General features: G+C 41.9%; 2 protein-coding genes across 2 annotated transcripts in view; both read left to right on the top strand.

Annotated features, from left to right (window-relative positions):
• Nucleotides 1-25,236: 25,236 nt before the first annotated feature.
• LOC138355796 (tripartite motif-containing protein 59-like) lies at nucleotides 25,237-70,438 on the top strand. Its single transcript, XM_069311323.1, has 4 exons — nucleotides 25,237-25,472; nucleotides 47,010-47,080; nucleotides 69,634-70,299; nucleotides 70,415-70,438. Exons 2-4 carry the CDS (start codon nucleotides 47,075-47,077, stop codon nucleotides 70,436-70,438), a joined length of 696 nt encoding a protein of 231 aa, XP_069167424.1. The 5' UTR covers nucleotides 25,237-25,472; nucleotides 47,010-47,074.
• Nucleotides 70,439-71,029: 591 nt separating this feature from the next.
• The window catches only part of LOC138355920 (peptidyl-prolyl cis-trans isomerase-like), a 14,039-nt gene continuing 12,979 nt past the window's right edge, over nucleotides 71,030-72,089 (top strand). The window contains exon 1 of the mRNA XM_069311469.1: nucleotides 71,030-71,172. Within this exon, the coding sequence (XP_069167570.1) occupies nucleotides 71,056-71,172 (117 nt within the window). The 5' untranslated portion in view covers nucleotides 71,030-71,055. The remainder of the gene's footprint in view (nucleotides 71,173-72,089) is intronic.

Here is a 72,089-nt window from a genome sequence, read left to right as displayed (position 1 = left end):
CCTTAACATTGACAAAACTTTCTATATTCTGTTTGGCAATAAATCCTCTAATCAAATAAATCTCAAAATAAACAATACCCAAATTTGTAACAAATTAGATGGCAAATTCCTTGGCATTCTCATTGACCACAAGCTGAATTTCCAGGGACACATCCTAAATATATCAAAAAAAGTTTCAAAAACTGTTGGCATTCTTTCTATGATCAGATATTTTGTACCCCGCCCTGCCCTGGTTACTCTCTATTACTCCCTCATCTGTCCATATCTCAACTATGGTATTTGTGCTTGGGGTTCTACTACCCAAAATCATTTACGTCCTCTAATTACTCAACACAAAGCTGCTATTAGGACAACATCCAATTAACTCTGGCCCCAGACATCACTCGGTACCCCTACTCAAATCTCTGAAACCTATTTTGTTTGCTGATGATACTACCCTCATCTACTCCAACCCCAACCCACATACACTAAATAATGTTGTTAATAATGAAGTAAAAAAAGTACACTTATGGATGTCAACCAACAAACTAACACTTAACATAGAAAAGACCTACTACATCTTATTTGGAAGCAAATTTACAAATGCAATTCAGCTTCAGATAGACAATGTAAACATTAGCAATAAAAATGATGGAAAGTTTTTTGGCCTATTCCTAGACAAGAGACTCAACTTCAGTACCCACATACAACACATAACTAAGAAAGTCTCTAAAACAGTTGGTATACTCTCCAAAATCAGATATTACGTACCTAACTCTGCTCTCATCTCTCTATATTACGCACTAATCTATCCCTATCTCAACTATGGTATCTGTGCATGGGGTTCAACCACTGCAAACCACCTCAAGTCCATCATCACCCAGCAAAAATCTGCTATCAGAACAATATCAAATTCTGCTTTCAGACAACACTCAGCCCCCTTGTTTAACTCCCTAAACATGTTAAACATAATCTCACTCCACAATTTCTCTTGCGTCAACTACATTTACAAAACCCTGTTCTTAAATGCAAATCCTGCTCTGAAACTCTCCCTGGACAGATGTAATAGGACCCATTATCACCACACCAGAAATAAATATCTCTTTGATATCCCCAGAGTTAAACTTAATCTGTGTAAACACTCTATGCAAATAAAGGGACCCAGTTTATGGAACTCACTCCCTACTGAATTGAAAAACTGTCCAACTTTTACATCATTCAAAATCAATACTAAAAAGTACCTAATTTCATCTTCATAGTTTTTCACCTTTTGCCTTAAAATTGCACTGTATCTATTGCTACCCAATCTCCCAACCTTCATTTTTTTTTTTTTTGAGATATATACAAGAGTTGTTACATTCTTGTACAGCCACTAGTACGCGTAGCGTTTCGAGCAGGTCCCTGGAATACGATCCCCTGCCGCGAAGAATCGTTTTTTCATCCAAGTACACATTTTACTGTTGCGTTAAACAGAGGCTACAGTTAAGGAATTGCGCCCAGTAAATCCTCCCCGGCCAGGATACGAACCCATGACATAGCGCTCGCGGAACGCCAGGCGAGTGTCTTACCACTACACCACGGAGACTATAAAGAGACTTCATGTTCCCAATTTGAACATCTTTACCATTGTGATCATTGCTGTCTTCTTATATGTGCTGCCAATCTGTTGTATGGTGTTTATTAATCTTGTTTATCTGTATCTATTGCTACCCAGTCTCCAAATCTTTATGTACCCAATCTGAACATCTTTACCATTGTGATCATTGCTGTCTTATATGTGCTGTCAATTTGCTGTATGGTGTCTATTAATCTTGTTTAAATTACCAATCAAGCTGTCAATGTAATCAATCAGAGCTTTAATATACCAATGTGCTTTAATATACTTACTGAGCTCTCTCATCTCATTTTTCTCTTGCAATGTATTTGTTATCATTTATCAATTCTGATAGAAATTACCTACTTAAAATTATCTGTTAGATTAAGGACCTGCCCGAAACGCTGCGCGTACTAGTGGCTTTACAAGAGTGTAAATACTGTACTATTCAATGTATTCTCACAAACCCAATGTACCTTCTTGTATATATATATATGAATAAATAAATAAATAAAATAAATATGTTAGATATTAAGTCACTGCACATTCTCTCATGTGTATTATACATATATAAAACGCTGAACTGTAATGCCAATCCTGACCTCAAAAGCTTCATAGAAGGTTGTAACAGAACCCATGAGCACCACACCAGAAATAAATACAGTTTTGATATTCCTAGAGTACGACTTAATCAAACTAGAAATGCTCTACAAATCAAGGGGCCCAGAATGTGGAATGACTTTCCCAACCATGTTAAAGACTGTACCTCTCTCAACCAGTTTAAGATAAAAACGAAGTTATACCTAATAAATTTCCTGTAACCTACCTTACCCCTCTATTGTCAACCAATGTCTGTTTTTTTTTAAATGGCGCTGTTTGTCGACCGAATTGTATTCGTGCTACTTTTTCAGCCATGTTCCCCCCTTCTTATCTCTATTTTTTATTTGTTCTCAACTCATTTTATTCTTTATGCTCAATTAGTATTTTATGCTTTAGTCATTTAAGTATTTCATGCTCGAAACGCTTTGCGTAATAGTGGCTTTAGGCATTGTATGTACTAGCCCTATCTATAAATCCATCACTCTTTGTAAAATCTCTTGTATGTATGTACCTTACCTAAATAAACATTTGATTGACATTTGATTTTTAATATTCAGAAAATCTTGTATTAATAAGCTTAAGTCTACACAGCAATATGCTGCTTCGCTATTCTATATGATGGATTACAAAGTGTAGATCAAAAACTAGCCACAAGTTCATCTAACCTCCCCGCCTCACAGGAAGGCCAGTCATTCACGGAATCAGGAGAGAATATGGAATGCCAGGCTGATCCACCAGTACACTAGCACAAGAATATCTTCCAATACACGTAAGTGTATGAAGTAGTCCCGGTGGTGTAGTGGTTAAGACTCGCCTGGCGTTTAGCTTGCGCTTTGTCCAGAGTTCGTATCCTGGCCGGGGAGGATTTACTGGACGCCGCCAATCCTTAACTATAGCCTTTGTTTACCCCTACAGTAAAATGGGTACCTGGTTGGTATTCCCGGGAACATAGGACTAAGGACCTGCCCGAAACGCTATGTGTGCTAGTGGCTTTACAACCATGTATGAACTCCTCCATATATAAATAATAATAATAATAATAATAATAATAATAATAATAATAATAATAAAAGTAGTTACAGAGCTCAAAATACGTCATACCATTTGGTCTGAAATCATTGATAACAGGGCAGTCAGAGATGTTACAACATTCCCAGTGTTATGTTTAGGCCGGAAGTTAGTTAGTTACAATACAATACAATACATTTTTATTTAGGTAAGGTACATACATACAATAAATATTTACAAGGATTGTTTAACTTATAGGTATAGCTAGTACATACAATGCCTAAAGCCACTATTACGCAAAGCGTTTCGGGCATGATAAACTTAAATGACAAGCTTAATACTAATTGAGCATAATGAGTAGAATGAAAACAAGAAATGAAAACATAGATGAAAAATCAGCACAAATACAATTATGTCGACAAACAGCGCTCTTTAAAGAAAAAAACAGACATTGGTTGACAATAGAAGGGTAAGGTAGGTTACAGGGAATTTATTAGGTATAGCTTCGCTTTTAACTTAAGCTGGTTGAGAGAGGTACAGTCTTTAACATGGTTGGGAAGGTCATTCCACATTCTGGGCCCCTTGATTTGTAGAGCATTTCTAGTTTGATTAAGTCGTACTCTAGGAATATCAAAACTGTATTTATTTCTGGTGTGATGCTCATGGGTTCTGATACAACCTTCTATGAAGCTTTTGAGATCAGGATTGGCATTATAGTTTAGCGTTTTATATATGTATAATACACATGAGAGAATGTGCAGTGACTTAATGTCTAACATATTCAGAGATTTAAGTAGGGGTACCGAGTGGTGTCTGGGGCCAGAATTGGATATTGTCCTAATAGCAGCTTTGTGTTGAGTAATTAGAGGACGTAAGTGATTTTGGGCAGTAGAGCCCCAAGCACAAATACCATAGTTGAGATATGGATAGATAAGGGAGTAATAGAGAGTCACCAGGGCAGGGCATGGTACATAATATCTGATCTTAGAAAGAATGCCCACAGTTTTTGAAACTTTTTTTGATATGTTTAGAATGTGTCCCTGGAAATTAAGCTTGTGGTCAATGAGAATGCCAAGGAATTTGCCATCTAATTTGTTACAAATTTGGGTATTGTTTATTTTGAGATTTATTTGATTAGAGGATTTATTGCCAAACAGAATATAAAAGGTTTTGTCAATGTTAAGGGTGAGTTTGTTGGCAGTTAGCCACAGATGGACTTTATTTAGCTCAGTATTTACTGTGGCATTTAGAGCAAGGGGATCAGGACTGGAGTAAATGAAGGTTGTGTCGTCAGCAAATAGAATTGGTTTGAGGTGTTGGGAGGCATTTGGAAGGTCATTAATGTAGATGAGAAAGAGGAGAGTTTAGTTCATTTATTATGCACCCCATACCCATCTTGTGGGCGGTAGTGGAAAGGGTTACAGAGGCACATAATGGACTCAGGGACTGAACCCCACAATTCATTTAGCTAAGCAAGTTACAATCTTGATGAGCTAGGTTACAAAATTCAGTATAAGTCATCACATCAACAATGGGTTCGAGATCGACCTCAAGTACAGGTTCTAAATTAAGCAACTGACATATGTGGAGAGCTAGTGTCAAAATTTATATGTTTGTCCTGCACACCGCCCCTCATCCAGTGGGCAGCGGTGGATAGGTTACAATCACTTAGTTACTACCTACAGTTAGCAAACTGGGGATATTTGGCTAAAATTTCTGGTAGCAGATCATTTTGAATGAAATATTGACACATCGCTGGAACATTGGTTATAGAATTGTCTCTAAATTCACGTATCTTTTCGCACTCCATCACATAGTGACGGACGCACTCGCTGGCCAGGCCTTGGACTGAGAGGATGTGCACGCCTCCTCTCCCTCTTTGGGTCAAGTCCCTCGTCCCCAACCTTGTGCTGTGATAGCCAGGGCGGTATCGTCACAATACTACTGTGCTGCTGAGTGTTCCAACACTGTTGCATAAGTCACTAGTATCAAGGGAACCCTAGAGTGAACTAGGGAGTGGCGCCTGAGGTCGAAGGCAGGCTAGCCTGCCCCCTCCGCTCCCTTAGGGGCAGCCTACCAAACATTAGTTTGATGCAGCATTGCTGGTGCTAATAACACAGCATCACCTGTACAGTGTACCTGGGACTTACTGTAAGACTCTAGCAAGAACCACAGGGCATCTACAGCTTCAGGCACCAAACAGCAAGGCGAGTTGAGGGATCGTAATCTGACCCTCACGGACCTCTGACCCTTGCGGTTAGACCGCTGACCCAACGGTCCCCCCTATCCCTTCCCTGGCGGGAGGTTGACAGCCGCCAACACTTCAATGATGTCAGCTTTGTACAGAGCACCTGTACATTCCTAGTTATAAGACTTATCTTCCCCACTTTCTCTTACTCTTCTCATTTCGCCATTTCAACAGGTCAAGTGGAACGGTCCAGTGGCCCATGCGGTTACCTGTAAAATCTGGGGGGCCACTTGACTTGGGCATCTGTTCACCCTTGTAGCAGGGTTAGGCTGTCTTAGGGGACATTCTGTCCACACATAGGAGAATAAGTCACTGAGGGCTACCCTCTGCGAGTCCCAACCAACCAAGTGGAATATCCAAGTGTTTATCCAACTCGTCTGAGCACTCTCAAACCCACTGAGAGTGCTCTTCCCCTCAGAGCAGGTTTATGACTGTTGGCGCTGATGACTGGTAGGGCTTGCTGCTTGCCCTGCCATTTGTCATGTTATTCATCAGCACATGGTTATAAATGGTATTAACCAGGTATCGGACGAGGTTACAGCAACAATTAATGCCGCCTGAAGAAGCAGGTATGGAGGAGGTAGCTGCTGGACCCTCAGGGTTCTCCCCTACCATGACCAGTGACACTGTCACCCCACCACCCAGTGATGGGTTTGAGGCGGTGGTAAGTAAGAGCCAGAGAAGGAAACAATGGAAACAGAAGCGTGGTGAACAACAGGGTGGAAGGCGTCCGATAGCACCAAGGAGCGAGTACACACGTCTGACCTTCCCTAAAGGCACGAGTGTGGCTGACAGGATTGTGTGGAGTAAGAAACTGAGCGAGGAGTACCCACCTGGCTCTGCAGGCGTGCTACGTCCACATGTCAACTCTCCATATGTGTATGTTTCAAGAGAGAAGGAGCAGGTTGTGGAGGCTCTTCTACAAGGGAAAATAGGTGATGTAAAGCTCTCCCCTCTAGATAATCCAACACGGAACAAGAAGATGGATGAATACCTAGTCTACAGGTACATTCACGGGTATCCACTAGAGTGGGCCTATGAATTAGACGGGGTACACAGAGCACGAAGATTGACCATGAATGGTAAGCCTACTGATCAAATAGTCATAGTCTGGAAAAAGCCTGACCCGCCACCTGACCAGTATTGGTTTGGTGGGTTGTATGCGCGCCCCAGCACGTTCAGGGTGTGGGAGGCGAACCCTGTGGAGTGTTACGAGTGCTGTGGCAGTGGCCACATAGCTAAGCACTGCCGGTGCCCCACACCCAAGTGTACTCTCTGTTCCGGTCCTCATCCACTGAAGAACTGTCAGTATAAGTAGACCAGAGACCAAAGAAAGCAGGAACAGGAGCAACAGAACACTGCAACAGAAGCAGGACAACAACCTGAATCTGTGGCTCCGTCTAAACCGCCGCTGAAGTGTTTCAGATGTGGTATGGAGGGAGTCACCATCTGGCACTCAGACTGTACCAACCGGCCAGCCTCCCTTGGCACAAGGAGGCAAGTGCCCGAGACACAACAAGTGCCTACTGATGCCGGCTCTAGTACTGTTGACCCATCCCATAGTGGTGACAGTACCAGCAACGCCCCTGACAACACACAACAGCCTGATACAACAGTTAATGGACAGTTGGCAACCTTGCAAGCACAGGTAGCAGAACTGGCTGAAATTATACAGGCGCTACGTCAGGCTCCTTCACAAGAGATACAGCAGCCTCCATGCAGCTGTGTCACAGCCGTGGCCCGCGCTAGTAAAGGTTCCTGTGGTGGTGGTGACGGCGGCGGCGGCGGCAGCAGCAGCAGCAGCGGCGGCGGCAGCAGCAGCAGCAGCAGCAGCAGCAGCAGCAGCAGCGGCGGCAGCAGCAGCAGCAGCGGCGGCAGCAGCAGCAGCAGCGGCGGCGGCGGCGGCGGCGGCAGCAGCAGAAGCGGCGGCGGCAGCGGCGGCAGCGGCGACAACGGAGGCGGTGGCAGCGACGTCGTCAGTCAACTCAGGGATGACAGCAGTGATAGTGACACAGAAACATTAACTGGAAAAGGAAGTCGACCTGCATCAGCATATTTTAAAATGATTCATGACCTTAAGGAACGCGCTCAAGCCAAGTAAGAGAATGAAAAAGATAATATTCTGCTGACAGTAATTATGCCATGCGACTTACAGAGAGCATTCACTCGCGGACCATCCCGAGTTGCTCAGTGATCAAGAAACTGATGATGTCATCAGATGTTCCTGACGACACCAAACGCCAGGTTGGTGTGTCTCTTTACGTCGTAGAGTCACTTATTGACACATTGTATAAGTGGGACGAGGACAACAATGGGACCACCAGTCCCAGGGAGGAACAACACCAAGACGATGGCTGCTGTTGACACAAGAACCATTAGGTTTCTCAGTTGGAACATTCGTAGCATCAACAAAAGACTGGATGACCTAATTGCATATGTTACTAGTAACAACATAGATATAATTGCTTTACAGGAGCCCTACACGTCCAATATGATAAACAAAACCCCACCAAAGATCAGAGGGTATGCATCCTATAATAACAGTAACGCCACAGGCTTATTAACATACGTCAGAAGTGATTTACCGCAAATTCTTGTGAGCACGTCACACAATGTACACACACAGTACCGTCACTTTCATGTACAAACTACACCAGGCCACTTTTCATTCCTCAACGTATATGCCAGAAGCCAGAAACTCAATGTAACATTATTCCCAGATCTAGACAATCATGGAACAATATACATGGGAGATTTTAATGCTAGACATATTACGCTGGGAGACAGTACTAACAACGATAATGGATGCAAATTTATCAAATATGTTTATGACAACAGATTAACCGTGTATACTACGGATACCCAAACTCAATTATTGGGAGGCAGACTTGATTATGTAATGGGTAGAAACCTTGTGCAAGATAGGATGGAATGTTCGTTGGTAAATCACTTAGTTAGTCATCACTATGCAGTTTCTGCTTCCTATGAGGTACAGTGTGATGTACCTAATAGACATCAGAGACGGAAAATGAATATTCCATATGGCTTGCATGACCACTTTATTAATTGTATATCAAAATGGTATCAAGATTACACAATAACGAATGTACAAGCCTTCTCCAGAGATCTCGTTGATACGATTACTACCTACTATGACACATGGGTGTGTTGGGGAACAGGTCGTAAGCCTAGCAGAAGTGGGCAACACCTACCACCACCCAAGTGGGTCCTTGACCCCGTATTTGTTAAAGAACATGAACGAGTAAAGTAACTTGGAGATACGTACAAACGAACCAAAGCACAAGGTGACTTGCATGCATTTCTAGTTGCAAATAGAGAGGTGAGAGACATGAGCAACGTTATACGTAATAAACATTGGGAAGAGTTCCTACAAAGTATAAATGAGCAAACAACACTTGTTGAAGTTTGGGAAAAGATACGAAAAATCTCTAGAAGCAGCCCAACCAAACCGCTGCACCACAGCCCACTAGAACAAGCAAACATCCTCCTTGATCAATGGGCACTAACATCGAGCTACGACTCACTCCCAAGTAACATACAGCACAAACTTGATGACACACGCCCCAACAGACAACGAACCATCAATCTTGCCTGTACAGCTATCGACGTGTCGGACCTTAATGATGTAACTGAATGGGAATTAAATCATGCACTAAAGATGGGAAAATCAACTGCTCCTGGAGAGGATGGTATTACTTACAGTCTACTGAGATTAGTCTCACACGTACCAGGTAATCCACTATTAGTGTTGTACAGAATGAGTTTACGTGAAGGAGTATTACCTGATGCTTGGACAAAGAGTGTCATCGTTCCTATCCCCAAACCACACTCAGATAATTATAGACCCATATCTTTAACATCGTGTGTTTGTAAAGTGCTTGAACGTATTGTTCTTAACCGACTCATGTATATACAGGGGCACCTGTCACCCCAACTGTTTGGATTTATGCCTGGGCTCAGTACACAACACTGTTTTGCTGAGTACTTCGCACATATTGAAGCTTCCCCTCAAACAGTCTTCATCGACCTAGCAGCAGCTTTTGATACAGCAAACAGAGAAATCATACTGGAACAGCTTGCCGAGCTGGGAATACAAGGAAAATTACTGAAATGGATAAAGGGCTATTTGTCTAATCGAACAGCATATGTTTTGTTTAATAGTGTTAAAAGCACAGAGAGCAAACACTTTGAACTGGGAACTCCACAAGGAGGGGTCCTCAGTCCCTTGTTGTTCAACGTTCTGATGCATAAACTTATTAAAGATCTTCTAACTAATAATGAAGACACTGTCATTTGTTATGCTGATGATATGTGTTTACAGGCTGCCTCCGAGCCTAGAATGCAAGTTCTGCTCGACGCTTTTGCTACTAGAGCTGAGGAATGTGGCCTCCTTATCTCTGTACAGAAAACTCGTGCCCTCATTCCATGTGGTATTCCACCACCCAATTATCATATAGATGGGCGAGCACTTGAGAACTGCGAGTCTTACAGATACCTTGGTGTCCCCATTAACGACTCTGGGTACCTTTCTTCTCTCAAGAATAGACTTTGGGAGAGATTAAAGCCCTTGCGGGTCCTTGTTGGTGTCAATCATGGACTTAACGTGAGACTTGCTAGAATGTTTTATGTATCATTTATACGCTGTGATTGACTACAATGCTCTACATCTCACACTGTATACTGACAAAGAGCTGAAATCTCTTGAAACCTTGCAAAATGAAGCTATGCGTCTCATCCTTGGGGCTCCAAAGTCCACGAGAATAGTTAACATGAGAGCAGAGTTAAAATTACCTACCATAAGTGAGAGAATCTTGTCTATTAGCACAGTTTTCGGTGTGAAGGCATTGAGTAGATCTAGACAACACATGAAGTTTCAAGCTAAACTTTCTAATATGCTACACTCACCTGAGGTCTATAGAAGAAGAACGAAATCTGATTATGTATATTGGTTCTACAAGGTAGCCAACTCCATCAAAATATTAAATATGTACCCAACTCGACTAATGATTAATCAGCCAATTACTCCATGGGATAACTGGGATCTATCAGTTGATTTTGTAAATGCGCCCAAGAAAGATAGTGTGCACACTACATTATTGAAACAGTTAACACTGAAATGCATCACTGAAAGTACTCAGAGTATGGGTAACGATGTGTATCAGTGCTATACCGACGGCTCTGTAGAAGAAGGTGGACGATGTACCGGATGTGCATGTAACATATTTGAACAATCTTCTCTCGTACATACAGCAATGAAGCGCGTCAATGACTGGGCAAGTACAACTCAAACCGAACTTGCAGGCATATACCTTACCACTGAATTTTTAAAAGACAAAGGCAGTGGACTTATATACTGTGACTCGCAGAGTGCACTCCTGGCATTGAACGCACATAGTAGTGACACCCAGAAAATAGTCAGTGATATTCGAATGAATGTTTTAGCTGCCAAAGAAAACAGATTTGAGATTAAATTCCTATGGATACCATCACATGTTGGCATCTCAAGGCATGACACTGTTGATATGCTTGCTAAGTCAGCCTGCAGAAAACCAGTGGTAGAAATTGATATGGGTGTTTCATTAGCAGTGACAAAGAGAATACTTAAACAAATATCTAATGAAAATCTCACCGACCTAACAAATTCTCAAAGACCTGAAAGTTGTGGCATTAAATATTATGATAGATATCGTGAGGAGACATTCATATATGGGACTAATAGAACAAGAACCCGGCAATGTGATGTTATAGTGGCCAGAATCTGTTATAGTGTCGTCCCAAGATATACCTGTGGAACATGAAGGTGAAAACTGTGTCGAAATAGCTCTGGATCTCTTAAAAGACAAATTGCAGCTCATTCTAAACAAATCTGACGTTATTGCTGCCTACAGAGTAGGCAAAAAGAATCCATCAGGTCAAAACCAACGGAAAATTCGCCTGAAGCTGTCTTCCCAGTTCACGAAATCCAATCTAGTCCGGACAGCTGCAACCCAACGGAAGGGATTATACATCAACGAGTGCTTGACTAGGAACAGACAGCACCTCCTCTACCGCCTGCGTAAAATCCGTCAACAAAACCCAGATGTGATTCATCAGTGCTTCGTTAGAGATGGACTGATAAAGGTGAGAAAAACCGCAGAGGGCAAAATGTTCACAATTACTAAAGAAGAGAACCTCAACGCTTTCCTCTCCCAATGTGGTCTGTCTCAGCTCATTATCACTCCCAGTGAATTAACTTAATTAACCCCCTGTCAACTAGTGGGGCTAGGTTTCCTAAGTCTCATTGTTTCATTTTCTGACTTAATTTTTAACTTACTCTTAACTAGTCATTTACTGAAATTATTTAATTGAGTGCATAAATAGTTCTTCAGGTCTTATTAATTATACAGTCATAACTGAACTATTTATAGTTAATAATCATTAGCTTAAATTTGCCTATGCTTATTATTCAACTTTTCTTTGATTTCATTTATTACCTAGGTTGCCTAGCCTCGCCATGCTCCCTTACTCCATTGTACCCCTGGCTTTGCCTGCATTTCAAATTGCAAATTGTTACTTACAGTGTACCTGAGAGTACTTGTAAGCAATCTACCTCATTTTTCATTTTTGCTCAATTTGTTTTTGTATTGCTTAGTCTTGTTTATATTTTTGTTTTGTATTTCTATATCTTGTGTTTTATATAGTCCATGTTTATATGTTTTTTCTTTAATCTCATTTATTACCTAGGTTGCCTAGCCTAGCCATACTCCCTTACTCCATTGTACCCCTGTAAGCCCCTTTTGTGTTTGCTTTGTACAGTATTGTGTACATTTTTTTCCCTATTTTATAGCTTAGTTCTACCTTGTTATTTGCCTTTCTTTCCTTGTTTTTCCTGCAATCAGCTTTTTTTATGCAGACAAGTACAGACCCTGAACTTAACCTCTTATCCACTATCTATGACAATTATCACTTTAATGATCTAAATTGCAGATATTTTGCAGCACATGATGTAAACAATGTATTAACTCATAATCACAATATCTCTGTAATCAATTTGAACGTTAGATCCCTAGGTAAACACTTCGATGATGTTAGTGCCTTGATTGAAGCTATTGACAACAAATTCTCGTTTATTATACTTACTGAAACATGGTTGAAAGAGGATACTACTCAGCTCTTTAACATGCCTAACTACTCAGCAATTCACAACTGTCGTCAACTTCAGAGAGGTGGTGGCACTGCTCTTTACTACCACCGAGAACTAACATGCTTAAAAGAAATTAGAACCAGAGACTGCTATGGGGAGTATATCTTCGCCAGCTTCAGAGTCAAGGGTGCCGAGTCTGTCCTGACTGTGGGTGCAGTTTATAGAATTCCTAACACCGATGTGTCCGAATTCAACTCAAACCTTAGAAATCTAATACTTGATAACAGACTGAACAAAAACCACCTAATTAGAGCAGGAGACTTTAATATTGACCTCTGCGAGCCTGAACACCCTACTGCTGTTAGCTTCCTCAACTGTATGAATTCCTGCTTCCTCATACCCTTAATCACTAGACCTACTAGAATCACTGATAGCACTGCCACGACGCTAGATCACATCTGGACAAACATAACCTCTCCGCTTACTTCAGGTATAATCACCGATAGCACTACAGACCATTACCCCACATTTCTCTTAACTAACATTAGCAAACCACCTCTTGAGTCAAGAGTGATACGTTTTAGACTACACAATGAAACTGCTATAGACAATTTTATAACTGCTGCTGATAATGTCAACTGGGAGTCCGAGTTAGGTAACATAGTGGACATCAACCTAGCAGTGCAATCTTTACTTCAAAAAACTCTTAGCCTTTATAATACCCACTGTCCTATGCTTACAAAACAAGTCACAACCAAAAGGCTTAACAATCCCTGGCTTACAAAGGGAATACTTAAATCTATTAATAAAAAACATGACCTTGAGAAGAAGTATAGGTTAGGAATTGTCTCCAAAGAATTCTCAAAGAATTACTCATTATTGCTGTCTAAGATAATTAGACGAGCCAAAACTAAATACTACGAAGATAAATTTACCCAAATAAAGAGCAACATTAAACAAACTTGGAGAACAATTTCTCAAATATTGGGATCAAAGAAGTCTTTAAATAACAAACCGACTCTCCTGTCTAATAACGATGGTCAGCTTTCAGCCTCTGATTCTGCTATTGAGTTCAATAGGTTCTTCTCTTCCATTGGTTCATCCCTTGCAAATGATATTCCATCTTCCAGTACAGACATTAAGGACTATCTTACAGGTAACTATCCACAGTCTCTGTACCTAAAGCCTTTTAATTCCACTGACGTCAATGAGATAATCCTTTCCCTTAAAACCAAGTCTGGTGCCCTTGAGGAGATACCAACTTTAATTTACAAAAAAGCCTCCAGATCTTTAGCCCCTGCTATTGCTTTGCTCTTCAACAAGTCACTTGAACTCTAAACCTTCCCAGATATTCTAAAAAAAGCTAGAGTAACGCCTGTCCACAAATGTGGTGATCTCACAGATGTTAACAACTACAGACCTATATCTATCCTGCCAAACTTGTCAAAAAAATTTGAAAAACTAATCTATAAGCAGCTTTACTCATATCTAGTCAAACTCAATATACTTAGCCCTTGCCAATATGGCTTCAGACCCAAAAAAAGCACTAACGATGCACGTATTAGTATGCTTAACTCGATTCATACAGCTCTGATAAAAATGAGTTCCCTGTTGGGTTGTTTGTGGACCTGCGTAAAGCTTTTGATACTGTCAACCACCAAAACCTTCTTCTTAAATTACATCATTATGGAGTCAGAGGACACTCCCTACAATACCTCAAATCCTACCTTACTGACAGGCTCCAATATGTTTCTGTGAATAATACAATTTCTCCCACCCTACCCATCAACATTGGTGTTCCCCAGGGCAGCATACTTGGCCCTCTCCTCTTTCTCATCTACATTAATGACCTTCCAAATGCCTCCCAACACCTCAAACCAATTCTATTTGCTGACGACACAACGTTCATTTACTCCAGTCCTGATCCCCTTGCTCTAAATGCCACAGTAAATACTGAGCTAAATAAAGTCCATCTGTGGCTAACTGCCAACAAACTCACCCTTAACATTGACAAAACCTTCTATATTCTGTTTGGCAATAAATCCTCTAATCAGATAAATCTCAAAATAAACAGTACCCAAATTTGTAACAAATTAGATGGCAAATTCCTTGGCATTCTCATTGACCACAAGCTGAATTTCCAGGGACACATTCTAAACATATCAAAAAAAGTTTCAAAAACTGTGGGCATTCTTTCTAAGATCAGATATTATGTACCACGCCCTGCCCTGGTGACTCTCTATTACTCCCTTATCTATCCATATCTCAACTATGGTATTTGTGCTTGGGGCTCTACTACCCAAAATCACTTACGTCCTCTAATTACTCAACACAAAGCTGCTATTAGGACAATATCCAATTCTGGCCCAGACATCACTCGGTACCCCTACTCAAATCTCTGAATATGTTAGACATTAAGTCACTGCACATTCTCTCATGTGTATTATACATATATAAAACGCTAAACTATAATGCCAATCCTGATCTCAAAAGCTTCATAGAAGGTTGTAACAGAACCCATGAGCACCACACCAGAAATAAATACAGTTTTGATATTCCTAGAGTACGACTTAATCAAACTAGAAATGCTCTACAAATCAAGGGGCCCAGAATGTGGAATGACCTTCCCAACCATGTTAAAGACTGTACCTCTCTCAACCAGTTTAAGTTAAAAGCGAAGCTATACCTAATAAATTCCCTGTAACCTACCTTACCCTTCTATTGTCAACCAATGTCTGTTTTTTCTTTAAAGAGCGCTGTTTGTCGACATAATTGTATTTGTGCTGCTTTTTCATCTATGTTTTCATTTCTTGTTTTCATTCTACTCATTATGCTCAATTAGTATTAAGCTTGTCATTTAAGTTTATCATGCCCGAAACGCTTTGCGTAATAGTGGCTTTAGGCATTGTATGTACTAGCTCTACCTATAAGTCAACCAATCCTTGTAAAAATTTATTGTATGTATGTACCTTACCTAAATAAAATTGTATTGTATTGTATTGTGTATTGTATTGTATAATACGCCTGGGATATAGACGTATCTGGCAGCTTTCTCAAAACCCAAATGTCGAGTACACAATGTGTCAACTTTGTGAAAGAGAAAACATGCACTCTCTTGAACATTATATTGTAGAATGTCCCATACTGACTGACTTTCGCCCTCCTGGGCTAAGGTATGCTGAACTCTGTAGTTACTATATGAGTACTGGAACACTTGATGATATATTGGACTTGTATCCAAAATTGACCATGTAATATGTATATATATGATGTAACTATATAACCTGAGCTTGTAAAAGCACCTTCATCACCTTCAGTGATTAAGTGCTTAATTGCACACTAGTTTCTTTATCAGCTACCTCACCCTGTCAGGGTAAATGAGACAAATGTATGTGAATGCATGTGTGTGTATATATGTATGTGTATGTGTGTGTGTGTATGTATATGTATGGGTATAAAGCATATATGGAAACTGATCAGAATTACATTTCACCTTTGTGAATGTACATTAATGACACTATGTAAGACATATCTAACACTTTATGTAGGGCATACGTAAATCTGTGTATCTATGTATTTACGTATGTAGGTTAGCTTAGCATTTTAAAAGCACCGAATCAACTTCTGTGGTTGAGTGTTCAATAAACCCTTGAACTGTATGTTTAACACTTCTCTAACCCTGTCCATGGAGGACAGAAGAAAATGTATATATGCTGGTTAGCATTGTAAATGTGTGGCCACGTCTGTGGTAGAAAATAATAAAAAAAAAAAAAAAAAAAAATAACATAGTGACGGAGGGTGTGCGAATAATTTTGTTCACACAGTTTACATTTAGTCAGGTCTACATCGGCAGATAATGAGAATTCCCAGAGATACTTGTAACCGAGTCTAAGCCGAGAAGTAGTAACATCTAGAAGTCTGCTGATTTTATTGTATGATCCATAGATGTGTGGCTCCTCTTGCATGATAGTATGATGATAGATGGAATTACTGGTGTCAATTTCACTTTGCCTCAGATCTTCAAGATCTTGTTATAATAAATAATAAATAAATGTTTATTTAGGTAAGGTCCATACATAAAGAGATTTTACAAAGTTTGTTGGATTAATAGATAGAGCTAGTACATACAATGCCAAAAGCCACTATTACGCAAAGCGTTTCGGGCAGGAAAAACATTAATGACTAAAGCTTAATACTAATGGGTAAAAAGAATAAAATGTGTTGAGAACAAATAAAAATAGAGGTAATAGAGGGGGGAACATGACTGAAAAAGCAGCACAAATACAATTACAAATTATTACAGAAAATTACATTCAAAGAGCGTTGTTTTGAAAAAAAAAAAACATACATGGGTTGACAACAGAGGGGTAAGGTAGGTTACAGGGAATTTATTAGGTAGTGCTTCGTTTTTATCTTAAACTGGTTGAGAGAGGTACAGTCTTTAACATGGTTGGGAAGGTCATTCTGGGTTGTTGAAGTTGAAGTTCTCGGTGTACTGCTGCTCTCAGATTGCTCATTGACATTCCAAGGTTACACTCAACGGCTCCTTTAAAGGCAGATTCTTTGGCTAACTTATCAGCTCTATCATGCATTCGGAGGCCAAGATGAGATGGAGACCACATGAAATGGACTCTGTTACCATCCTTAATAATTTTGTTGTATTTGCGTCCAGCTTCGGACACGAGAATGTTACAGTTATGTCTTTTATGCCCGAAACGCTTTGCGTAATAGTGGCTTTAGGCATTGTATGTACTAGCTCTACCTATAAGTCAACCATTCTTTGTAAAAATTTATTGTATGTATGTACCTTACCTAAATAAACATTTTATTTTATTTTATTTTTAAAGAGTTGAGAGCAATTAAGGATGATGAAGAGTCACTTACAATTAATGTATCAAGTTTGGAGACTTATTCTACACATTTCAGTGCAAGGATCAAGGCAAATAGTTCGGTCTGAAGGGTAGAGGCCCAGTTGTTTATACGGACTCCCCACTCAAAGTACAAGCCATCGCCCAATGTCAGGACAACTGCACTTCTAGCTGCACCCGTGGGGCGGTGTAGGGAACCATCAGTGTATATGATTTAAGAGAGAGAATGCTCTGTGGACAGAGCACCAATATGCAGGAAAGTGCCGTTGTTGTCTCTCTTGGTACAAATCATAAGCCTGATACATTCTGAGTTGAGTTCCAGTTTTAGTCATCCATTTGGAACAATGTTGACCTTCAATAAAGAAATTCTGGAGGGCTTCTGTGCAAGGGTTAGGAGGAGTTAGCCTAAGCATTTTTATACCAATATGACAGTTTATTTCAGGAACACAATCAACATCGCTCAGAATAAGTTCCTTTCTCATGTTAAGTATCTTTGTGGTACGAGGGCACCCAAGGATAATCTTCAAGGCTTCGTTCTGCAGTTTTTCAAGCCCCTCAAGCTTTCTTTCAGGCATCAAAACAAGCAGAGGTGCAGCATAATCCACTAAAGATCTGATGTATGCAAGGTACATCATTTTGACAATTACAAAAATACAAATACAAATATTTATTCAGGTAGAGTGCATACATACAAGGTGAGATACAAAAGTTGATGGATTTATAGATAGAGCTAGTACATACAATGCCTAAAGCCACTATTACGCAAAGCGTTTCGGGCAGGAAAAACACTAAGACTAAAACCTAACACTAACTTAGATTAAAGTATAAAATGTGTTGAGAAAAAATCAGAAAAACAATAAAAAAAGGGGTGGAGGGGAAACATGGCAGAAAAAAGCAAAAATACAATTTGGTCAACAAACAACATTGTTTAAAATTGTAGACATGGGTTGACATTTAGGGTTGAGGTAGGTTACATTGAGTTAATTCGGTGGTACTTAGTTTTTATCTTAAACTGGTTGGGAGAGGTACAGTCTTTAACATAATTGGGAAGGTCATTCCACATTCGAGGTCCCTTGATTTGTAAAGCATTTCTAGTTTGACTAAGTCGTACTCTTGGAATATCAAAAAGGTATTTGTTTCTGGTGTGGTGCTCATGGGATCTGTTACAACCTTCTAGGAAGCTTTTAAGGTCAGGATTGACATTACATTTCAGCGTTTTATATATATAAAATACACATGAGAGGATGTGCAGTGACTTAATATCTAACATATTCAGAGATTTGAGTAAGGGTACCGCGTGCTGTCTGGGACCAGAGTTAGATATTGTACTAATAGCAGCTTTGTGTTGGGTAATTAGAGGACGTAAATGATTTTGGGTAGTAGAACCTCAAGCACAAATACCATAGTTGAGGTATGGATAGATGAGAGAGTAATAGAGAGTCACCAGGGCAGGGCGGGGTACATAATATCTGATCTTAGGAAGAATGCCAACAGTTTTTTAAACTTTTTTGGATATATTTAGAATGTGTCCCTGGAAATTCAGCTTGTTGTTATAAGAACACCAAGGAATTTGCCCTCTTCTTTGTTACAAATTTGGGTATTGTTAATCCTGAGATTTATTTGATTTGAGGATTTGTTGCCAAACAAAATATAGAAAGTTTTGTCAATATTGAGGGTGAGTTTGTTGGCAGTTAGCCAGTGATGGACTTTATTTAGCTCAGTATTCACTGTGGCATTTAGAGCAAGGGGGTCAGGACTAGAGTAAATGAAGGTCGTGTCGTCAGCAAATAGAATTGGTTTGAGGTGTTGGGAGGCATTTGGAAGGTCATTAATGTAGATGAGAAAGAGGAAAGGGCCAAGTATGCTGCCCTGAGGAACACCAATATTGATGGGTAGGGTGGGAGAAATTGAATTATTCACAGAAACATACTGGAGCCTGTCAGTAAGGTAAGACTTAAGGTACTGCAGGGAGTGTCCTCTGACTCCATAATGTTTTAATTTAAGAAGAAGGTTTTGGTGGTCGACAGTGTCAAAAGCCTTACGCAGGTCCACAAATAACCCAACAGGGAACTCATTTTTATCAAGAGCTGCATGTATCAAGTTAATCATACAAATAAGTGCATCGTTAGTGCTTTTTTGGAGTCTGAAACCATATTGACAGGAGCTAAGTATATTGTGTTTGACTAGATAAGAGTAAAGGTGCTTGTAGACAAGTTTTTCAAATATTTTAGACAAGTTTGGCAGAATTGATATAGGTCTGAAGTTGTTGACATCAGTGGGATCACCACATTTGTGGACAGGGGTTACTCTCGCTGTTTTTTAGAATATCTGGAAAGGTTTGAAGTTCAAGTGACTTGTTGAAGAGCAATGCAATGGCAGGAGCTAAAAATTTGGAGTTTTTTTTGTAAATAAGAGTTGGTATCTCCCAAGGGCACTAGACTTGGTTTTAAGGGAAAGAATTATGTCAGTAACATCAGTGGAATTAGTAGGCATTAGGTACAGAGACTGGATAGTTACCTGTAAGATAGTCCTGAACATTAGTACTGGAAGATGGAATATCATTTGCAAGGGATGACCCAATGGAGGAGAAGAACCTATTGAACTCAAGAGCAGTGTCAGAGGCTGAAAGCAGACCATCATTATTTGACAGGAGTGTTGGTTTGTTATTTAAAATCTTCTTTGATCCCAATATTTGTGAAATTGTGCTCCATGTTTTCTTAATGTTGCCCTTTGTTTGGGTAAATTTATCTTCATAGTATTTATTTTTGGCTCTCCTAATTATTTTAGATAGCAGTGATGAGTAATTCTTTGAAAATTCTTTGGAGACGATTCCTAACCTATACTTTTTCTCAAGGTCATGTTTTTTATTAATGGATTTAAGTATCCCCTTTGTAAGCCAAGGATTATTTAGCCTTTTAGTTGTGACTTGTTTCGTTAGCATAGGACAGTGGGTGTTATAAAGGCTAAGAGTTTTTTGAAGAAAAGATTGCACTGCTAGGTTGATGTCCCCTATGTTACCTAACTCGGACTCCCAGTTGACATTAGCAGCAGCAGCTATAAAATTGTTTATGGCAGTTTCATTGTGCAGCCTAAAGCTTATCTCCCTTGTCTCTAGAGGTGGTTTGTTAATGTTAGGAGAAAGTTAGTTAGTTAGGTTAGTTACCCCCATTAAATGTGGGGTAATGGTCTGTAGTGCTATCGATGATTATCCCTGAAGTAAGTGGAGAGGTTATGTTGGTCCAGATGTGATCAAGAGCCGTGGCAGTACTATCAGTGATTCTAGTAGATATTCCAGATATTCTAGTAGATATTCCTTTCCAGATATTCTAAAAAAAGCGAGAGTAACGCCTGTCCACAAATGTGGTGATCTCACAGATGTTAACAACTACAGACCTATATCAATCCTGCCAAACTTGTCAAAAAATTTTGAAAAACTAATCTATAAGCAGCTTTACTCATATCTAGCCAAACTCAATATACTTAGCCCTTGCCAATATGGCTTCAGGCCCAAAAAAAGCACTAACGATGCACTTATTAGTATGCTTAACTCGATTCATACAGCTCTTGATCAAAATGAGTTCCCTGTTGGGTTATTTGTGGACCTGCGTAAAGCTTTCGATACTGTCAACCACCAAAACCTTCTTCTTAAATTACATCATTATGGTGTCAGAGGACACTCCCTACAATACCTCAAATCCTACCTTACTGACAGGCTCCAATGTGTTTCTGTGAATAATACAATTTCTCCCACACTACCCATCAACATTGGTGTTCCCCAGGGCAGCATACTTGGCCCTCTCCTCTTTCTCATCTACATTAATGACCTTCCAAATGCCTCCCAACACCTCAAACCAATTCTATTTGCTGATGACACAACCTTCATTTACTCCAGTCCTGATCCCCTTGCTCTAAATGCCACAGTAAATACTGAGCTTAATAAAGTCCATCTGTGGCTAACTGCCAACAAACTCACCCTTAACATTGACAAAACTTTCTATATTCTGTTTGGCAATAAATCCTCTAATCAAATAAATCTCAAAATAAACAATACCCAAATTTGTAACAAATTAGATGGCAAATTCCTTGGCATTCTCATTGACCACAAGCTGAATTTCCAGGGACACATTCTAAACATATCAAAAAAAGTTTCAAAAACTGTGGGCATTCTTTCTAAGATCAGATATTATGTACCACGCCCTGCCCTGGTGACTCTCTATTACTCCCTTATCTATCCATATCTCAACTATGGTATTTGTGCTTGGGGCGCTACTACCCAAAATCACTTACGTCCTCTAATTACTCAACACAAAGCTGCTATTAGGACAATATCCAATTCTGGCCCCAGACATCACTCGGTACCCCTACTCAAATCCCTGAATATGTTAGACATTAAGTCACTGCACATTCTCTCATGTGTATTATACATATATAAAACGCTAAACTATAATGCCAATCCTGATCTCAAAAGCTTCATAGAAGGTTGTAACAGAACCCATGAGCACCACACCAGAAATAAATACAGTTTTGATATTCCTAGAGTACGACTAAATCAAACCAGAAATGCTCTACAAATCAAGGGGCCCAGAATGTGGAATGACCTTCCCAACCATGTTAAAGACTGTACCTCTCTCAACCAGTTTAAGTTAAAAACGAAGCTATACCTAATAAATTCCATGTAACCCACCTTACCCCCTTGTTGTCAACCCATGTATATTTTTTGTTTTTTTGTTTTTCAAATCAACGCTGTTTGAATGTAATTTTCTGTAATAATTTGTAATTGTATTTGTGCTGCTTTTTCAACAATGTTCCCCCCTCTTTTACCTCTATTTTTTTATATGTACTCATCACATCTTTTCTTTTTACCCATTAGTTTTAAGCTGTAGTCATTAATGTTTTTCCTGCCCGAAACGCTTTGCGTAATAGTGGCTTTAGGCATTGTATGTACTAGCTCTATCTATAAAGCCAACAAACTTTGTAAATCTCTTTATGTATGTACCTTACCTAAATAAAGATAATTATTATTATTATTATCATTATTATTATTATTATTATTATTATTATTATTATTATTATTATTATTATTATTATTATTATTATTATTATTATTATTATTATTATAGTAGGTCTAGTGATTAAGGGTATGAAGAAGCAGGAATTCATACAGTTGAGGAAGCTAACAGCAGTAGGGTGTTCAGGCTCGCAGAGATCAATATTAAAGTCCCCTGTGATAATTAGATGGTTTTTGTTCAGTCTGTTATCTAGTATTAGATTTCTAAGGTTAGAGTTGAATTCGGACACATCAGTGTTAGGAATTCTATAGACTGCTCCCACAGTCAGGACAGACTCAGCACCCTTGACTCTGAAACTGGCAAAGATATACTCCCCACAGCAGTCTCTAGTTCTAATTACTTTTAAGCATGTCAGTTCTTGGTGGTAGTAAAGAGCAGTACCACCACCTCTCTGAATTGGTCGACAGTTGTGAATTGCTGAGTAGTTTGGCATGTTAAAGAGTTGAGTAGTATCCTCTTTTAACCACGTTTCAGTAAGTATAATAAGAGAGAATTTGTTGTCAATAGTTTCAATCAAGGCACTAACATCATCGAAGTGTTTACCTAGGGATCTAACGTTCAAGTTGATTACAGAGATATTGTGATTATGTGTTAACACATTGTTTACATCATGAGCTGTAAAATATCTGCAATTTTGATCATTAAAGTGATGATTGTCATAGATAGTGGATAAGAGGTTTAGTTCTGGATCTATATTTGTTTGCATAAGAAGGCTGGTTGTAGGAAAACAAAGCAAGAATGGCAATTACAAAACAAAATTTTGATATAAAAGGGGGTAAAATTAAAATATAAACAAGACCTATACAAGACAAACACAAAATGATCAAAAAAAAAAAGAAAAAGAAAAATGAGGTAGATTGCTAACAAGTTCTCTCAGGTACACTGTAAGTAATAATTAGCATTTTGAGACACAGGCAAAGCCAGGGGTACAATGGAGTAAGGGAGTATGGCGAGGCTAGGCAACCTAGGTAATAAATGAAAGCAAAGAAAAAGTTGAATAATAAACATAGGCAAGTTTAATCTAATGATTATTAACTATAAATAGTTTAGTTATGATCCCATAATTAATAAGAACTAAAGAAAATATTAATGCACTCAATTAATTAAGTCCAATGAATGACTAATATACATTAAATTAAAATTTACTTTAAAAAAGAGTAACAAAGAGACTTAGGATACGTAGCCCGCACTAGATGACAAGGGGGTTAATTATGTTGACTCAATGAGAGGGATAATAAGGTGAGACAAACCACATTGGGAGAGGAAAGTGTTGAGGTTATCCTCATTAGCAATTGTAAACATTTTACCTCCTGAGGTCTTTCTCACTTTAATAACGCCATCTCTAACGAAGCACTGATGAATCGCATCTGGGTTTTGATGACGGATTTGACGCAGGCGGTAGAGGAGTTGCTGTCTTTTTCTAGTCAAGCACTCGTTGATGTAGATTCCCTTTCGTTGGGATGCAGCTGTCCGGACAAGATGCGATTATATGGTTTGGGAAGGTAGCTTGAGGCAAATTTTTCGCTAGTTTAGACCTGATGGATTCTTTTTGCCTACTCTGTAGGCAGCAATAATGTCGGTTTTATTTAGAGTGACACGCAATTCGCCTTTTATGAGATCCTGAACTATTTCAATACACTTTCCACCTTCACGTTCCACAGGAATATTTTGGGACAACACAATAACATAGTCAAGCAGCTTTTGCTGGTCCTGTTCATCCAGGGAGATGGAATGTTGGGCAAATGACACATTTGCAGATGACACTAAGATCTATGATAAAGAAGGAAATGAAAGTGATATTGAGACCTTACAAAGAGATCTACATGAACTCCACCAATGGTCAGATGACTGGCAAATGCTCTTTAATGTCGATAAATGCAAGACCTTGCCTGTAGGGCATAACATTCCACGTCACAACTACCAAATTGCCCACACTACCTTACAACAGATAGATGAAGAATGCGACATTGGAATCAGAATCCATCATTCACTAAAAGTTGCACAACAAGTGGGAGCGGCAGTAAAAAAAAAGCGAACCAAACCTTGGGAATAATCAAGCGTGCCTTTACTTTCAAGGAAACTAAAGTAGTCGTTTAATTGTATAAGTCTCTGGTGCGTCCCCACCTGGATTATTGCATACAGGCATTGAGACCTTATCTTCAGAAAGACATAGCTGCTCTGGAGAAGATGCAACACCGGGCAACAAAAATCATACCAGAGCTTAGTCATCTCTCGTATCAGAAAGGGTTGAGGGCCACTGGCCAAACAACACTGCAAACCAGGCATGACAGGGCGGAGCTCATCGAAACACTTAAAATACTAAACAATTTGGACGATGTCGATCCGGACACTTTCTTCAAAAGGTCAGATGTAACACGAACGAGGAGCAACGGGTTCAAGCTCAACAAGCCACAATGTAGAACAGAAAACAGGAGAGGCTTTTTCACCCCGTATGGTTGTAAACCCGTGGAACAGCCTACCCGCCAGAGAGTAGGTAAGGTAAACGCCAAAACTCTACTGGGTTTTAAAATACAGATAGAAAAAATCATCCAGACAAATGGGTAGGACCTTTGACAAGCCGCCAACTTCCTGTTCTCGTTGAGGCCACCAATATTAGTTGCTCTCAGGTTAATTAAACATCGGCAAAGATCAGTAACCAAAGAAAATGGGAAGAGCACCGTGGCGGGTAAGCGAGCGAGCGAGTGACGTCATCACAACAAAGATTGCTATAGAGTCTCCACGACTCGTTAGGTTCGCCTGTCGTAAAGACCTGTGTCCACAATACCCGCCAAATTGTCCCTCCCACAGTACTCTCAGGACACTTATGGCAGTGTAAGTGTGTGGTGAAGAAGACACACTGAAGACATTGAGGATATATCACGAGGGAGAGACAAAACTGTTGAAGGAAGGAGTCACCTGGCTCCACCTGACCACCTTGTTCCTCGCACTCTCATCATCCTCCGTAAGTACTGGAGTACTTTCTGCTCCACCATTGTCTTACACCCCAACATGCAATTGTTGGGGTGTGGAAATAGGCCTATGGCATTGTTGGGATGTAGACGTAGGCCTATGGAATTGTTGAGGTAAATTATAAGCCTATAGCATTGTTGGGGTAAATTATAAGCCTATGGCATTGTTGGGGTGTGGACATTGGCCTATCGAATAATAAGAATAAGAATAATAATAATAATGAGAAAATCCACTGGGACTGTGTGGTGTCACAAACCCACGACCAAGGCATTGCCAGCCGCATACTCTACCACTGTACCACCACTGACTTCCTAAAAGTCTTACACTCAGATTTCTACTGATGTCACAGGAAGTCTGTGATATCCTTATATCACAGGAAGACTTGAAGCCAGTCCAAGTTTTACGTAAGACCCTCCCAAGCACTCAGGTGAAGGGGTAAAGTGTTGTAGTTGAACACTGTACGCCCAACTTCAGATACTACACTGACAATCGCACTAAGGAGATATACATCAATGAACGATCCACTGGGGCTGTGAGGTGACGCAAACATTGCAGGTTCGCATCGCCTCACAGCCCGAGTGAATTTTCTCATTGATGTATATCACGTTAGTGTGATTTTCTGTGAGTAAATGATAATAATAATATTAATACAGTAATAATATTATTATTATTTATTCAAAAGAGTGTGTGTACAAAGAACATAAGAGTAATAAATGAATAAATCCACAAGGGCCATGACAAGGGTTTGAACCTACATCCGAGAAGATCCCAGACGATCCTTAACCACTTAACTGCGCCAACCAAGAATACTCAGTTTGATTTTTTCGTACCCATTCTAAATGTGTGCGAGGTTCGTTGTGTACGAAATGGACTCTTAGGACCTCCAGTGAGAGGCAGCCATCTTGGAAAAAATTCCCCTTATGCCCTAGGGCTGCTGGCTGGGTTAGTACTGACTGAGCAACCATGAGTGGCGCACGCACCTCTGGCTCCCAAACACCTGTCCGACGCGGAGTTGAAAGATCGCGCTTTGTCGGTGAAACTCAAGCCTTAATGTTTGAAGAATATAAGAGTCATAATATTTGTGAAGCTAGGTGCAATAAGAACCTAACACAAAGGTCAGATGCAAGTGATCCAGCACCTATGAGGACAATACAGCGAGCGTATCAAGTTGTAGCTCTGAGCGCCACCCTTGCCCACCTATGCTATCTCCAATTTATTTAGATGATACATAGATGAATCGTTTTCTGTGTTCAGTGATGATGCATCTGATACAAGTTGCATAGATAAACAGTGTTAGCGGCTTCCATGGTTGTGTTTTCCATAGATATTTTCAAGAATAGCTGAATCTCTTCTTTACTGACGGACACTCTTTGAGGCTTGCTGAATCTCTTCCAGACTGATGGACACTCTTTGAGGCTGGCTGAATTTCTTCCTGTTTGGGACCTTACAAGGCGATCTTTTCACGACTACCTTACAAATTGATCTTTCCCTGTAATCTTTGCAAGACTACCTTATGTTTTACAAGCTTGGCTACATACCACCTACAGGTACTAATGCCAAGGGTGTACATGAGTGCATTATTTGCAAGCACACAGAACAAAGAAACAGGAAGCAAAATTCTATCTGTACCTGGTGCAACGAGAGCGAAGTCGCACTGTGTACCCTGGACTACTTCGTTGATTATTACTCACTACCAAAGTACTGAGTGTGTAATACAGTGTGTTACTGTGTAGTGTGTGAAACTGTACATATTGTAATTTTAGTGAATTTTTAAAAAGTATTATTGCGACAATAAACATTTATTGTGGACACATTGCTGACACATGTATCACAGTTTCATGGAACATTATGAACATTCTACTGTATACATATTGTAAAGGATACAAATATGCATCATATATGATAAAAAAACAAACAAATAAAACTGCATTGGAAATACATAAAACAGATAATTGAAAATATTTTTGTGCCAACATCTGGTGCTTGAATGGCCCGGGCGACCGTGTCTGGGCGTGTCACGCACGGGCGACCAGCCCCTGATGACATCACAACGCACCTTGTCCACGTCCCCAGAGCCAAAGTAAGTGGAATTTGGTACTTATTTTTACATAGACATGTTCAGGGAAGGGAATTTATCATTTTATGAAGAAAAAATAAATTTTTGGGGACACTTTATTTCATGCGCACAGGGGGAATTTCACAATAAACTCGGCGCAGCATGGTGGTTAATCAACTGAGCTACGACATGGATAAGAATTGCAACCGAGAAATCAACTTGACCTACCACGGATCCTGCAGTCTCTCCGAGACACAAACTAGGTTTTTACACAATTCCCCCATGCACCTGAGCTCTGTCAATAAGCTGTTCTACCTCTTCGCCCTTCCTTCATTACACACTCTCGGACGTAGATTTGAACGCTCGTCACGGCTCTTGTGGATTTGTTCATTTCAAACTTGAAATGAAACAAACAAACTCATTTCAAATTTGTTCATATCAAACCTACCCGTACTATCAAAAATATTTGAAAAAATTATCTACAAACAGCTGTACTCCTACCTCGTAAAATTCGACATACGCGGCCCCTGTCAGTTTGGCTTCCGCTCCCAAAAGAGTACTAACGACGCAATTATTAGTCTCCTTGATGTAATTTTCTCAGCCCTTGACAAAAATGAGTTTCCGATTGGACTCTTCATTGACCTGAGAAAGGCCTTTGATACTGTTAATCACAACTACCTCTTATGTAAACTGCATCATTATGGAATCTGAGGTCATGCCCTGGACTAGATCCAATCCTATCTTAGTGATAGACACCAATGTGTAGCCATCAATGATATAACCTCTCCCACTCTACCAATAACCATTGGTGTGCCACAGGACAGCATCTTGGGACCTCTCCTATTTCTTATATACATCAATGGTCTGCTTAATGTCACCAACATTCTGAAACCTATATTGTTTGCTGATGATACTACCCTCATCTACTCTAACCCCAAAACACATACACTAAATAATGCTGTTAATAATGAACTAAAAAAATGTCCACTTATGGATGTCAACCAACAAACTAACATTTAACATAGAAAAGACCTACTACATCTTATTTGGAAGCAAATCAACAAATGCAATTCAGCCTCAGATAGACAATGTTAACATAAGTAATAAAAATGATGGAAAGTTTCTTGGCCTATTCCTAGATAAGAGACTTGACTTCAGCACCTACATACAACACATAACAAAGAAAGTCTCTAAAGCAGTTGGTATACTCTCTAAAATCAGATACTATGTACCTAACTGCCCTCATCTCACTATATTATGCATTAATCTATCTCTATCTTAATTATGGTATCTGTGCATGGGGTTCAACCACTGCAAATCACCTCAGGTCCATCATCCCCGAGCAAAAATCTGCTATCAGAATAATAACAAATTCTGTTTTCAGACAACACTCAGTACTCAGTCCCCTTGTTAAACTCCCTAAAAATGCTAAACATAATCTCACTCCACACATTCTCTTCTGTCAACTACATTTACAAAACCCTGTTCTTAAATGCAAATCCTGTTCTTAAACTCTCCCTGGAGAGATGTAATAGGACCCATTATCACCACAACAGAAATAAATATCTCTTTGATATCCCCAGAGTCAAACTTAATCTGTGAAAACAATCTATGCAAATAAAGGGACCTAGTCTATGGAACTCACTCCCTAATGAATTGAAAAGCTGTCCAACTTTTGTGTCATTCAAAAACAAAACTAAAAAGTACCTAATTTCATCTTCATAGTTTTCTACCTTGTTGCTTTAAAATTGCACTGCATCTAGTGCTACCCAATCTCCCAATCTTCATGTACCCAATCCAAACAACTTTACCGGTGTGATCATTGCTGTCTTCTTATATGTGCTTTCAATTTGCTGTATGGTGCCTATTAATCTTTGTTTAAATTACCAATCGAGCTGTCAATGCAATCAATCTGAACTTTAATATACCAATGTGCTTTAATATTCCCACTAATCTCTCTCATCTCATTTTTTTTTTCTTTCTTGCAATGTATCTATTATCATTTTATTAATTCCGATAGAATTTACCTACTTAAAATTATCTGTTAGATTAAGGACCTGCCCAAAAAGCTGCGAGACTAGTGGCTTTACAAGATTGTAAATACCATGCTATGTATTCTCACAAACCCAATGTACCTTCTTGTATATAAATAAATAAATAAATAAATAAATAAATAAATAAATAAATAAATAAATAAATAAATAAATAAATAAATAAATAAATTTAATGCATCACACTATTGTGATTTCTATGTATAATTAGAGTATTGTTCAATTGAAGGGACAGCAGTTACACATACTAATGAAGCCACTAAGAGTTTCGGGCAAAATTAAAGAGTAAAATAGAAATTTTTTATTTAATGTTGTGATGGGGTAAAACACTTAATACTATAAGAGAAGCAAGCTAACAAAATGAGAATGTTCAAGAAAAATAAAATATTAATACAAAGGTGATTCATAAGGATGACAAGCATTTATTTATTTATTTATTTATATACAAGAAGGTACATTGGGGGTTAAGAGAGAACATAGAAATGAAGTTGATTTTACATTCTTGTAAAGCCATTAGCACGCATAGAGTTTCGGGGAAGTCCTTAAACTAACAGATAATTTTAAGTAGATAATTTACAGTAAAATTGACAAAAAATGTGTACAGGTACTTTACAGCCTTACTTTACAGGTACAGAGTATAGTCAGAGTACAGGCATAGATTATTACATTATGGAGTCAGTAGTTCTAGCAACAGTACAGTAGTTTATTTACATTAATTACAGAATGGAAATAGAAGGGGTAATTTAGAACGGCTCCTCATGACATTTTCTTGGAACATATCACAACATAGAGTAACATAAACATACTATAATTTAAGGTTAATGGTCCCAACACTTACAAATAACCAAGATCATAAAGGACACGAGTAAACACTTTATCAAAGAAATGCATGAAATTAAATGACATTAAATGTAGACAGTAAATGTAGAAATTATATGAGTAATACAGTGTGCCCTCGCTTGAACGAGCTATATGGGGGCGTAGCCGATTCATTTCAGTGTGGAATTCATTCCATCAATCCGGCCCCAGCATCCCCCTTCCCCCCCCAAAAAAAAAAGCTAATAATACATATGCCAGTACACATTTGCCTTTTGAAAAATTTAAATAACAAAGAATTTGAATTGCAATGAAATAAATTGATATTGCACGTTACAGTACTGTACTTACCCTACCAGTTGAGTTTTGTAGTGCAAACTTGGTTAGCCTTAATATCCTGAGAGTGCCACACACATGAATATAAATTGTTTAAAGAACAGTAACTTTTCTAACAAATGTACATTATACACTACAGTCTGTACATAAAGTACAGACCACTAGAATCACACTACTGCAGTACACTTATATCATTTAAACTACACTTTGTACATTTAATGTCATTAGAACTGTACTGTACAGCTCAATTGGTACTCCCAGGCAAGTTATGGCTAGTGCTGGGTGCTGGTCCAGTTGCCTGAGCATCCTCAGAAGGTGAGTCCTTGCTAGTGCTGGGTGCTGGTCCAGTTGCCTGGGCATCCTTAGAAGGTTTGACCTTGCTAGTGCTGGGTGCTGGTCTAGTTGCCTGGGCATCCTCGGAAGGTGAGTCCTTGCTAGTGCTGGGTGCTGGTCCTGTAGGCCTACTGTGAAACCATACCAAAAACTTTTGAATCTTAGATTGTTTCTTTGTTGTGAGTTTCATTACAATATCTTTCATAATATATAGTTTCAGTTAAATATCATGTATCTTATTATATACATATCTTTCAGTTAAAGCCTGTTTCATCTGCTTTGTACACTTAAAATCAGCTTAGATTATTAGATATCATGTGCTGAGAAAGTTTATGCTTATATGCATTAGCACTTCCAACACCTGCACTTAATGCCTCGCCACAAATTTTCTTGTTAATGATGCATTGCCTCTCTTTAAATCAACATACTATTCAGTGCTAGCCTTGAAATTGTCTATGTTTAACTTCACAGCAAGTCTTTCAGCTGCATTTCTAATAGAATTAACTTACAAATTGTTTTATTTAAAATATTATTATTGTTAGTTTGAAGTTTTATACATTTTATACAGTACAGTTCTGTATTAACCCTTAAGCTGTGCATGGCATACATATTTATTTATTTATTTACAAGAAGATATATTGGGGGGTTAACAGAGAATTTAGAAATTAAGTTAAATTACCATTCTTGTAAAGTCACTAGCACCCATAGTGTTTCGGGACCATATACACCATATTTCGGGAGCATTTACGACAGGACCTGATGGCAAAGTACAGTTTCTCAAATTTGCTCTAATGCTTTCCAATTTTTTGTGCATACTAGCAAATCCTGCAACTTTGTCTAAATGATCACAAACGTAACTTAACCCTTAAATGGCACATAGCTATATACCATTTGACACCCACAGGCGCATACCAAAAAAAAAAAAAAAAAAAATTATTTTTTCTTCCTAACCTGTTAATTTGTGTTCACTGATCTCGAGAAAAATAATAAAAAAATCGTAAGTAGCATATATTGCCCGCTATAGGGCGGGGAATTCTGGCAAAAAATAGGCGCTGACTCAGCATGCGTCCCAGGCGGTCTGTTGATCGCCAGCTGTCAGGCCGGAGTTGCCACAAAGAGATAATTACCTAATTATTTCAATGTCTCTGATTGATTTTTCATAGTTTTTTTGCTGTAATATTATTCAATAGTGTGTAGTGTGATATATTTATACAGTGGTACCTCGGAACACGAGTATCCCTGTATGCGAGTTTTTTGGAATACGAGCAGGATTTCCTCGGAAAATATGTCTCGGAAGGCGAGAGTTACCTCGGAACGCGATTTTGTTGATATGTGTACAGGCCGACTGGCGCGTGGTGGCATGGCGATCGCGCCTCAGTTTACCAGTGTCTTGTGTCCAGTGACTATCCCACCTGAATTCTTCACAAGGATATACAGTTTTTTATCGTTTTTTTGGCCATTTGAGCATAAAAGTTGTCATTATATATCTTGCCATGGGTCTCAAGAAAGCCATTGGTAAGGTTCAACCTAAGAAAATAGCTGTGAGTAGAGGCAGTAGAGGATGTCCCTTCTTGATTAAGAAAATGTGTGAAGTATGGTAAGAACTGCAAAGTTTTGTTGAAAAAACTCGCCCAGATAAAGCTGTAGCAGGCCATTGCATTGACCTTTTAAATGATATTGTGATGTCTTACTACAGACAAGTGTTAAAATGTAGGGAAAAACAAGTGTCATTAGACAAATTCTTAGTAAAACAAGCAAGTCTAAGTGGTATGCAGGCAAAATGTGCCAGAGTGTGCATACCAGTGAAGTCCTCACTGCCTGATGTGATAATGGAAGGGGACTTCCCTTCCAAACAGTAACTCCTCTCTTCCTCCCACCTCCTCACCATCTTCCATACGCCTACAGCATTCAACAGCAAGGTAAGTAATAACTTGAACATAGTTTTGTAGGTTTATTTAGATGAATTAGGTATAAAAATTTAGTTTGATGTGGGGTTTTTGGGGTAGTCAGGAACGGATTAATTCATTTCCCATTATTTCTTATGGGGAAATTAGCTTCGGAATACGAGTTTTCGGAATACGAGCCGTCTCCTGGAACGAATTAAACTCTTAAACTGAGGTACCCCTGTATAATAAAATGAGTGAATCATCGCTGTACTCAAAAATATGGTGTGCATATTGTTGATTCAATTATGTTCATCAAACAGTGAGCAAATACTTTGTCGGTTATTACACTATATACACAGGTTATATATAAGTATTTGCATGTTTTGTTCACCATAACTGTACATCTAAGCTTGTATGGTGAGTAAAGGCACAAAGACGTAGGACCTCACAGTCAGCTGATGGCTACCACCCTCAAGGCCAGACGCACTAATATTTCTCCTACAACAATACTGTTTGTGGTGCTATTACGCTATATACACACATTATATATAAATATCTACCTGTTTTATTCACCATACTTGTACAAGTAAACTGGTATGGTGCCCAAAGACCATTGTGGTCATCAGTAAACAACATGATAAGTCCTGCAGACGACGCTCCTCCCTCACCAAAATAGCGGTTCCCAACCTACTCCTCTCGCTGTTTATATCCTCTATACACATGTTATATATAAGTATCTGCATTTGTGTTCACCATAGCGAACCACTAAGCTGGTATGGTGAGTGCAGTCAATAAAAGGTGGCCACACAGTCAGAAGATAACGCCACTACCCTCCCTTCCCACAGCATTACTCCTCCCTCCATGGCGCACAGCGCTAAATATCACCACAATCCTGCTATTATCAGAACCCTGGTCAGTTTTATGACAGTCAGGGGTTTCTGTAATAATATCATCGCTACATAATAGCATGAACAAGAATATTATGGCATTTTTAGGCGATGCTGTCGTCACAAGCTGAACAGCAGTGCTGTGAGTTCATGCTGCGTGCGTCAGGCTTGGTTGCTCACTCAATACTGAGGCCCCTAACACATGGGAGTTTGGCCCACGATTTTTTTTAAAATGGCGTCTGTTTACAAGAGCCCTGATGAAGGTGTGGTGATCCCCGTGTATCCACGGCCTTTTAAATCTTGCGTAGTACTCCAAAGCATCACATGATGCAATGCACAATTTACTGCAAGTCGGTCAAAGCATCATATGATGCGATGCGCAATTGAAGGGTTAAAAGATAAGAAAATAAAAAATAATTATAAAATTGAATATTGAGAACATCAGATTTTTAAATCCGCTGCAAAAATATAAACTATCACCAATTATTCCTTTGGTGTTATTATGCTCTCAGAATAGTATATGATCTTCATTTTCATAGATTTAGAATGTATGTTTTCAGTTTAGTTTATTGTAAAAAAAATTGTCAATGTGGCATTTGAATTATATGCCACACTTAGAAAAAAAATTGATAAATCCAAACATTTAGGGTTTGGGAAAAATCCATTCTAATAGGATTGTAAAAGAAACAGCTGTGCACATTATATGTAAAAATGGTGAGAATTGGTCAGAAACTGGATTTTTTAAAACTGACTCAAAGTTGAAATTCTAGTTTTAGAGATAATTGAAGTTGAAGTTATCGACAATGAATAATTTAGTTCTTATTCATTAATTTACTTAAATGTTTTATTAAAGGTTGTTTGGCATTCGTACTCGAACATGTGAAACTTTTAGGTCAATATGTGTTGTAAGGAGGTCAAGAAAAAATACCCCCCCCCCCAAGAAATAAAATATAGGGATTAACTAGGGATTTAGGGGATAAAAATGTATTCTGTATAAAAGTTATAAAGCCCCAATCTGGTCCCTAATCATCAAAACCGCCTAAAGATACAAAGAAAATAGAATTTGAAATCTGAAAAACTGTCAAAAAATTCAGTCCCAAGTTCTGCCAGTTGTGACTGATTTATTTGGTGACCAATTTCATGCTATCTTGACATAGTTAGGGGATGGGTATGCACTCTCCAGGATGTAGAGGTTACAACAAAATCAGATAATATACAAAGGAGACAAAAAAAAAATGGACATTGGTGAAAGTAACAGATATTAATATAACACTTTCTGCGGATGAGGACTCCTCCCGGCGTCCTGTTTCGCCTACCCGCTCCTGCATGGTGGACATAAATTTATGTCCTCTTTTAAAATATTTGTATAAAATTCAATTTTTATCCGATTTACTTTGGGTTTGTTTCAAACTGCGCGCCATGAGGCTCTCTTTCTCACCAATAGGCTGCATGGTACAATAAGTTCATGAAAGGTTCACAAACATAACAAAAGTAAAAACATTTTGTGTGTGTTTGACTCTCACTGATATGTTCCAGCGTTGTTTTATAGTTGGCGCTATTCTATCTTACGCTTTGTTGATCTTTTTTACCTATGGGCTCATAGAACATTCTATTGCGAACACATTGACACAAAAATGAATGACGTACATAGAATAATAATGTCATGAGAGTGAAATAAGTATAAACTTTCAAAGCGCCGTGTGTTGTCCAGTCACCGATACCGGGTAACAATTTCACCACTTCCCACACTCTTGCGGGCGGGCCGCAATCATTATTCTACGCTTATATTCATATCACCGTGATGGGAATTTCATTGCGAGTCCATTGATACCAAAATTAACACTGTAGGACAAGTGTGGAGGTGATAACAATCCCAATAGTAAAAACATTTTGTTGCTGTTGGGCGCTCACAGCGAGTCATCTTCGTAGTTATTTATTTGGTGCTGGTATCCCTATACATTTCGTGACTTTTTTACTGATGTTCTTCTAGAGAATTTTATTGCGAACACGTTGGTACCAAAATGAAATACGTAGCTTGAGAACTAAGGTCAGGAGAGTAAATGGAGTATACACATTTTTGTTTTTACGCTTACGCGGCAAAACGCCGTGAGCACATACCGCTTTTTTTTTTAGCTTCGCCGGGAGGCTGAAAGTGTTAAATTAACATTAGGCAATGCATTTTTATGATATATAACAAAATAGAGCATGATAACATACTCATTATTATTGGTATTATTATGTATTAATCGGCAATGCTATACAGGCACCAGCTGCATATCCACTTTGTGGACACTTCATGCTACTATTCTTCTTTGTACATCGGACAAGTGCTTGCTTCTCTTTATTACTGCATTATCCCTCAGTTCCAGTTAAATGGAGCTGTTCTCATTTTTAATTTTTTTTTAAATACATTTCTGAAAATATTGGGATGAAACTTTCATGACGCTTGAGCTGTCCATGGCATACATATACAACAGGACCTGATGGCAAAGTTCAATTTCTCAAATTTGCTGTAATGCTTTCTAATTTTTTGTGCATACTAGCAAATCCTGCAACTTTGTCTAAATGATCACAAACGTAACTTGAAAATTAAGAAAATAAATAATAATTATAAAATTGAATATTGAAAACTTCAGATTTTGAAATCAGCTGCAAAAATATAAACTATCACCAATTGTTCATTTGGTGTTATTATGCTCTCAGAATAGTATATGATCTGCATTTTCATAGATATAGAATATATGTTTTCAGTTTAGTTTACTAAAAAAAAATCGTCAATGTGGCATTTGAATTATGCGCCAAATTTAGAAAAAAAAGGATAACTTCAAACGTTTAGGGATCGTGAAAAGTCCATTCTAATAAGATTGTAGAACAGACAGCTGTGCACATTATTTGTAAAAATGGTGAGAATTGGTCAGAAACTGGATATTTTTGAAGCTGACTCAAAGTTGAAATTCTAGTTTTTGAGATAATTGAAGTTATCGACAATGAATAAGGTACAGTGGTACCTCGAGTAACGAATTTAATCCGTTCCATGTTCGTCATGTGAAACGGACGTCATACAAAACGAGTGTCCCCCATGTAACCAGTGTGATGCACTGTGTTTACTGTGAAATTCCCCCAGTGTGCATGACATCAAATGTTCCCCAAAATATAATTTTTCTTTGTAAAATGATAAATTACCTTCCCTGAACATGTCTATGCAAAAATAATTACCAAATTCCACTTACTTTGGCTGTGGGGACGTAGACAAGGTGCGCTGTGACGTCATCCGGGCCTGGTCACCCGTGTGTGAAGCACTCAGACACGGTCGCGCGGGCCATTCAAGCACCGCGTTTTGCCACAAATATATTTTCAAATATTTTTTCTATGTATTTCCAATGCGGTTTTATTTGTTTCTTTTATCGTATATGATGCATATTTGTGACCTTTACAATATGTATACAGTAGAATGTTCATAATTTTCCATGGAACTGTGACACATGTGTCAGTAAGGTGTCCACAATAAATGTTTATTGTCACAATATTACGTGGTAAAAATTCACTAAAATTACAATATGTACAGTTTCACATACTATTTACACAGTAACACACTGTATTACACACTCAGTACTTTGGAGGTGGGTAATAGTCAACGAAGTAGTCCATGGTATTCACCACGACTTTGCTCTCCTTGCACCAGCTACAGATAGATTTTCGTTTCCTGTTTCATCGTTCTGTGTGCTTGCAAATAACGCACTCTCATGCACCCTTGGCTTTAGTACTTGTAGGTGGTATGTAGCCAAGCTTGTAAAGCATAAGGTAGTATTGAAACAATTTTAGGAAAATCTCAATTCTTTATTTTTTTTTTTTTTTTTGAGATTTGTAAGGTAGTCTTGAAAAGATCGCTTTGTAAGGTCCCACACAGGAAGAGATTCAGCTAGCTTTAAAGAGTGTCCATCAGTCAGGAAGAGATTCAGGTATTCTTGAAAATATGTATGGACAATACCACCATGGAAGCCACTAACCCTGTTCATCTATGCTACTTGTATCAGATGCATCATCACTAAACGCAGAAAACGATTCATCTATATAAATTGGAGATGGCAAGGGTGGGGCTCAGAGCTACAACTGGATACGCTCGCTGTATCATCCTCATAGGTGCTGTATCACTGGCATCCGACTGTTGTGTTAAGCCCTTATTGCGCCTAGCTTCACCTATGTTATGACCCTTATGTTCTTCAAACAATAGGGTCTGAATTGCACCGACTGAGCGCAGTCTTTCAACACCGTGTCGGACAAGTGTTTGGGAGCCAGAGGCACGTGTGCCACAAATGGTTGCTCACTCAGTACTAACCCAGCCAGCAGCCCTTGTCTTTCATATTCGTTATAGAAAAGGTTCGTTCAGTGTTTGTTGGGTAGGCTGCTCCATTATGACAATCTTTCTTTGTTTCAAATGTGTTCCATTTGTTTTGTATTTGTCACTTATGTCTCAATAATGGAGCAGCCTACCCGACAAACACTGAATGAACCTTTATGGCATTTGTCCATTTTTCAAATTGTTTCAACAGTTCTTTTATTTTTTTTTATTTAAGAAACATGGAGCAGCCGACCTGTAGACCACCGAACGAACCTTTTTGACATTTGTACTGGTTTTCAAAATTCTTAATTTTAGTTATTATTTACGTTTTTTGTATGTAAGAAGCATGGAGCAGCCTACCTGACGACCACCAAACGAACCTTTTGCTATAAGACAAATGAAAAATAAATATTGAACACATTTGAAGAAAGGAAAATGTCATAATGGTTTGTTGAGTGTATATGTAAGGTAGGCTGCTCCATTATTGAGACGTAAATGACAAATACAAAACAAATGGAACACATTTGAAACAAAGAAAGATTGTTATAATGGAGCAGCCTACCTGCCGAACAAACCTTTTTGACATTTGTTGTATATCAGACATTTCATTTCTTTTTTCCTACAAAAACGTCAATGCTTTGCAACATCTCAGCAGTCACCCCTTTATATCCCAGCATCATTAGCATCTTTAAACAAGAACAACATAATTTATGAGCATCTTCGGAGGCGTCTAAGAATGTGCAAGAAGCAGCGCGACCCCACCATGTGGTGTTGACGTTACTCAAACCAGCGTTCGTCATACGGGACGATTTGACGCCGATCGGGCCGTTCATTACCCAAAATCTTCGTCTTTTGGGGCGATCGTTATGCGAGGTACCACTGTAGTTCTAATTCATTAATTTACTTATATGTTTTAATATACGTTGTTTGACATTCATACTCGAGTATGTGAAAGCTGTAGGTCAATGTGTGTTGGAATGATGTCAAGAAAAAATAACCCTCAAAAAAACAAAATATTGGGATAATTGTAATGATTTAGGGGATACAAATTTATACTTTATAAAAGTGATAAAGCCCTAATCTGGTCCCTAATCATCAAAACTGCCAAAAGAGACAAAGAAAATTGAATTTGAAATCTGTGAAAAACTCAGTCGAAAAAATTCAAAGTCCCAAGTTCTGCCAGTTGTGACTGATTTATTTGATAACCAATTTCATTCTATCTTGACATAGTTAGGGATGGGTATGCATTCTCTAGGATGTAGAGGTTATAACAACATCAGATAATAAACAAATTAGAAAAAAAATATACCCCCAAAAAAATATTTATTAGGCTTTGGTGAAAGTAACAGATATTAACATTAGGCAATGCATTTTTATGATATATAACAAAATAGGGCATGATAACATACCTCATTATTATTGGTATTATTATGTATTACTCAGCAATGATATAAAGGCACCAGCTGCATGTCCACTTTGTGGACACTTCTTGCTACTATTCTTCTTGTTTGTATATTGAACAAGTACTCACATCTCCTTATTACTGCATTATTCCTGAGTTCCAGTTAATAGGAGCTGTTCTCTTATCAATAAAATGTTCTCCTTTAAAAAAAAATTTGTCTAAAATACATTTTTGAAAATATTGGAATGAAACTTTCATGATGCTTAAGCCAATAAGTTGGTGATTTGTTTAGCATTTAATATTAATTTTCACATAATTCAAATATTTTTTTGCCCAGCTCCAGCTTTTACAGCCCAGGCTGTAGCAGCTTAAGGGTTAACGCACGTGGTTTGTATTACGTAGGCTGTCAGAGAGAGGGGGGAGGCAGCCGAGAACCCGCCCATACCTCCTTCCACATTCCTGCCCACCCTCCTTACTCCTGCCCACCCTCCTTACTCATGTCCACCCTCCTTACTCCTACCCACCCTCCTTACTCCTGCCCACCCTCCTTACTTCTGCCTACCCTCCTTACTCCTGCCTACCCTCCTTACTCCTACCTACCCTCCTTACTCCTACCTACCCTCCTTACTCCTGTCCACCCTCCTTACTCCTGCCCACCCTCCTTACTTCTGCCTACCCTCCTTACTCCTGCCTACCCTCCTTACTCCTACCCACCCTCCTTACTCCTGCCCACCCTCTTTACTCCTACCCACCCTCTTTACTCCTGCCTACCCTCCTTACTCCTACCCATCCTCCTTACTCCTGCCTACCCTTCTTACTCCTGCCCACCTTCCTTACTCCTGCCCACCCTCCTTACTCCTGCCCACCCTCCTTACTCCTGCCCACCCTCCCTACTCCTGCCCACCCTCCTTACTCATGCCCACCCTCCTTACTCCTTCCCACTCTCTTTAAATGTGCTCACCCTCCTAACGTCTGGTAAAAGCAAAACTCCTGATTTTCTGGGGGGGGGGGGAGCCCCGGAGCTTTCCCAGGCTGATATGCTAATGTCAGACTTTGGCATCAGTCATGTGTATGGAGTTCTTAGGCCTACTGGGGACCATGGCCAGAACCAGAGCCCCCTCAGAGAGGCAAGGGGAGCAATGGCCTATAGAAACCCCCCCCCCGTGTGGTTGGAAGCATTCTATGTCTGCCATCAACCGGAACAGGCACCCAGAAAAGTAAGCGCCTCAAAACAAACCCCTATTCTGATGAAAATTGCTACCAAAAGCCAAACTAGTGGATAGAACTCTCCAACAGAAAACAAGTAAACTAATGAGATGTCACACGTCACCGCGCCGCTGTCTGTGCAGCTCCCCTCTCTCCGGGAGGGGGAAGGGGGAGCCCCAGACCCTCCACACCGGCTACCCACACCTCAGTTCTTGAGGCTGATGCTATAGGCGAAGGTTGTGTGCTCTGGCTCCAGTGTCGCTACAGCACTGTGCTTCGCGTGTGGCGTTTGTTTTTGTGGGTGCGAGAGCCAGGAGTTATCTTCAGTACTCGTGCTGCATGCCTAGGGCTGCCTTACCTAGGTGCCCTGTAAGTACTGTCCTTGGGGCTTGGGGCCACCTTCCACAGGCTCCTCGGGGTCTGCCTCTGCTGGTCTGTTTTATCTTTTCGTTTTTTCGGCCACCTGTTGGGCTCTTGGGTGTTCTGTTCTCCCGTGTTCCCTGCAGGTAAGAGGCAGTTTGCACTGGTAGGGGCGCAGGGTGCTGCACAGCTTTGTATTCCCGACATAGCTGCCGGCTCTGTTCCTTGGGGTTCGCTCTCCTCCTGCAGGGTTTTGTTTTTCTTTTTGTTTTTGCCTGGTGGGGGTTCTGTCCTATTATTCCACTGGTGTTTGCCCTTCCACGGTTCTCCTCGGTGGCGCCCCCTGCTAGGTCCCCGTGAGTGTACATGTCCCTGGGGTACAGCTATAGAAGTTCGCTTAGTAGTTTTGGGTGCCGGTTAGCAGCGCTCTGCCTGGGACTACCTGAGCGCGAGTCCTCTTAAAGTAAACTCTCGGGACCCTGGGAATCCCCTAGGGGGCGCGTGGGTCCGATGGATGTGACCCTGGAGTCCTTCTCGATGTGTGCGAGTTTGATGGTTGCTCGGTCCCCTTGTCTCAGGGTGACCCTCATTGTTTTGGCCTCTGCCACGCTGCCTGTTGGGTCGGTGATACTTTCGACCCTGAGTCCTGTGAGTGTTGCTACTTGCTTGTGACTCAATTTACCCAATCCTCTGATGATTCTATTTGGGTACAGGCGGCGCGTGCATTGCAAGCTAGGTTTCGTCTGTTGCAACGGGCTCGGTTGGTTGCTCACCCTTATACCCCGGGGCTGCCCTGCTTTGCTTTTTGAGACCCGGACTTGGGGTGAGGGTTTCTTTGATCCTGGTTCAGTCCGCACCTCGTCGTCCTTCTCTTTCTGCTCGTTCTGGTCCCCCTCTCCCCTGCTTCCGGCCCCGAAACGTCTGAAGGTTTTGCAGTCGGAGCAGGGGTTACTTGATCTCGAGACTCGGGCAGCTTCGTGGGTGCCCCTTCTGAGGGGGGGGGGGCCCTTCCGAGGGGGGGGGGGGGGCAACAGAGGCATTCGAGTCTTGTCTCCCGGCCGAAGCTTCTGGGTCTGACCAGTGGGCCCCCTTTCTTCCGGCCTTTACGGCTGCTCCGTCCTTGTCTTGTGGGGTCGGGGCTTGGGGAGAGGACTCGGCCCCGGATCCTGTGGTGAAGGACCTCGAGGCTGGGGAGGGGCTGACTTGGGGGCCTTGGGCCCCGCTGGACCCCGCCTGGGTTATTCTTCCCTCTGAGCGGGGCTTATTTTGGTAGCAAGGTGTGGGGCTTTCTTTTCCCCCCTCTGTGTACGAGTTGGATTTGGTGTCGGCCCCTCCCTGGGTTCGGTTCCGTGTTTCCCCGGGTATGTCGGTTCCGTCTTTCTGGAGGTTTTCGGCTTATCACATCCAACCTGGTGTGGTGCGAGTGGCCCTTGCAGCTTACCTCCTGCGTGACCCGGATTATGCCTCGGAAATGGATCTGTCCGAGTTCAGGTTTGGGACTTCGTTCCCTTTCTGGCTCTGTTACGAGGTTCTGGAGTCTTCCTGGCTAGCTGACTTCCCCCTTGTTTGTTCTGGATTCCTGGCATTCCTTATGTCGTTCCCGCACGCTGGAGTGGCAGGAAGCTTCCACGGTGCTTCAGGTTTTCCTGGGGGGGCGATCTTGAGTACCTGAATGAGTGCTTCTTTGCCCCTGCCCTTCCGTGCGATGTGGGCATTGTTCAGCTTCATGTGCAGGTTCCCGCCCTTTTGGCTGCGCTCATAGCGGAGGACTTGCGCGCCTGGGGCCTTTTGGCTTCGGCCTTATAGTTCTTTTTCCTCCTGGAGCTGTCCTCGAATTGGTTCGTGGAGGATGTGAGGACGCTTGGGTCTGTCCCGGGGTCCGGCGCCTTGTCCTCGGCAGCGCGTTCGTCCCCTGCCTTGTTGAAGCTTTAAACGCCAATTTTGTGGGATACGGTTTCCCTGTTTTATGCTTCCTGTTAAAGGGTGTCGGCAGGTGGTAGTGGGTTCCTCCGTGGAATCTGCTTGGGCTCTGGCTCTTAGGCGGTCTTCACCTTTTTGTCCTCTTCTGTTTGAGGAGTCGGCCGTGGCACAGTTTATTCAGGCTGCGTCGTCGGCTTGTTGTCCGATGTCGGACTTGTTGGTTTTCCGGGGGTGCCGGGGTGGGTCTTCCCGAAAGGGTCGTGCCAGGGCTCGGGGTTCTTCTCGTTGTGGTAGGTCACTGGTGTCAGGTTCGGGTTCGGCTCCTGCTTCGGAACCACCCTCGTCTGGTCGGTGCGGTGTTCGCTCTGTGCGGGGTTCTGGGTCTCGTAAGGGGCGCCGGCCCTTTCGCGGTTTGCCCCATTGACGGAGTGATGGGGGTGGCAGCTTGTGCTGTTCGCCCAGGCCAGGTCCCAAGATTCGTGGGCATTTCGGGTCGTGTCTGTCGGCCTGCGGTGGCGTTGGGTGGCCCCCCCTTGGGGGGGTCGGGGCTGGCAGGGCAGGTTTCTTCACCTGCGCTCTGTCAGGTCATCTTGGAGTGGGTTCACTTGGGTGTCGTCGAAACGACGTCATCCCTCAGATGTGTTTCCCGTCTGTTTCTGGTCCCGAAATGGGACTGCGCGGACCTGTGGTTCATTCTGGACTTGTCCCGTCTGAACCCCTGGGTTCATTGCCCCTCCTTTTGGATGACTACGCTGTCTCAGGTTTGGCTCCTCCTGGAGCCGGGCACTTGGATGGTGTTCTTGGACCTCGGGAATGCTTATTGGCATGTCCCGATTCATCCGCGGTTCAGGGACTGGCTCGGTTTTGTTATGGGGCGTCTGAGTTACCACTTTCGTTGTCTCCCATTCGGGTTGAACCTGGCTCCTCGCGTGTTCACACGCCTTACGTGGGTCGTGGTAGCCCGTTTGCGTCTCCTAGGTGTTCGAGTGTTGGCCTACCTCGACAACTGGCTGGTTTGGGCTCCCAGCTGGTCAGCTTGCTTGCTAGCCAGGGATTTGGTTCTATCCCAGCTCACCGGGTTCGAGTTCTTGGTGAACTGGAGGAAGTCCCATCTGGTCCCCTCTCAGGTTCGGACTTGGCTGGGTCTTGTTTGGGACTCTCGGACCGCCTCCTCGTCTCTCCCTCCGGAATCTCTCCTGTGGCTGCAGTCCCACCTTCGTCTGTTTCTGGTGGGCCCTCGGGTTACCCGACGGTTGCTCGAGGGGCTGTGCGGGAGCCTGAACTTCATGATGGTAGTCTACCCGCCGGGTCAGGTTTGGCTTCGTCGGCTGTTCTGGTTCCTTCAGGGTCACCACTTCCGCCTCTCTCGCGATCACTGGGTTCGACCTTCGGGGGCCTTGCATCGGTTGCTGCGTCACCAGCTTCCTCTTTGGGGTTTTCGGGGTTCAGTGCCTTGGCGCCTGCCCGAGCCCTCACTCGATGTGTACACGAATGCGTCATCTCCCGGCTGGGGCTTTGTGACCAGTGCTCACCAGGCCCGGCCGACCAGGGGCGTTGGGATCCGTCCTTCCATCGAGCAACAGCATGGTGCGGGAGTTCGCGGCAGTGTGGTTTACACTTCGGAGGATTCAGGTCACCCGCGGATCGACGATTCAGCTCCATACGGACTGCTCTCCGGTGATTCATTGCCTGAACCGCGGGGGTTCAATGCGGTCCTTGTCTCTTTGAGGTTGGTCGCTTTGGGTGACTCGTCTGTTGAGTTCTCGGGGTTTGGCTCTCCTGGCGGTTCACGTACGGGGCGTGTCCAACGTCTTGGCCGACGGCCTATCTCGCTTCGTTCCCCTCTCCACGGAGTGGACGGTCGACGACGTTTCCTTCCGTTGGCTTTGCCAGACGTTCGGGTGCCCCGAGGTGGACCTCTTTGCGTCGGCGTGGTCACGGCGTTTTCCCGTGTATGTGGCGCCCTTCCCCAATCGCGGAAGTGGTCGGAAGGCCGTCAGGGTCAATGCCTTTCGGCTAGACTGGTCGAGGCGGGGGTTCCTGTACCTCTTTTCCCCGGTTTGGCTGTTACTCCAGGTCCTGACTCGCTTGGAGACTTATCAGGGGAGACTTGTCCTTCTTACCCCTTGGTGGCCGGCCCAGCCTTGGTTTCAGGCGCTGCTTGCTCGGTGTCCGAACCTGAGTGTTTTTCCGCGACTCCGCCTCTTTCAGCAGATCGGGCCGGTACGTCACATGGCTGGTTCGATCTTCTCCTTGAGTCTTCGCGTATGGGTTTTTTGACTCGAGTCTATCATCATCTCTATGGTGATCAGGAGGCCTCTTTGTTGGTTTCCCACCTGAGGGCTTCTTCTCGGCGGCAGTATGAAGTTTCCTGGCGGCCCTTCTGTTATTTTTTGCGTCTTCGTCGTGTTAGTTCGTTGTCTGTTAGGGTGGTCTTGTCCTTTCTCTCTTGGTTGTTTCAGGACCGTCATCTTATGCCTAACAGTGTCGCCTCATATCGTGCGGCACTGGCAGAGCCACTTCAGCTTGCCTTCGGTATCGATGTTATGTCTGCGCCGTTTTGCAAGCTGTCTCGTGCCTTGTTTCACCTCCAGCCTGTTCATGCGCCGCTTGAGCCTTCCTGGTATTTGGACAGAGTGCTCGCTTACCTTTTGTCTCCTCGTTTCGTTGTGGCCCCTTCGGTCCGGGATTGTTTCTCCAAGGCTCTTTTCTTGCTGGCTTTGGCCTCTGGGGGTCGGGTATTGGAGCTTCATGCTCTCCTCCGGCGCAGGGGGAGACTGCTGCGTTCCGGAGGGGTCCGTGGGTGGTCCAGCCGGGGGCGCATCATGTTTTGTGTCCGGTTGCAGCGCTTCGCCGTTATTTGCGTGCCATGGCTTCTGTGTCCGGGGACGCGCTTTGGGTTGATCCGGTTTCCATTCTTCCCTGTTCGCGGGTTCGGGTTTCCCAGGTCGTCCGCAGGGTTATCAAGTCCAGCCAGCCTGCGGTCTATCCCCGTGCCCATGACGTCCGTAAGTTCGCGGCTCTTGCTGCCGTCTTTGGGAATATGTCTTGGTCTGATATTTGGGCGTGGGGTTTTTGGCGGTCGAAGAGGGTCCTGGCTGCTCGTTACCTCGTGAATGTCCCTGGGCCCCGTCGGGCCTGTATTGCTTTGGGTCAGCGGTTGCAACCAGTTTTCTCGACTTCGAATTGAGGGGTGAGCGACGACCGCTTCCCGGGTAAGTCCCTCTTTTTCCGTCTGTGGGTAATTAGCTCCGGGTAACCGATGGGGCTCCCCCCAGAAAACCAGCGTTGAATGTAATGAAACGTCATTTTCTGGGTGAATCCCGGAGGCTCCCCGGCATCCCTCCCTCCCTCCGGTCGGTGTTTTTTTTTCGGGTTTTTGATATCCAGCCTCAAGAACTGAGGTGTGGGTAGTCGGCGTGGAGGGTCTGGGGCTCCCCCTTCCCCCTCCCGGGGAGGGGGGAGCTGCGCAGACAGTGGTGCGGCGACGTGTGACATCACACTAGTTTGCTTGTTTTCTGTTGGGGAGTTCTATCCACTAGTTCGGCTTTTGGTAGCAATTTTCATCAGAATAGGGGTTTGCTTTGAGGCGCTTACCTTTCTGGGTGCCTGTTCCGGTCGATGGCAGACATAGAATGCTTCCAACCATACGGGGGTTTCTATAGGACATTGCTCTCCTTGCCTCTCTGAGGGGGCCAGGTTCTGGCCGTGGTCCCCGGTAGGCCTAAGAACTCCATACACATAACTGATGCCAAAGTCTGACATTAGCATATCAGCCTGGGAAAGCTCCGGGGAGCCTCCAGGACTCACCCAGAAAATGGCGTTTCGTTACATTCAACGCTGTTTTTTTTATTTAATGTTCTAAACGTTTACTATGTTTTGGTGGGAAAAATTTAGTCATAGAAACCTTAAATTTGTTTTCTTTTTCCCCTAATAGGTAATACTGCTTCCAGTCTCTGCTCGGCTGCCAAGGACGATAGCAAACACAACTTCTGCCCATTAATGATGGTAAAGACAATTTTATTCTTGTACTATTAGTATGTGTGGGCTATCATGTTGATGTCAATAATACACTCACCATCAGATTCAGATTCTTTATTCAGGTAAAGGTACATTCATTGAGTTACATACATAATGATGGATTTAAAGATAGAGATAGTACATACAATACTTAAAGCCACTAGTACTCATAGCGTTTTGGGCAAGGTGAAGGGGGAAAAAACACTTAGACTAAAACTTAATAGTAATTGAGCTTAAAGTATAAATTGCATTGAAAAAATAAATAAAAAAAAGGGGAGGGGGGAACAAGGCAGAGAAAACAATTATACAAGTTGGTCAACAAAAAGCATTGATTACAATAATAAGGCATGGGTTGACATTTAGGGGTAAGGTATGTTACATGGAGTTTATTAGGTAGTTTTGAGTTTTTATCTTAAACTGGTTGAGAGAGGTACAGTCTTTGACATGATTGGGAAGGTGCCAAGGTTCTCACCCACTCCTACCTTATATGGTTTGGGGCCGTTCCCACGGGTCTTCTCCCCTCCGTACCAGATGCCACTGCTCGCCCCGGGGCTAAACCCAGTCCACTAAGGGCTAGCCTTATATATATACCCCTAGTGAGTAGAGAGGTTCAAGTCTACCTGTATCACACCTGAACCTGCCCGTCTTGACACTGGGGCACTCTCTTAGATATCTGGTCTGCTCGAGGTCGCCAGCTGAGTGTTTATACTCGTGTCCCGGCAACACTTCAGTGGTCTCATTAGTTATCTTAAATCAAGGATGCAATCTCATGTGCAGTGCAAGGCGACATAAATGGTTTCACTCAAAATAGCCCTAGAGAATGGAGGCTCACTCAAACACATTGGTAAGATTAAAAGTTTACTGAAGAAAATATATACACTTGCAATAGGAAATAATATAGGTAGAATTGTCCGATGGCAGTAACACTCCTCTCGCTCCATCTCTAGCAACAAGGTCAGCTAGCTGGGTCCACTCTTCCATCGGCGGGCACACACCTCACACTTACCTCAATCGTGAAGGGATCCAGTTGGATGTTCAGTCAATGCAAGATGTATCCTTTGCTAGTTGAGCTGGACTTTAGGCTACCACATAACCATTCTGCGGAATGTAAGAAATTTAGTTTCGGCACTCAAAAGTCTAATTTTTTTACAATTTATATATAAAAATTTCAGCTCCCGGACAAGCCCCCCACTTGTTATGGGGTACGTGGTTGTACTGAGAAGAGCTAATAGTTAGAGTAAAGATGTATCTAAAATAGTGGGATAGATAGGGCCGGCTCCCCAAGGAATAAAGGTTCCTAGTAATGATTCTATGTTTTAAATTACAGGTCTGCTGTCTAGTAGCTAATCATCTACACCACTTCAACAGGATGAATTGATACTTCTCATAATCTAACTTACTTATTAAAACCCTCTAATAACCCCCATATCCATTAATACAATAAATTTCTTTACCACTCTACCTTACGTTAAACACCTTGGTCCACATAGACAGGATGCAGAGTTTACAATTACAACTAGGGTAAAGACTACTTGGAGTAGGACACTAGTAAAGGCTCTAGATAGCCTGGTAAAACTTGAGCACACGTGGGTTTACTAAAACACCCTAGAGTAATCTTAGGGATATAAACACTAGCTTAGGCTACACAAGAACTTAACTACACAATTTGCCAGAACACGGTAACACAGTATTATACTTATCTTAGATAATAAATGTAGAATGAGGTTAGGGAAAGGGAGAAGGAGGAGAACAGAGCCCACACGGAAGAGTGTGAACACCACAACAGCCAGAACCAGAGAGAGCGAGAGCAGCCTCCTCCGCTCTCTTAAATATGCTGCTGGAAAGGGTACCTAGCTGATCGTACAGCCATAAACATAACAAGTCTTCACCAACATTCATTACTAGTTACTTTAACAGTTCTAAGAATAGCTGGGAACTAGTTCAATATTATATTTAATGGTCAACAAACCCAGAGTCTGAATAATCTGTGAGTAACAAGGTTCATCTTACGTCTGGCAAGGAAGACTGAGACAAATACGCATCAGGTATGAGAAGCCTTGAATATAAACATTATTGTTAATTAAATATCCCTCTTACACAACTATTTGGAACTCAATTTGACCTCTGGTTTCTGAATGGGAACCCAGGGTCATAACAGCGGCATTATTTGCAGTATCTATGGCATATTTTACAACATTTTTTCACGGATGTGGTACAATGTGTGGTCACTTGATGTTTTATTATAATACAACTGGTATAAATTTAATATTTTGTTACATGTTATTGTCACATGGGTACAAAAATGTTTTATATTTCAGGAAATATGAAATTTATTATGAATTGTTTTCACTATATACACTTACTCAATATGTAGATGTTTTTACACCAGTATTGGACATTTAGAAGTCCTCGAGACTGTGATACTCGTCAAAACATCTGACATAGCACAATGGGACCTTTCATGCTGTGCACCAAGTTAAGACCAATTTTACGTTTTTGTTCCCTCTTTTTTGTGGTCTTTCATACAATGCACTCATGCTGGGCTACTGCACGCTTTCCAGTTGGTGGTAAATACCTTACATTGTGTGTCAGAAATGCGTCCTTGTAAGCGAGCCTGGGTGTGGGAGCATGGTCCAATGTTGGGTTCACAATGGGGCCTTTGTATGCCTGGAATTGGTTTGACAAACTTTTCTAGTAATTGTGTGTCTACAGTAAAACTGAACGCACAGAAATTTCATTTACCATCTGTTTTGACAAAATACGTATTGTAACTGTTCAGCATTATTACATCAACAAGGTGGAAAAACATCTTCTTGGTCCACTTCACTGTTTTCTGTACACACTCTACTGCCCCTACCATCATATCACATTTATCCACCAAACGCATGTTGATGTTATAGTAAAAAACACAATCATGCTTATAGATTATTTGTTTTGTTGTTCTGTTCACCTTGCCACTGTCCACCATTGTACCATCGTAAACGGTAGTCAACATGTTCACTTCACGCCTGTCTTTCCACTGCACTGAAAGCATTGCACCAGTTTTTCTTAGCTCGCAATCACCAACCTGCATAGCAGTGTGAAACACTGGCATTTTCCTTTGTTTTGCCTTCACTGTGCCACACACACCAGTTCTATTATCAAGCAAGAACCTGGTTAGCAAGGGACTGGTATAATAGTTATCTGTGTATAATATGTGGCCCTTGTTCAGATATGGTGCAAGCAGTGACTTCACCACACTACCCGAGAAGCCATGATTGTTATTAGCAAGAATGTCTACACTTGTACCCGTATACATTATCATGTGTAACACAGTTCCTGTTTCACAGTCACAGAGTACATAGAATTTAAATCCGAATCTGAGGCATTTTGAGGGAATATACTGCTTGAAGGCAGACCGTCCTTTGAAAAGCACAGGGGATTCATCAGTCGCCAGCTTCTGAGCTGATACGTAGAAATCTCTGACTTTCAAACAAGTTCATTCAGGATGTGTCTCACCTTCCGAAGTCTATCATCTTCAGTCTGGTCTTCATTATTTGCAAAATGAAGACACCTGAGGATTATCGCAAATCTGTCTCGAGACATATATTTCCCAAACAATGGTGTTGGAACAGTTTGGTCTTTGCTCCAATAATGATTGAGTACATGTTTGACACTATGTTTTATCAACATACACATACATTTCAACTAAAGTCGTATCTTTCCATCGCTGTAATCGTGAAAAATCGGATAACTCCTCACCATTGAGATCAGTCAGTCGTATATTTGTTCGTTTCCTGAACAATATGCTCCATGAGCGGCTCATCAAAATATGCAGTAAAGTAGTCCATTTCACACATACAGTATAACCTCGATTCAATGCACTATATGGGACCAGCCCCAGTGTGTTGGAGCGTTGGATTTGTTGCAAGAGGTGACCTTCAGGAGGCGTTTGCATCAGTGTCTTTTTTTTTTCTTGTACACAATAAAAATGCATTATCATATTATGTACTGTACCTATATATTACTACTCTACTAAAAAATACTGTGTTACATTTGTTATTTACCTTATTGTTGGAGTTATGTCCATCTTGAAGTCTCATGGAGTTGTGAATGCTGTACAGTAAGTACGTACTGTAGTGTATTATGCTGTTAGCATTGTGTTGATTAAGTAGTTCTGCTGTATGTTGAAGTATTACAATACAGTTTATGAAACTATTGTACACTAAAATTACTGCAACTTTAATTTTAACACTATGTACACACTTAAATTTAATACTTGTTCTAACTGTTCACTCCACACACAATGTTTTTAAATGTTTGCATCAACTTTGCTGGTGCTCGCTGCTGCTGTGTTGGCTTCAGCTGCTTCTGAGCTGGTGCTGGCTGCTGTTATACTGGTGCTGGGTATGGCTGTGCTGGCTGCCGTACAGTTGTAGTCCAAAAATGGTAAATTCCACAATTATTCTTCCACCGGCGGACAAACACATCACTCCCAGACAAAGCTAACGGCACTAGATGTCTACTGTATGAACGCAGACTAGGTCTATACACCCTGCAGGTTGGTGTTTAAGCCAGATTCAATAACATAAATTTCTTTCAAATATTGGATTTACATCAAATTATTTATTTTTGGGTTATATATTTAGTTTAGTAACATTATTAGGATTATAAGAGATATCAAAATCTTATTTTAGAACTGACTTATTAATTTTATTATTTCGAGGCCGTAGGTCACTGAACTGTGGCGACGAAATCAAACGAAACACGCATGGTGCTGTGTGTACAAGGATTAGACCCGTTCACTCGTGCTGGAGTTGTTGTTCCAATAACATAAATAATTTCTCAAATAGCAGATATCTATCATATTACAGCATATTTTCGGTTTTATTTAGTTTAGTTTAATTAGGATAATAAAATGCTATTAAAATTGGTTTTAGAAATGATTTATTAATCTGAAACTTTCAAAGTCAAGAGTCATTGAACTATGACGATACAGACAAAGGAAAATTAAGTGAGGTTTACAGTACAGTATTCCTTTATCTGTCCATCCTCACTCATCTTGTTTCATCACAGAAAATGTCTATAAGGAGATTTTACCACATATGTAGCTAGCTAATCACGCTTCAGCCTTTAAATTACAGTGGAGTCTCGATTGACGAATTTAATCCATTCTAGCACCGAGCTCGTCATGTGAAACGTTCGTCTTTCGAAACACTTTTCCCTATATAAAATAATGGAAATAAAATTAATCCGTTCTACTGCCGAAAAATATCAATATGATATTTAATTTTTTTAAATAATGTAGCAGCCTACATGACATAAAATGAACGAACTTTTATGACATTTTCCTTTTTTCAAATTTGCACAATTTTTTTTTTAACCCTTTAACTGCACAACGCGCCTGCAGGCCCAGGCTTCAGGTGCGCAACGCGCCTCCGGGTATTTGTATTTTTCACGTTCCATTCAAAACTCCCGCGTCTACATGGGGTTCACATCAGCTTCCTCAGGGCTCTTGTAAACAGACGCCATCTTTAAAAAAAATCGTGGTTCACATTCCTGGGTGTGGGAGCCTCTGTAGTGAGTGAGCAACCAAGGCTGGCACTCGCAGTATGAGCGCACAGCACTGCTGTTCAGCGTGTGACCACAGCATCGCCTAATAATGTCATAATATATATATAACTTGTATTATTTAGCCATGATAGTATTACTATATAGAAGAGCCTGAGTGTGATAATGACTGGGTACAATGTTCAAATATCAGTGATTCAATGCTGTTCACGATGTTCACAGCGCTAGCCACAGCACCACAACATTATTTCGTCCATTTAGGAATCTTCAAACTACTTTTTAGGTTCCTTTTCAAAATAAACTTGTGGTCAATTATTCATTTACAGTAATTAGTGACCAGGATTTTGGTTATAATTAGCATTGAACTTAGTATTGTGGAAGGAGGAATTTTGGTGAGGGAGGGAGGGAGAGAATTGAGGTACCCTCACTGTGTGGCAGCCACTCTTGTTTTGCTCACCACATTAGCTTCGTGGTTCGCTATGGGGAACACAAATATACATGGGTATATACAGTGTGTGTGTATAGTGTAATAACAGCATCAGGAGTTGGAGTGAGGGAGGGCTGGCTGGGTGTGGCTGCTCACACTCGTGGTGTTCTGAGTGTGTTGATGGTGAATGTATATAGTGTGTAACAGTATATAGTGTGTACATATGTTGTAAGTATACATAAATGAACATGAAACATTGGTGTGAATAACTGTATGATGGGAGGAGGAATGTTGGCGAATACAATGTTGGAGGAGTGAGGGAGGGCTGATTGAGTGTGGCTGCTCACACTCGCGGTGTTCTGAGTGTGTTGATGGTGAATGTATATAGTGGTATATAGTGTGTGATAGTGTATAGTCTGTAAATAGATTGTATATATACATAAATTAGCATGATACATGGTAAATATGTGCAACATATGGGTACACAAGTGTCATGCACGTAACACAGTGTCCCCAGACAGTACGGATGTTTTACTATCATAATGTAGTGTATGTGTTCATTATACATAGGATTAGCATGCAAAAACAAATAAAATGTATTTGGAACTGTGCGCAAAAAATGAACAAAAATATATTCACGGCAACTGGCGCCCCGCCCTGGGCACCCTACTGGCCCCGGGAGTGTACGTCACGGGCGAACGGGGAATGATGACGTCATACGCCAACTTACGGACCCCATAGCAGCAAAAGTACGTACAAGTTCAAATTTTTTTTTGTTTTGACACTTTAAAAAAAAAAAAAAAAAAATTTCAAGAGAATTTATTTCCTGCGCACTGGGGGGGGGGGGAGGGGGTTGTCATATTTATGGGCCGCACAGTTAAAGGGTTAAGAAACCTTGAGCAGCCTACCTGACATACACTGAACAAACGTTTATGACATTTTTGCATTTTTTCAAATTTGTACAATTTTTTTTTTCAAGAAACATGGAGCAGCCTACCTGACATACACTGAACAAACCTTTATGACATTTGTTCTTTTTTCAACTTTATTCACTTTTTTTTATTTTTTTATTACTACTGTAGCAAAAGATTCGTTCAGTATATGTCAGGTAGACTGCTCCACGTTTCTTAGGAAAAAATAAAAAAACAAAAAATTAATTTTTTTAACAAATTTGAAAACTCTATGTAAAAATAAATACCAAATTCCACTTACTTTGGCTCTGGGGACGTGGACAAGATGCGTTGTGATGTCATCAGGGGCTGGTCGCCCGTGCGTGACACGCCCAGACATGGTCGCCCGCGCCATTCAAGCACCAGATGTTGGCACAAATATATTTTAAATTATTTGTTTTATGTATTTCCAATGCGGTTTTATTTGCTTTTTTATCGTATATGATGCATATTTGTATCCTTTACAATATGTATACAGTAGAATGTTCATAATGTTCCATGGAACTGTGATACATATATCAGTAAAGTGTCCACAATAAATGTTTATTGTCGCAATATTATTTGTTAAAAATTCACTAAAATTACAATATGTACAGTTTCACACACTGCACAGTAACACACTGTATTACACACTCAGTACTTTGGAAGTGAGTAATAATCAACAAAGTAGTTCATGGTATACAGTACGGCTTCGCTCTCGTTGCACCAGGTACAGATTGATTTTGGCTTCCTGTTTCTTCATTCTGTGTGCTTGCAAATAACGCACCCACGTGCACCCTTGGCATTAGTACCTGTAGGTGGTATGTAGCCAAGCTTGTAAAATGTGAGGTAGTCTTGAAAAGTTTACAGGAAAAGATCAATTTGTAAGGTAGTCGTGAAAAGATCGCCTTGTAAGGTCCCACACAGGAAGACATTCAGCCAACCTTAAAGAGTGTCCGTCAGTCTGGAAGAGATTCAACCAGCCTCAAAGAATGTCCGTCAGTCAAGAAGAGATTCAGCTATTCTTGAAAATATCTATGGAAAACACCACCATGGAAGCCGCTAACACTGTTTATCTATGCTACTTGTATCAGATGCATCATCACTGAATGCAGGAAATGATTCATCTATGTTTCATCTAAATAAATTGGGGATAGCATAGGTGGGCAAGGGTGGCGCTCAGAGCTACAACTGGATACCTTCGCTGTATCGTCCTCATAGGTGCTGTATCACTTGCATCCGACCTTTGTGTTAGGTCCTTATTGTGCTTAGCTTCACCAGTATTATGACCCTTATATTCTTCAAACAATAAGGTTTGAATTTCACCGACAGAGCGCGATCTTTCAACACCGCGTCGGACAGGTGTATGGGAGCCAGAGGTGCGTGCGCCACCCATGGTTGCTCACTCAGTACTAACCCAGCCAGCAGCCCTAGGGAATTCTGGGAATTTTTTCCAAGATGGCTGCCTCTCACTGGAGGTCCTAAGAGTTCATTTCGTACACAACCAACCTTGCACATATTTGGAATGTGTACGAAAAAATAAAAAAGAGTTTACTCGGTTGGCGCAGTTTCCCACCAATCGAGAATACTCGGTTGGCCCAGTTAAGTGGAAACTGAAATGGAGGCTAACATGGAGGCTGCTCCATGTTAAGTTAAGAAACATGGAGCAGCCTACCTGACATACACTGAATGAACCTTTTTGACATTTGTTCTTTTTTCTAATTTTTTCAATTTTTTTATATTTTTTCTAAAAAAAAATATCATTGCTTTCCAACATTACAGCAGTCACCCCTTTACATCCCATCATCGTTAGCATCTTAAAAAAAAAATTATTTGCATCGTCAGAGGTGTCCGAGAATTTGCGAGAACCAGTGGGAACGCTAGGAAGTACCACATGGTTTTCTCGTTAATAGAGTGGATGCTCGTTAATCGAGACAAATTTTCGGCGAGTGGCTCACTCGTTACTCGAAATGCTCATAGATGGAGACGCTTGTTACTCGAAGTTCCACTGTAATTTACAAAGATACGTGTGCCACAAATCAGTGAACGAAAATCATGGAAACTCAGTCGTTCACTTGTGTGGACCACCCTGGCTGGTGTTTGGTTAATATGCTTCACTTGTTGTGTGGACCATTCTGACTGGTGTTTGGTTCATTTTTTCGTTTGTTGTGTGGTTCACTTGTGTGATCCAGCTTGTCTTATGAAGGAATTATTAATTGTAATCTGTGATAGAATGAGAAAGTTTTCCACCACTCTGTGAATTCTGTCCCAACATTGCAAGCTTGTGGACCACTTGTGGACCACTTGTGCAATCCACTTGTGTGATCGAACTTGTCATATGAGGATATTATTAATTGTAATCTGTGATAGAATGGGAAAGTTTTCCACCAGTCTGTGAACTCTGTCTCGACATCGTAAGCAAATCCGTACAGCCCCCGCTTCGGCGAACTATTGTTCGTCAAACCGGGTGAGTAAATCAAGCCTGAAAAGTGTGTGAACTAGGAGGAGATTCGTTGAATCGAGATTATACTGTATCGTCACCTATATCAGGGAAAAGGTCTGTAATCTTCACATCTGAATTGTCAAAGGCAGGAATTTCTGGAACAAAATCTGTCCCATCACTCCACACAAATTCGTCAGGTGTGTTTCGAGAGGCAACAGCGGCACCACGGCGAGGAATCAAATCAAATCAAATGTTTATTTAGGTAAGGTACATACATACAAGAGATTTTACAAAGAGTGATGGATTTATAGATAGGGCTACTACATACAATGCCTAAAGCCACTATTACGCAAAGCGTTTCGGGCATGAAAAACTTAAATGACTAAAGCTTAATACTAATTGAGCATAAAGAGTAAAATGAAAACATGGAATGAAAACATAGCTTAAAAAGCAGCACAAATGCAATTCTGTCGACAAACAGCGCTCTTTAACCCTTACACTGCTCAGGGGTCATATGGACATTTACACCCCTGTGCGCAAGAAAAAAAAAATTCAAAATTTTTTTTTCGTCTTCTAAACATGTTAATTTGTGTCCCCTGAGCACGGAAAAAATAAAAAAAAAATCGTAGGTGACATATTTTGGGCGCAATTGACCGATGAAGTCTGGCAAAAACTGGGCGTTGACCTAGCGGTTGTCAGACCCGGTCAGCGTCACCTGCGTTGACAGCTGGGAGTTGCCACAAAGATATTATTACCTAACTGTTTCAATGTCTCCGACTGATTTTTTCTTAGTTTTTTTGCAGTAATATTATTCAATAGTGTGTATTGTAATATATTTATATAATAAAAGTGGTTAATAATCGCTATACTCAAAAGTATGATGTGCATATTAGTGATTCAATTATTATGTTTATAAAACAATAAACAAATAGTTTTACTGCTATTACACTCTATACACAGGTTATATATAAGTATTGGCATGTTTTGGTCACCATAACGAACCACTAAGTTGGTATTGAGAGTCGAAAAGCAACGAGGAGTTACCGCCACACACCAGCCAGCCACTCGCTGCCACTCCCTCAACACACGCACTAAACTTTCTCCCCCAACAATACCAGTTGTGATGTTATTACACTATATACAGACGTTATATATAAGTATGTGTATATTTTGTTCACCACAACTGTACAGCTAAGCTGATATAGTTAGTTCAGGCACTAAGAGTCGTCGCTATACACAGATGGTGGCTGGCGGCTCCCTCACTCTTTCAAGTTCACACGCACTAAACTTTCTCCCCCAACAATACCTTTTGCAGTGTTATTACCCTATATACACATATTATATATAAATATCTACATGTTTTATGCACCGTAACTGTACACCTAAGCTTGTAGAGCGCCCAAAGAGCATAGTGGCCACCCTCTAATCAGCTAGAGAAATCGTGCAGACGACGTCACCTCCGTCACCCATATGGCTCCTCCCAGCATAATCCTTTTGCTGTTATTACACTAATACACACATTATATATAAGTATCTACATTTGTGTTCACCATAGAGAACCACTGACCTAGTATGGTGAACGCAAACAATAACAGGTGGCCACACAGTCAGTAAACGATGCTGTCTCCCTCCGTCTCTCAGCATCACTCCTCACACAGCGCTAATTATTACAACAATCCTGCTATTATCACAACCCTGGTTATTTATATCACAGTCATTGGTCATCTGTAATATTGTCATCACTAAATAATAACAATTATATATTTATTTTGACATTTTTCGGCGATGCTGTGGTCACAAGCTGAACATCAATGCTGTTCGCTCATGCTGCGTGCGCCGGCCTTGGTTGCTCCAACAGTACTGTGCCTCTCACACCAGAGAATATTGCCCACGATTTTTTTTTTAAATGGCATCTGTTTACAAGATCCCTGAGGAAGCTACTGTGAACCCCGTGTAGCCGCGGGCCATTTGAATCAGGCCTGGCACCCTATGGCGTATATATACGCCATGCGCACCATGGGACATGTTACTCAGGGCGTATATATACGCCTTGCGCAGCTTAAGGGTTAAAAAAAACAGACATTGGTTGACAATAGAGGGGTAAGGTAGGTTACAGGGAATTTATTAGGTATAGCTTCGTTTTTATCTTAAACTGGTTGAGAGAGGTACAGTCTTTAACATGGTTGGGAAGGTCATTCCACAATCTGGGTCCCTTGATTTGTAGAGCATTTCTAGTTTGATTAAGTCGACTCTAGGAATATCAAAACTGTATTTATTTCTGGTGTCGTGCTCATGGGTTCTGTTACAACCTTCTATGAAGCTTTTGAGGTCAGGATTGGCATTACAGTTTAGCATTTTATATATGTATAATACACATGAGAGAATGTGCAATGACTTAATGTCTAACATATTCATAGATTTGAGTAGGGGTACCGAGTGATGTCTGGGGCCAGAGTTGGATATTGTCCTAATAGCAGCATTGTGTTGAGTAATTAGAAGACGTAAATCCGTGGACCAGGAGCTGAAGCCCGTCTAGCAACAGTATGGGCGGGAAGGGACAATGAGGGAAATTTACTTGACGATGAGGGGCTTTGTTCATCAGTGTTCCCATGTGGTGCCATGCGGTGGCGCGTGGCTGGGCCAGATGCTGCTAATGCAACAAAATGTCACTTGGCAACATCACACACTCCACTGCCACTAGTAGCAACTAAACTGTTTTCTGATTCTAAATCACTAAAACTTGAAAATCATTCACTTTCCTCGACTCGTTGACCAAAACATAATCTGGCAAAGCAACACATGAACTATGTGGTTTGGTGCAAAATGATGTTGAGTGTGGGTGAGGAGGCATTGGTGACAGACTAGGCCTAACCTTAGTGGCACCAGCATGTTCACTCTCATCATCTGTCGTATCCACATCTGAGAGCTGTGTGTAGTCCTGTGTCAGAGTCGTCAGTATCAGGTTCATCACCATCCAGGAACAAATTCTGATTAATTTCATCCTCAATCAAAGGTCGTGATGAACGCTACGCTGAGCAGAGTAGGTCGGTGGAAAGTGATGTGCTCGCCATTGTCTCTTGTCAGGTAACTGAGGCCTGCAGACAATGGCAGCCTACGTTGGATTTTTTCCAAGATGGCGTCTGTTTACATTCGAGGTCGGCGTAACTATAGCCGCCCCAATCCCTCGCGGGACCTTTAAAATCGTGCGCTAGACCCCGCAATCGAATATTTATTTATATACAAGAAGGTACATTGGGTTTATGAGAGTACAGAGATTTGAAGTTTTACATTTTTGTAAAGCCACTAGCACGCATAACATTTTGGGCAGATCCTTAATCTAACATATAATTTTAAGAATGTAATTTCTAGCAACATTAAAAAAAAATGTTTACAGGTACATTGTAAGAAAGTATAAAACTATACTGTAAGAAGGTATAAAAATGCATTGTAAGAATGTCTAAAAAATACATTTTATAAGACATTTGACAGAAAAAAAGTAGGAACATTAACGTAAGTTTAAAGTTTATCCACAGGTATATTTTAGCATAGTTTGACGATTGTTGCAAGACATAATGTAGCAAACTATCAGTATAACATCATATAAGATAACAGAACAGCAATGATTACAATAATAATAATAATAATAATAATAATAATAATAATAAAAATATTTTATTTAGGAAAAGTACATACATAGATGCAGAGTTACAAACAATCTGATTATTTATAGATAGAGCTAGAATATACAAATACCTAAAGCCACTAATACACATAGCGTTTCGGGGAAAGTTGCATAACATAGGTATATATTTTGGGGAATTGGGTAGCACTAGATACAGTGTGAGTTTCAAAGCACGAGGTAGGAAACTATGAAGATGAAATTAGGGTACTTTTTGGTTTTATTTTTGAATAAGGCAAAAGTTTGTCAGCTTTTCAATTCGTTAGGGAGTGAGTTCCATAGACCAGGTCCCTTTATTTGCATAGCGTGTTTACATAGATTAAGTTTGACTCTGGGAATATCAAAGATATGTTTATTTCTGGTGTGGTGATTCTGTGTTCTATTACATCTGTCCAAGAAGAGTTTCAGAACAGGGTTTGCACTTAAGAACAGGGGTTGCATATTGAACAGAAACTGCATATGTATGTATGGCGCGATTTCATTACAGTTACTCCCATCGTATATGTACTGTATGTATTGCGCGGATTAAACTGCATCTGCCATCGTTTGACCATTTTAAAACCCTATTTAGATCATCTTGAAGTGATAGCAAGTCTTTTTCCATGTTTATTTCCCCTTCTGATTTTTATGTCATCGGCAAATTTGCAAATATTGCTGCTCAAACCTAAATCTAAATCATTTATATACGTTATGAATAACAGAGGTCCCAGGACAGAGCCTTGAGGCACTCCACTTACAACATTTTCCCACTCTGACTTAACTCCATTTATACTAACTCTCTGTTTCTTTTGGTATAGCCATGACCTAATCCAACTTAATATAGCACCCCTAATACCATGAGCCTCTATTTTTTTTAATCAATCTTTCATGAGGCACTGTATTAAAAGCTTTGCTAAAGTCAAGGTACACAACATTATAAACACTATCAACTGCCTCCACTATGCCGGAATAAAAGATAGCAAATTTGTTAAACATATACGGCCATTTGTAAAACTACGATATGAATCATTTATTAATTTATGTTTTTCAAGATGAAGACGAATAGTATTTGCAATTATCGATTCAAGTAACTTTTCCACAATAGACGTTAGGCTAATTGGCTGATAGTTTGACGCAAGTGATTTATCTCCTTTCTTGAAAATTGGTACCACATTAGCAACCCTCCACGACTCTGGTACTCTGCCTGACTAATGATTTATTAAATATGATAGACAATGGCTTGCAAAGCTCCTTTTTGCATTCCATAAGCACCCTGGCAAACACTTCGTCCAGCCCTGGGGATTTGTTTGGCTTAAGTTTCACTATTTGTTTAATAACATCCTCCCTGGTAACTGCTAAACTAGTCATCCTGTCCTCTTCCCCACCCACATAGACTTGTTTGGCTGAAGGCATAATGCTCAGTTCTTCTTTAGTAAATACAGAGATAAAATATTTATCACAATTACTACACATCTCTTTGTCATTATCAGTTATCTGACCTGTCTCAGTTTTTAATGGACCTATCCTTACCCTAATCTTTGTTCAATATAACTGAAAAAACCTTTAGGATATATCTTTGCTTGCCCTGCTATGCGAATTTCATAGTTTTTTTTGCCTTCCTTATCTCTTTTCTGGGGTTCTGGGGGGGGGGGGGCAGCCCCATCGGCTCCCCTTCGGCTCCCCTTCGGTTCCCCTTCGGCTCCCTGGAGCTATCCAGGCTGATATGGATAACCATTGACCAGGACAGGCACCAAGAAACGTAAGAACCTAAAAAAAAAAAACGATTCTGGTTAAAACAAAAAAATAGCCAAACGAGTGGACAGAACTCCCCAAATGAAAACGAGCAATCAAGGATGACGTCACACGAGCCGCGATGCTTGTCTGCACAGCTGCACCCTTCCCAAGAGGGGGAAGGGGGTTCTCCAGACCCACCACGCTGGAGATCCAACCACTAGTTCTTAGGATGATGTGATAGTGGCTCGGTCGGGTGGCTCCAGCTCTGGATTCTCTTGTGGTGCTGTGCTTGGTGTTCAGTACTGCTCTTACTGTGGATTGTGAGCTGGGAGGTATTCACAGGTACTCGGGCTGCATGTGCTTAGGGTTACCTTCCTTGAGTGCCCTGTAAGTACTGCCCTTGGGGTTTGGGGTTACAAGTCACATTAGGGTCTACCTCTATGGTCTTTTGCTGCTTGGTAATTGACCACCCTGAGTGTTGAGGGTTTTCCTCCCTTGTTTACCTTATCTTGAGGTTATCTTGAGATGATTTCGGGGCTTTTTAGTGTCCCCCGCGGCCCGGTCCTCGACCAGGCCTCCACCCCCAGGAAGCAGCCCGTGATAGCTGACTAACACCCACGTACCTATTTTACTGCTAGGAAACAGGGGCATAGGGTGAAAGAAACTCTGCCCATTGTTTCTCGCCGGTGCCTGGGATCGAACCCAGGACCACAGGATCACAAGTGCAGAGTGCTGTCCGCTCGGCCGACCGGCCTACCTTGGGGTAAGTGGTAGTTTTTTGCACTGGTGGGGCGCGGGGTACTGCGCAGCTAATTTTCACCTATTACAGCAGCCGGCTCTGTTCCTCTTGGGTATGTTATCCTTTTGCAGGGTTTTCTTTTTTTGTTTTAGCCTGGTAGGGGGGTCTGCCTTTGTGTCCCTTTCCCCTGTTAGTTAGGGTGTTGACCTCTTGTGTCTGGTGATACCCCCTGCTTCGCCCCCGTGCGTGGATACGTCCCGGTTGTTCAGCTTTGGTAGTTTGTTTGGTAGACTTGTTAGGTGCCAGTTAGCAGTACCCCGCCTGGGCTTACCCTTAGCGATACCAGTCTAAGGGCCCCGGGAATCCCCGAGGAGGTGCACGGGTCTGATGGATGCGACCCTAGGTCTCCTCTCACTTTGTGCGCGTTTGAGGGTTGCTCTGTCCCCTTGTCTCAGGGCAACGCTCATTGTGTTTGCCACCGTCATGCTGCCTGTTGGGTTAGTGACACCTTCGACCCTGAGTCCTGCAAGCACTGTTGCTTGTTTGTGACTCAATTCACCCACTCTGATGATGATTTTCTTCGGGCACAGAGGGGTGAGGTGTTGCATGCTTCGTTAGTTGCTTCCCCGGATGCCCCCAAGGTTGCCATGTTTTACTTATAGTGACCCAGACTTAGGGTTGTTGGTCGCTTCGACCTTGATTCAGTCCGCACCCCCTCGTTCAGCCCTTGCTGTGGTTCATTCTGCCCCCCCCCCCTTGCTTCCTGCTCCGAAGCATCTGAGGGCTTCGTAGTTGGGGCAGGGTTTAGTGGTTTCTGCTACTCGGGCAGTGTCAGGGGTTGCCCCTTCCAGGGAGTCGATGGAGGCATTCGAGTCGGTTCCTCCAGCTGTAGTACCGGGGTCTGACCAATGGGCCCCCTCTCATCCTGTTTTTCCGGCATTTTCTTGTGAGGAAGGGGCTTTGGTGGATGACTCGCTCCCGGGGCCTGATGTGAAGATTCCTAGAGTTGGGGAGGAGTTGCCTTGGGAGTTTTGGGCCCCATTGGACCCTGCCGGGGGTTTTCCAACCCTCTGAGCAGGGCTTGCCGTTACGGGGAGTAGGGTTTTCCTTTTCCTCCTCTGCTTACGAGTTTTTTGGGCGTCGACCCCTCCCCGGGTTCGGTTCCATGTCCCTTCGGGTCAGTCGGTTCCATCCTGCCGGTGGGTACTTTTCGCCACTTTCTTACCCTTCTTAACTTGGACATGTATTCTCCATCATGTCACAGTCTTGTTCTCCTCGTATCAGGATCCTGCATGACCATTGGTCTCGGATATTGCTAGGCCCATATAAGACTTCATGATTTTGTTTGCTTCTCTAGGATCTCAAAGGTTTGGGGAGGTCTTCGATACTTTCCATATTATTGGAACGTCTGGCAGCTTCCGGTGAGGCTTATCTCCAGTTCTTTATAGGACTCGTTGGTCCTCTTCAGTGCTCCTTCTTGGTTTTTTGATACTATATCTAATTATTTATACTTACATCTTCTCTCCGTGCTCTGTCTCGGCGTTGATAATAATCGTTAAATACACCTAGTTGGCACCCTCCCCCACCAGGTGGGTAGCCAGGAAACCGTGCGGTTCAGACCTCATGTGTCCTGCGTATGCGCCGCGGGTGTTTGTTTTGTTTATGGACAGTGTACACAAGTATTGGTGTTCCGCGTCCTTTTCTCTCGGGTACTTCGCCGCTCTCACTCCTCTTATCTCTCCAGTCAGAGCCCAATAGATACTGGGGGATTTCTAGAATATGTATATGGGGAGGACACCTAGTTCTTTTCTCTGCATACGGGTGTATGACTCCGCATCCACCTCTACTCCTCGTCTTCTCCTCCTGCACATGCATCTCTGGCTGTATTCCACTAGCGATGCTCTTGGAATATTATAAGGCTATGCTGTGTCATGACACGATAGTGCATACGCTCTACAGGTGAGCTTATACGATCTGGCAACACTTGGCCAGGTGCTGGTTCGCGGTTCACGGAGTGTTGGGTATTGTTTGTGGCATTTTGTATGGGCCATTGCGTGCTTCTTACCGTGTCCTTTCTATGTCAATCTGTATTGTTATTCATTACACGGTGGGGGCACAGCTCCGTCTTTCGAGTTCTTTCTTTAGTCTTTCAGTGCCTGGGTCTTTTCTTGCCTCTGGCCGCTCCTTCTGTGACTCCCACCATGCTCTCTGGACACTCGTTCATTGACCGTCGTGCAGTTCCTGGGTGAGCCCTTCCATATCCATTGGATTCTGTGTGTGTGTGTGTAGTAGTAGGTCCAGTTCATGACATTCCCATTTGCTCCCTCAGATTTCTTTGTGCCTCATATTGCTTCTACTCTCTTGTCCCTAGCTGTTGGTGCTTGGACTGTCTTTAAGGTCATTTCCTATCTCTATACTACACATTGTGTTTTTTAGTATGTGCATATTGGCTATACTAATGTTTGTGCTAGGTTGGACTATGTCCATGTTAAGTTCCCTGATTTTGCACAGTTCGCGTGCTCAGATATGATCCTGTGTTCTTTCATCTTCTCCTTGTATGTCATTACCAGCTTCTGGGTTGCCCTGTATGCAGGTGGATGTAGATTCCGTTTGTCCTCTCCTGCCCCTACAGTGTCTTTTCGTTGGGTCAGGAGGTGCTAGGTTTACGGCCCTGGCTCTGGCCTTTTCTTTGTGTTTCTTTCTGGACGGCATGTTTTTGTTTGCGTGCGTCGTTCTGCCTTGCCGGGGCTGGTTGCATTGCTCCTGCAGGATTTGGTGTCCCTATTTTTTGCATCGCGTCTTGCATTTCGGGTCGTGGTGCTTACTTTCTCGTTGACCTCGACCTGGGCCCTGACTCTTAGGTTTTCGTCGCAATTTAGTTTTTGCTGTTTGCAGCATCTGTGGTTCGGCGTTTTTCTGCTAGCGGCTTCATGTTGTTATCCGTTGTCGAACTTGTTGGTCCTTCAGGGGTCCTGGAAGGGGCATGTCTGCTCACCCGAGTTGGTTCTTTCCCGGCTCGCCGGGTTGAGTTCCTGGTTTCCTGGCTTAACCCACCAGTTGACACGTTCCTCATCTCAAGATGACACTTCTCACGAGTTTCGCGACGGGACCATGGCGTCTCCGATCTCCTGAGGAGCTTGCTAGTATTGGGGAATTTTCTGTATGGCAGACGTTCCATCTGGTTCCTTGCTTGCCTTGATTTCCGGCGCTGCTTGCTTAGTGTTCGCATCCAGGGTTTTCCTGCAGCTCCGCCTCTTCCCATGCTCGGTCCAATCTGTGATGGGACTGGTTCGGTTTCCACCTCGAGTCTTCCAGTCTGGTACTTCTGTCTCGAGTCTCTCACCATCTGTTGGTGTTCAGGTGGCTTTGTTGATGGTGTCCCACCTGTGTGCTTTGTCTCGGCAGCGGTATGTTTTTTTTTGGTGGTCCTTCCCTTTTCTTTTTGTCCCTTCATAGGTAGGCTGCGTTTTTTTTGGTGTAGTCTTATCCTTCTTTTGTGGAGGTTTAGGACTGTCATCTTACCACATACTGTCACGTTGTCTTGTGCGGCACTGGTGGAGCTGCTCCGGTTTGCTTTGGTTTTGGTGTTCCTTCTGCACTAATTCGCGAGCTGTCTCTGGCGTGGTTCACCTCCAGCTTGTTCATGTGCCGCTTGAGCCGTCCTGCTCCTTTGATTTGGGGCTTTCTCCTCTCTTCTCCTCAGTTTCTTGTGACCCCTTCAGTTCTGGATTGTTTTTCCGAGGCTCTTTTCTTGTTAACATTGGCCTCTGGGGGTCGGGTCGGGGGAGCTTCATGCTCTCCTCCGGCACAGTTTTTCTACTCCTTTGGTCCTTCGTGTTAGGCTGTTTGCTTGCAGCAGTCTCCTTTTCTGACAGAGATCATCAATTAACTTTGGTCAGGCCGGGGTTCTTCATGTGTTGCGTCCGGTTGCAGAGCTCTGCCGTTATTTGCATGCCACAGCCTCAGTGGCCGGGGACGCGCTTTGAATTGCTCCGGTTTCCATTCTTCCCTGTTCCCGGGTTTGGGGCTCTCAGGTTTTCCGCAGGGTTATTCGGTCCACCTAGCTTGTGGTCTATCTCCGTGCCCATGACGTTCGTAAGTTTGCTTGTCTTGCTGCCATCTTCGGTAACATTTCTTGGGCTGACAATCGGGCATGGGTTTTTTGGCGGTCAAACAGGGTCCTGGCTGCATGCTACCTCATGAATGTTCCTGGGCCTAGTCGGGCCTGTGTCGCTTTGGGTCGGTGGTTGCAGCCTATTGTCTCGATTTCGTGTTGAGATGTGAGTATTGATCGACTCCCGGGTAAGTTCCTCTAGTTTTTGTCTTTGGTTAAGTAGTTCCAGGGAGCCGAAGCGGTTTCCTCCAGAAAACCAACGTTGAATGTAATGAAACGCCATTTTCTGGGTTAACCCCCGGAGGCTCCCCGCCAAACCCTCCCTTCCCTTGGTTGGCGTTTTTTCACATGTTTTGACAGCCAGCCTAAGTTGGACAGCTCCACCCCCCACCTCCCGGGGAGGGTGGAGCTGCGCAGACATGCTGCACAGCTCGTTTGACAACATGCTTGATTGCTCGTTTTCATTTGGGGAGTTCTGTCCACTTGTTTGGCTATTTTTGTTGTTTTAACCAGAATAGGGGTTTGTTTTGAGACGCTTACCTTTCAGGGTGCCTATCCCTGTCGATGGCAGATATAGAATGCTCCAAATCACATGTGCATTTCTATAGGCCATTGCTCCTCGTGCCTCTCTGAGAGGGCTTGTGGTCCCCGGTAGGCCTAGAACTCCATCCACACTGAGTCATGCCAAAGGTTAGGGATGTCATTATCAGCCTCGATAGCTCTGGGGAGTCGAAGGGAATCACTCAGAAAATGGGGTTTCATTACATGCAAGGCTGGTTTTTTAACATTTCTAACCAGTTGGATGAATTCTTGTTCTAAACTGAATTCCCCATTTCTAATCCTTTTGTACCAAGCTCTCTTTCTACATATAAGGTTCTTCAGATCCTTTGTTACCCATTTCGGGTCATTAGAATTGGATCTATTCAATTTGTATGGCATCTATGTATGGCAATTTGTTCCTGTGCTTTGTTTAGAATTTTTTTAGATAAGTTAAATTTTGAATACACATTGAAATCCCTTTTTACATCACCAATTGCTGGGTTCTCGTCTCGCACCAAGACCAGCCCACCCCCCCATGCCCAGGACTTTCCACTCCATTTCACCCAAAAAAATTCGTTGACCATTAAAATCAGCTTTTTGAAAATCTGGCACCTTAACAGAATTTTCTCATATAAATCTATTCCATTCTACGCTAAATCTGATTTCTTTATGATCTCTGTTCCCTAGCTCACTCCCTATTTCAATTTCATTAATTTGTGTTTCCCTGTTAACACTAAGTTTAAAATATTATTTTCCCATGTTGGTTCCTTAATGTGATGATTAAGAAAGCAATCATCAATTAATTTTAGAAAATCTTCTGCTTCATTATTCCCCAGTTCTGTTAATCGAGTTTATTCCACTAAAATTAAAGTCACTCATGACACAAATACTGCTTGACCTAGATGCTCTAGATATTTCACCCCATAGATGCTTTGCTTCCATCCTGTCTAAGTTTGGTGGATTTTATATAACTCCTATTATAAGATTGTTAGCTTTTTACTTTAATTCTAACCAAATAGTTTCTGTGTGTAGCTCAGTTTTGATTCCCTCTTTGAGAATACAATTCAAATTTTCCCCAACATATATGGCTACTCCCCCTTCCTCGTCTAATATATCTATCTGTGTGAAATAGTTTAAATACGTTTATTTGATATGCAGCTAATAGTTCTCTATTTTCTACTTTCATCAATGTTTCGGTAAGTGCAATAATAGAATTTTTTTTGTGTGCAGATGAGCATTTAAATTGTGTATTTTGTTTCTTAGACTCCTACTATTAGTGTAATATACCTTAAGTGTATTGTTATTTTGAGGCGTTTCTCTTTCTCTGTTCATTTTTGCCAATTTGCTTCCCCCACTAACACTTTTATTACCTCCTTTCTCCATATCAATTTCTATGCCACTATCCAGTTACAGTTTAAACCCAAACAAATCCCTCCAACCACAGGTTCCAATGAGTTGGCAACAGCAACCACCCCAGCCCTAGATAGATGTACTTCATCGCGAGCATACATGTCATTTCTTCCATTGAAGTGTTCCCAGTTGTCTATGAATGATATTGCATTTAATTTGCAATATTTGTCCAGTTGGCAATTGACACCAAGTGCTCTCATCAACTATTCATTTCCAACTCCCTTTCTTGGAAGACTGCCACATATGACTGGGATTCTTCCCTTGCTCCCAACTAATTCTATGGCTGTCTTAGACCACTGTATCAGTGTCTCATTCCTAACTCGTTTTACAACATTTTCACCGGCACTGATACAAATAATGGGTTTGTTCCCATTTCCAGCCATAATATCATTCATGTTGTTAACAATGAATGAATGAATCACCAACTCCTGCTCTCGAATAGCAAACCCTTAACTTGTTCCCCGTATCCCTGGCACAAAACGTTCTAGCCAAATACCTCACCTGGGAATGTGCCACAATGAAAATTCACTTAAGTACTCCCATTACTTTGTGAGCATCTTGAGGGACTTGCGCTCCCTTCGTTGTCTTCCCTTTCGAGGGACTAAGACCAACTTAAACTAAGAATACTTGATCTTTCCCCCATTATCACATACGATACATACATTTCCTTCCAATATTCGTAAGAAAGTAAGGACGGGTTTTGTTAGTCTGTAATCTCGGGTACGGCTTACAAGCAGCCCTACTGCTGCAATATGTTACCTAAAAATATTATCCTATACTCCGGGATATATTTATAAAAAATATTGGCCCTTCTGTGGATATGTTAATCTGTTAGTAATATTAACTCTGCTCTAGAATAGCTAATACAAAAAATGTATGTAAATATTATATAATTACTATTAGTAAATAAAGTACCTGTACTGTAATATTACTCTTTTTTCGAGGTGACACTGTACTGTAATAATACATCTAGCTTAACCAAATATTCTTTCCACAGGATAACAAGCCAGAGGAATGTTCAGTGTGTTATAACGATTATGATGACAATCAGCTACGACCTCGCACACTGCCGTGCGGCCACACATTCTGCTCCCAGTGTATTGACAATGGTATCGAGAATGGTCAACTGACCTGCCCCAACTGCCGTGCCGAGCACGCTGCCACAGCTGCTACTCAGTTCCCAATTAGCTATGCTGTGGAGGCTTTTGTTAGGAAACTGAAAGATATCCAGCTAACACAAAAGAAAACTGTACCAGTAAAAAAGAAGTTACATTCCCTGGTGCAGGAGCAGAAGAGCATCATCAGCAGCCTCATTACTAGCTGTGAAGAGGTACTGTCCCAGCTGGGGGAGTACCGGGGGCAGCTGGGGGACTGGAAGACTTGCCACCTCCAGCTCCAGGACAGACTCTATACTCTGGTAGAGGAGAACAAGTCAGCAATGCAGCTCTTGGAACTGGAGGATACCAGTGTGGTGGATATGACAACACAAGGAGAGGAAGGGAAGACTCAGCTGCAGGCCATGTTGGGGAGCCTCGACACAGTCAACACCCCACAGGAAGTTTACACAACCATAGACACAGCTGATGAGTGCAGCATGAAGGTAGAAGATTGGCTCCAGAAGTGCCAGGAACTCTTCCCAAATGTCAAGACTGTCCACACCTCAGTGAAGGTACGCTGCTGAAGGTCACATTGTTCTCACCCAACTGAGTGTAGTATTGCCTCTATATAAACACTTTTGACACGGAGACACATCGAGATGAGAGTAACTTTATATATAGGAAACTTTTTGCTCTAACACCTGAAACATTTTTATTAATAAAGTCAACTGTCATCTTGGTGTTTCTCTACACTGTGGTCAGTGTAGAGAAACAAAATTACTTATGTTGTCAAATTACTTTACTCATTCTGATGCTTCATTATAGTCCAGTTACTTTACTCAGAGCCTAATGCTTCATTATAGTCCAGTTACTTTACTCAGAGCCAGATGCTTCATTATAGTCCAGTTACTTTACTCAGAGCCTGATGCTTCATTATAGTCCAGTTACTTTACTCAGAGCCTGATGCTTCATTATAGTCCAGTTACTTTACTCAGCGCCTGATGCTTCATTATAGTCCAGGTTCCACCATTAATGTTTGTGTTGGTAATGACAGGTGCAGGAGACCATCAGGGAGGCCCTGGAGATGATGACCACAGAGACAGGTGCCACAGCTGACCCCGTACACCTGGGAGACTCAGCCTCCACCATTAATGTTTGTGTTGGTAATGACAGGTGCAGGAGACCATCAGGGAGGCCCTGGAGATGATGACCACAGAGACAGGTGCCACAGCTGACCCCATACACCTGGGAGACTCAGCCTCCACCATTAATGTTTGTGTTGGTAATGACAGGTGCAGGAGACCATCAGGGAGGCCCTGGAGATGATGACCACAGAGACAGGTGCCACAGCTGACCCCGTACACCTGGGAGACTCAGCCTCCAGCATCATGAATAAAGTTCAGGAAATCACTGGAGAGATCCCCCAGAAGCAATTAACAGTAAGTTTTTTATTTTCTCTCGTGGTTCATATCACAAGATATTGAGTTGCGTTTTGAGGAGAGGAAGCCTGTTCTTAGGTTTATGGGGGTTCCCCAAGGTCAATAACTGACTTTCCTTAACATACAATACACAATAGTTGCCTAACTCCTGGTAAACATTTACTGGTAGGTGAACAGAGGAAACAGTTGAAAAGAAACATGTGAATCATTTCCGTCCTGCATAAAGATTGAACCTGTGATCCTCTATTGAACCCGGGATCCTGGCCCCCCTCACAGAGGCACAGAGAGCGGGTGACACTCCACCAACCTACCGGGAAAGCATCCAGGAAGACAGTGAACCAAAACAGACCACTGATGGGTTCGAAGAGACTGAAGCCTTGAAACTGCCAACAAACTCCCAAACAATGCCAGCACCAACCCCCTGCCAGTAGAGGGGGCTGGAGCTACAGGTCCAGCACCAACCCCCTGCCAGTAGAGGGTGGCTGGAGCTACAGGTTCAGCACCAACCCCCTGCCAGTAGAGGGGGGCGGGAGCTACAGGTTCGGCACCAACCCCCATGCCAGTAGAGGGGGCCTGGAGCTACAGGTCCAGCACCATCCCCCCTGCCAGTAGAGGGGGGCTGGAGCTACAGGTCCAGCACCAACCCCCTGCCAGTAAAGGGTGGGGGGCTTGAGATACAGGTCCAGAACTGACCCCCTGCCAGTAGAGTGGGCGCTGCAGCTTCAGGTCCAGCACCAACCCCCTGCCAGTAGAGGGGGTCTGGAGCTACAGGTCCATCACCAACCCCCTGCCAGTAGAGTAGGGCTGGAGCTTCAGGTCCAGCACCAACCCCCACTGCCAGTAGAGGGGGGCTGGAGCTTCAGGTCCAGCACCAACCCCCTGCCACTGGGGGGGGGCTGGAGCTTCAGGTCCAGCAC

This window comes from Procambarus clarkii, chromosome 69 (assembly GCF_040958095.1).
Source record: "Procambarus clarkii isolate CNS0578487 chromosome 69, FALCON_Pclarkii_2.0, whole genome shotgun sequence".
Lineage (NCBI taxonomy): Eukaryota > Metazoa > Arthropoda > Malacostraca > Decapoda > Cambaridae > Procambarus > Procambarus clarkii.
This window is presented reverse-complemented; position numbering and strand designations above follow the sequence as displayed.

What these genes read in the sequence shown, in the direction of transcription:
- LOC138355796 (XM_069311323.1), top strand. An exon ending in TCAAGACTGTCCACACCTCA is followed by an intron (nt 70,300 to 70,414) that starts GTGAAGGTACGC and finishes CTTTATATATAG; the next exon opens with GAAACTTTTTGCTCTAACAC.